General features: G+C 41.9%; 1 protein-coding gene across 3 annotated transcripts; it reads right to left on the bottom strand.

The window, feature by feature from the left end:
- Nucleotides 1-12,283: 12,283 nt before the first annotated feature.
- Nucleotides 12,284-67,189, bottom strand: MUSK (muscle associated receptor tyrosine kinase). Of its 3 annotated transcripts, XM_066569464.1 has the most exons (17): nucleotides 67,093-67,189; nucleotides 62,984-63,110; nucleotides 59,613-59,764; nucleotides 58,093-58,220; nucleotides 57,468-57,609; nucleotides 41,627-41,751; nucleotides 37,655-37,814; nucleotides 36,186-36,192; nucleotides 33,134-33,400; nucleotides 28,206-28,381; nucleotides 27,763-27,786; nucleotides 24,624-24,712; nucleotides 24,124-24,283; nucleotides 22,670-22,859; nucleotides 22,143-22,334; nucleotides 14,778-14,926; nucleotides 12,284-12,960 (listed from the first exon to the last, which is right to left on the bottom strand). In XM_066569464.1, the coding sequence occupies exons 1-17, from the start codon at nucleotides 67,187-67,189 to the stop codon at nucleotides 12,284-12,286; spliced, it is 2,862 nt and encodes a 953-aa protein (XP_066425561.1). The 3 variants fall into 3 exon arrangements, with proteins under 3 accessions (XP_066425561.1, XP_066425562.1, XP_066425563.1); XM_066569465.1 differs by lacking the exons at nucleotides 24,124-24,283; nucleotides 24,624-24,712; XM_066569466.1 differs by lacking the exons at nucleotides 24,124-24,283; nucleotides 24,624-24,712; nucleotides 27,763-27,786; nucleotides 33,134-33,400.
- Nucleotides 67,190-72,089: the final 4,900 nt, after the last annotated feature.

Here is a 72,089-nt window from a genome sequence, read left to right as displayed (position 1 = left end):
AACTTACTTCTTCCTGAAATTTCTTAATTCTGTTTAGATCGAAAACTGCAGGTGATTTTTATTTGGGCTCTTTTTTCTCATCCATGAGTTTCTAACTTTCTGTATTTCCATTTGATGAAGATGCAACCTGTAGCTTTTTAGGCAGTCAAGAACTACTCACTACTCATGTCTCACCCTCTACAAACCTCAACGCCACTGAGTGCAATTCTTATCCTTATCTTGTCCTCCATTTGCTCTTTTATTGAGAGGGAGGAGAGTAAAGCAGCCTGACTTGAAGAGTCATGTGAGTTACTGCCCTGTTTTCTCAGGATCAGAAAGGAGGATGGAGGGAAGGTCTCCATTCACGGTCAGGACTGTGTAAATTTTGGGAAATCACTGTGAGAGCTGATCCCTCCAGCTCTTCTCTTTCTTTTGCACAACTAATACTGAAACTGAGACAGCATAAAGGTACCCATCCAGGACCACTGTTAGTGATGATGAAGCCTGTGTGATCCAAATCATTTCCAACTCTGCAGCAGTTATAATTTTTCCATTAATGCTTTGTGCCCCAGAACAGCTGCAGAAATTTGTCACTGCTTTGTCAAAGAAAGTCAGGGAACAGCCATTAAATGTTATATTTAAGCCGTTATATGTTAGAATGAAAGAAAGTTATTAATATCTTCACCCTCTGCCTCAGTTTCCCAAATACTGTTTTAGCAGTTTCAGTTTAACTGATTTATAAATATCTTTCTTGAAGAAGTTATGTTCTGTGCTGGAAAAAGTAGCCCATGAAAGGGCTTTCTAAGAGCCTGGGTTTTTTTGAAAAATAAATTCTCAAATAAAGGTTTAGGTACATCTGTCTTCTTGAACCCATAGGGATGCCAATATGAGGGAAAAACAGCCATTGCAGCACTCCTTATTGCTTTTGGAATGTTTAGATTTGTGTTTAACTTAACTGCAGTTGGTCATGAATTGTAGCTCCTAAGTGAGGTCAATGGAAATTGTTCAACTGTCTTCAATGAGAGCTGGATCAGACCCTATTATGCCAAACGTAACAGTTGTAATGATACATAACATATTTTTGTCTGTACTTTACCCAAAGCAGGGTGAAGAACATGGCTGAGCCTGTTTCAGAGAACTATACTGTTTGGCAATAAGGTTTTGGTTCCTAGTCAGATGTTTACAGCCAAGTCTCTTGTCAAATACTGAACTTCTGTCCTCAGAAAGGGATAAACTGCACACACCCTTAGGGCAAGCTTGCTTAAGTATTCTCACCTATTGACTTCACAGCAGCTCTCAGTAGCTCAAAAAAAATGCACAACAGGGATTAATTACTATCTTGATCTCAATCCATTCACAATAGGAGCAGAAAATCTCTCCTTGCTCATCAACAGGCAGACTCTCTCATTTTGTATGAGCCTCAAATAATGAGCTGGATGTGGTGGGTCTCACAAAATTTTCATTATGCTACTGTTGGTGTATATTTGATGCTTTTGTTTGGACAGAATTATGAAAATGATTTCTGGACAAAAGCATGTTTCAGTGAACATTGCTGAGCAACTCACCATGACTCTAAGGCCACACATTTGTTTGTCCAGGAATGTAAGTAAAACCAAGAGTAAAGTAAGGGGGACTCAATGATCTTAGAGGTCTTTTCCAACCTTGATGATTCTGTGATCTCAATGGCCACAGTACCTATTGTCTCTGGGTCTCCCATGGGGCTGGCACCATACTTCTGGCTACCCTTGGACTGGCCTTCAGTTAGGTCTTGGGGCTGATGGTTTGCCTGATTGAAGCCACAAGTTACAGCATTCCCCTTCCCACCATGCAGGTTTAGGTAACAACTTTGGAATCTAGCCAGATGTTTTATGTCTCCTTGTTTTTCCCTCTTGCTCGGCTGCATTGATCAAGACTGTGTTGCAAGCGTTAGGAGGCAGAGGACTTCCAGTGCCCTCCTGTCATTTTGACTTGGGAGACTCACAGCATGAAGTTGTACTGGTGTAGGTGGCAAACTTCCACATTTTGGCCTTTTTGAAACATGCATTTAATTTTAAAAAAAGACAAATCTTATAGGAAGGGCAGGAAGGGCACTTCCCCAGAGCTTGCTGTAACCTATTAATTCAGATAGGCAGGGACTACCAGAAGGCTCTTCTTTATGAAAGAACTTCTGAAGCAAGGGGAAAGAGGAAAGAGGGAGAGAGGAAATTTTCCTTGTCTGTCTGCCACCAAAATTGTACATCTGGAAGATGTGCCTAAGGCAGCATCAGGCTATTTGGAGTCTCAACTTCCCAGAAATATCTATATCTGGAATTTGCTAAACTGTTTGGATCCAATCATAAATTTGTCACCAGAAGATTTCTAATTGTGTGAGAAACTGCCAGAGGAGGTCAAGTACAGGTCATTCTTATATAATTCTAGCATGAATTTGCATCAACTCAAAAAACTGTGTTATGTCCGTATTTACAGCAGCATAGGTGTTATAAATCTTTGTCTTGCGTAACTGTTGATATTACAAAAACTTTGCTGTCAACAGCGAGGCTGGCATTTTCAAGCATGTTCTGGGCAAAGCCAATTTCTCCTCATAGGAAGTTCAAGGGCCAGCAAGCTGCACTAACAATGCAGGGGAGAGTGAAGGATGAGTCTCATACTTCTGCCCCACTTTTTCTGCCCCAGGAAATGGAGCAGATCAGGAAATCATCCCTACTGTATCCCACCATGTCTGTTACTTGGTAACAGCATCAACACGCTGCTGCTTGGCTAGGACAAATTGTGTTCCTCAGAAGGACAGAAAAGCCATCCCAAAAGTAGTCACACCCATCCTGGGTTGCCTTGTGGATGTTGTCCTGCAGTATCACAGTGTCTCTGCAACACAAATTCCCACCATGGTGTGTCCCACAAGTCTTTCTCCTTCCTACCCAGCCAAGCATTGAGATTGAAACAAACAGCAAGAAGTTTCTGAAAATGCAGAGAGGTCCATGCCAGCCCTGGGTTCACATCCTTGCTGGGGCAGCAAGCACTGGGATTGTCAGGTTTTTTGGCTGTGGGTGGAGCTGCCTGCTGATTCAGGGAGCCATCTGCAGATGAATCACGGGTTTCTTTGTAAAAAGACTGCCCCAGGAGACACAAGGCAGCCAGCTGCTTAGGTCAACGGTTTCAGGGTTTGGAAGTGATAGAACTGCATTTGGCTGCAATCATTTAAAGCTGAGGACTGAGGGCTGCTAGTGACTAGATGGAAAAAGTACTTGTAAGAAGTACTGCTGCTGATACTGTGGTGGTGTTTTACAAGTTATGGCATTGCCAAATCTGCAGGAAGACTCTTAGATGATCCTGTGATGTGTGTGACCAAATCAATTCAGTGCAGGGGTTACTTTAGGGACACAGATGGACTTCAGAATCCAGTGGAGTGTGCATCCACCTGTCAGAACACATTTCCCTATGGCTTGCTCAGAGACAAGAGCTCCAAACACAGGTGTTTGTGATTTTAACTTGGAAAAAGCCTGTGTGCAATCCCATCTACCACAGTGGAATCACAGGGTTAGAGTTCCCAGCTGAAGTGTAGGTATTGTGTGCAGCTGTAGGGGCATCAGTCCCTAGAAACTTCCTCTGCAGATGGGCTTGGCTTCTTACTCTATATCATGTAGTCTATTTTTCCTTATGCCTTTCAGTTATTTCCCTTCAATGTTTAATACTGTTGCATCTCTGTCAGCTAGAAACATGGCCAAAAGCCATTGACACAGTCAGTGGATAGCAACACTTTGGGTTGCACTAGGAGTTTGTTCTGATTCTTGTAGCCCAGCGGGTGCACACAGGGCAATTGCTCATTGAAGGATGCTCAGGTTTTGGTTCAGAAGGTGTTATAAGCATTGTCCAAGAGAAACAAAAACACAATGCAAGAAAATAGAAAGTTAACATTTTTTCAACTAGTTATATGCCAATGCCAAGGCCAGACCAACCAATTATCCTTTGGGTAAGAAGAAACGTGTGATCTGAGCCCAGATTTTACAACCCAGGCCCTTCTGCATAGGAATCTTAGAATAGGAGCAGTAAACCAGGTTTAGTATCATGACTCCAGCTGTTGCCAGCAGATGGTTTAAGAAAAGCACCAGTTCAGATCATACCAACATCCATAAAGTAGGTTTTTTGCTCTTTGTTCCTCCAAAGTGCTCTAGAAAACAGCACTGTAAAGCATTGAAAACATCAAACGTAATGCAAATTAACAGGCCTCTCCCATATGATTTTTTGTAATGTATTTTGTTTTCTTTTCCCTTATATGTGTTCATACTTTGGCATCTGTAGCCTCATGTGCATATTATTGGGCCCTGTGTATGATTTTTTGCCTCCTTGTTTTGAAGTTCATTGGAAGCCCCTTCATATATCAGTGTTGGTAGAAACAGTGAATAATTATCAACCCCACTAATCTCTGAGTAGAGTTAGAATTGACAGTGAAGGCAAAGAGGATCTCAGAGTTCCAAAAGGATGAACTGTGCATATTTTTTATTGTAGACAGAGATACTTTTATTTCATGTGTAAGAATTTAATTTAACATTTTGTCTCAAGTAATTTTCAAAAACTTATTGCTAATAGATAATCCTTTGTATGGATTGGCATAAAAGGGCAAATGTGTAGTAGTAGCAGCTACTTGACTGCATGGTAGCTGTCCAAGAAAAATATTTGTGCAAGTCTTGCTGAGTCAGGGTATGTTTCCAAATAGGCAGAGTGTTCCCCTCATTGACAGGATTTATCTCACACAAGATAAATCAAATACTCTTCTGTCCTGTAGGCTCAGGGCAATAGTGCATATTGTCAGCAAAAGAGACAGCAATCCTGCTCAACACAGTGTATAAGTATCCTAGTGTTGTGTCTGTATGAGGTGTGGTACACAGTAAAATAGATTAGCCAAAAATTTACTGTTTTGTCTAGATAGGTGTCACCTGGTGCCCAGACAGTCACAGTTTTTCACATCTAAGATTACTGAGAGGACAGATCATTAAAATGCTTTGCTGTTGACTTGAAGATCTCACATGTAAGACACACCAATACCAAGTTGTCTTGTCCATTCCCCTGCCAGTCCACAGCTGTTAGAGTGCAACGTGCTACTGACACCGAGCTATAAATCAGAGCAGTTTCTCTCGAAATGTAGCTGCTCAGCAGCCTAGCGGCATGCAGATACTCCTGGCAAACTTCATCAGGGCCACTAATGACACCCAAACCTGGTGGCTTTGCATTGCTGGAAGTTTTGATCTGAACATTTTGTACAGTCCTCTCCAGGAGCTCTTTCCAAACAAAATGCAGCCTCCCAGCCCCAAAAAGATCTGCACTTATATTGCAGGTCAAGTACCTGCCTGAGGTAGGGATGGTGCTGGTATATGCAGGGGCCACACAGCCACAGCTCCACCACTGTAAGAGGTGTGGAAACATTCTCGTTTACTGGTGTTGCCCTGCTCCACAAAAGGCACCTGTCTGGACCCTGTGATCAGATGAAAGTGGTGCATTGCTGGGAGGAAAGGAAAGAGAACAGGGCTGTCCTGCTGCTTGCCTTGCGAAGGGCATGAGGCATGGAGAGTTCAGGGTCTTGGAGTACGAGCATGAGGAGATCTCATTGTGTTCCAGAACAGAAGAAAAAAATAACAAAAGCACTGCAAATAAATCTCAGCCAAATCTGAGTTAATCTGGCATGGGACTGACTGTGCCTGGTACTGTACCCCTCAGGAAAATGGTGTGCTCCTCAGCTGAGGAATGCCCTGCTCCTTGCTGCACTTCCCATGTAGTGGTCTCACATCATCCCATCTGCAGCCAGATACAGGAAGTTCCCCTTCTTCACAATAGCCAAAGCCCTCCTGTTCTTCAATGTCACTGCTTTGAAGTTAGCACTGCTTTAAATAAGAAGTCAAATTTAGCACAGCAAGATCTCAACATCCAGAGGGTGAATAACCCCCATTCATTCATTCATCTGGCACTCCTCATTTCTGCACAGATCCCCTCTTCCATTAAGTTTTTTGTTTACATAAAAGTTAGCTAGCCTATATAAACTCCCAAAGTGTAACATCTCTTTTATATAAAAGCCATGGGGGAGGGCAGATAAACATACAAGTGCTCCAACATGTTCACTCATGCCCAGTAGAAATGTATGGTGTGGTTATCTCACAGTCAAAGTAAGCACAGTGGCCTATTACTGGCAAAAGATTTAAAGCATCCCAGCAGACAGAAGAAAAATATTTCTTCAATAAATATATTAAAATAATTAATTGATTGCTTTTTGGTCCAAATTTATCATAAAATCTTCTGTCGATCAGTTGCTGATGAAACTCTTATTTATTTAATACTAAATTTGTGGGATATTATATGATGCTGTGTTAGCATATGAATATGTCAGTGGTGTAAAGTATGATCTTTGCTAAGGGCTACCACTCCAGCACTGAAGAAAATTGCTAGTTCTGGTTTTAAGGGCAGCTTCAAACTCGTCATATGTTCCCCTTTCTACAGTTACAACTGGCCACTGTACCACTAAGTATGGACAGAGGGCTCTAGGGAATGCTCTTGGCTGTGCACAGCAGCACTGTATAAAAAGGTGAGTTTCTAAAGATTTGTCAATGAATTAGTACAAAATTTTTCTCCCAAGGTTGAGAAACTTATAAAACACCCATGACATTATTATGATACGCTCTGTGGTTTTGGTGGAATAGGTAAATTGATAGGGTTGGTTTTTTTTCTTTTTCCATCTTGTTAATAATAAAATTATCCTAGTCCTACATTTGAACACCACTGAAATCCTCTGGATTCTTTATGAAATATGAAAAGTTGTTACTTCATAGTTATTTCAGAGTTCCACACCAGCAGCAGAGGGGCAGTAACTCCCACATCACTGCAATGACAGAAACTTAGCAAAGGCCTCTTAGGACTTTCCTTTGAGGAAGTGAGATGTCATTACATTTAGCTGAAGATGCAAAGTTTTTAAATTAATGGAAAGACACAACAAGGAATTTGCATAGAGGATTGAGTGAAGCCCTGTTTGCTCTCCCCAGAAAGCAAGCTTCCTCACCCCCTGCCAAAGGGTGAACACACCTACACAAAGACAAGGATATGCATTTACAAAATCACATATGAAAGTCAAGAAAAACTAAATTATCTATTACATGCTTCTGCTTTTCCCAGCCACACATTACTCTTATTGTTTCATGCAGGATGGCCGAATTACAGAAAATACTCAGGGTGACTCAAGGCACTGGGGGCATCTCATTGTGCTGTCTGGTTCAGGTGAAGGGGCTTGGAAGGAGAAAAGCCTGGCAGAGATTGTACTGCTGAAGACAAGAGGTTCTGTCATAGGGTCAACTTTTTAGCCAGGCTAGAAGAATGTTCCTCTACAGATTCAAAAGTCTATTCATTTGGTGGCAGGAAATGAGTGCACCACTTCTTGTGCCTTGAAAAACTTGGCACATCAACCTTTTAATATGGTTCAACCTCACTGAGAGGATGAAAAAATAATTCCTTTCCTAATTCATTAATGACTTGCTCAGCAAGGACAATATTTACAAAACACTGTTTTCCCTAAGGTTTCTAGCAAGAAGATTTGCAGAAAACTCTTTAGATTGTATTGGGAGAGTGGCAGGGAGAAGAGAGAGAAATAAAGAATGTACTTCCAGTTAGCCTGACTAATTGTAGTCAGAAAGTTTTGATTTCCCATTCCTGATTGTTAAAGATTTGCAATTAATTTTAAATAGTTAAAATTCCCATACATTTGCTGAGTGAGTTCATCTTCAAGGATCATATGCAGAAAAAACAAATTTTAGCCTTTTAGATAAACCCATCAGCATGAAACTTTGCCCAGCTGTGTTCTACAAATGGCAAACTCAATTCCCTTTTGATTTTATATCACATTTTAATTCCACACATCTAGGTGTGAGACCAGAATCCAGGCACAAATACCAGCAGATATTTGGAGGGAGACAGATGTCATTGCCATCTCTGTGAGGCATCTTACACTTTGGGATAGTCATAAAGGGACTCCAATCTACATTGCTGTAAAAACATTCTCTTTTCCCTTGTCCAGCCCTTAATGTGTTCTCATAATGTAAAGTTTCTTAATGTAAAGTTTCTTATTCCTACAGCACCCATCAAATTTAACCCACCAAAACCACATACCTTTGAGCACACATAAAAAGGTAACTTATTACTGCAACTGCCTGCAGTATAACAACTGTGATTTTAAAGATGTAACAAAGATATTTTAGTAAAATGAAACACCATTCATTTTCAGAAAAAAAGCACAAAAACAAAAGCAAAAATCCCCAAGACCATGCTGGAGAAGGAAGAGAACAGAGAGAACAGAATTGGTATTATCCTTTTCAATGCCTCTTTATTTTATAAAATATTGCACACAAGAGTTACACAGGTTGAGATAATGAGAAATGTACATCTCTGCTAGGGATGTATTTCAAAGCCATCATTCATAACAAACAATCACAGAATAATAACTAGTATATTCCCTTGGGTAAACGAGACAAGACAGTTACGTTTAGCCCACATAGTGTTTGAGAGGATCTGAACCAAATTTGATCATGTTGTAAACAGTGTCCAATCATTAATGGAATTTAAGCTTATAAAAGTGCATTTTAAATGCAACTGTCAAATAAGGGCACAGGAACATAAAAGGATGTCTGTGTTGTTCTGTTGGTCAGGTTTCACAATATGTCACCAAGGATAAAGACGTATATGTGCTGGCAGCGCCCAAGGCAGCACACTTGCAAAGGGAATGGGTACATCAAATGTGCTGCAAATCCTTTTCTTGGGGTTCTCATCCAGAGCCCCAGATTGCTGGCTCCCTCTGCTCTCAGTGGGAATGGGAGCCAAAGCACCAAAGAGGTTCATCTTAAACTCATGTTAGTATGGTCCCTGCACAAGGGTGACATGCAAATTCATGAAGCATTCCATATTTTTTGGGCCAGTGTGGACAGAACTAAATGTAGAAAAGTTCTCTACCTTGCAGCACACAAATGTTCTAAAATGAACACAAAAATGTTCATTTTTGATTCATCCTCTCTCTCCACATGAATTATAAATCCAAACTAGAAAAGCAAAATATTTTTGCTTCCAAGCAACTTTTTTGAGCAACAAACTTTTCTTGCTCTTCTACTTTCTCATAATCCCTTTGTTTACGCCCATTCAAAAAAATTGTGTTAAATGATAATTGCACAGAAAGTCTGGAAGAATCTGGCATAGCACACTGTGTAACATAGAATGAAGACAGCAGAATCTTAAACATAAGGAGAAAAAACATCTGTGAAAGGAGGCATGTCATGAAAGCAGTGAACCTCCAGCTCCTAGCAAGCTGAAAAGCTCACAGAAGAAGGAAACAGTAAAATCCAGCTAAGGCAGCAGAAGTCCTGCTACAATTTAATCCTCAAAGTACAGCACCATCTAGGTGCTAAGCCCTCCTGCTGGATCAGTACCCAAAAGCGATTACCATCCCTGTAGAACATGCTGCTGAGAGCTTCTCTGAGTCTGTCTTCAAATGATCTTTTTCCTCCTGCAAGAAAGGAAGCTTTTTCCATCCTGACCTGCAGACACTGACACTACCTCACACTTCAGTACATGCTTATAATGCAAAGGCTGGAATGCTGGATGAGGAAAAGAAAATTTTCTGCTATTATCCTAAATAGGGGGCCACTGAGATAAGCATTTGGGCTAGGAAAATGAGATTAAAAGGGCTACACTTCCAATTTTATGGGAGTATTTCTTTCACAAAGAAAGTGAGTGAAAATTCCTAGAGTGTAACATTACAGGCAGCTAACAAGAAGAAAACTGGTTTTGAAATAATTTTCCTAGGGGAATGGGAGAATGAAAAACTGAAGGCAGCACTGGGATCCTAGAAGGCAGAAAGGCAGAGTGTCCTCCAGACACTGTAAATGGGTGTGTTTACATTTAGCACATGGTGCAGATTTTGCACCTATTACTGTGCGCTTTGCTTAGTGTAAGAATTATTCCAGCTTCAGAGGAGGTGCTGGGTACCTGGACCCACACCACTACCCACACACAGCTTCTGACCCTGCCCTCTCTAAAGAGGGTGACAAAATGCCTGATGCCTTGAGCACTGCATGGATCTTGAATGTGCCCTCTCCCTTACAGAGATGATGCAAGTCCTGGGATGTGTATTTGGTGATGTATTTGGTGATGCTGATGCTGTATCAGCTCAGCATCACCTCCATCCTTCCAGGCCTGCCTCCTCACTTCTGCCTCCTCAAACAGGGAGCTGATACAACCTAACAAATTCAACAGTGCACACTGCGAGGTGGTCATAATGCGGTGACAGGAACTATATCAGGAACTCTAGTACAATTTTTTATTGAAATTGAGGGCTTTGGGATTTTCAAGGGTATTTGTCTTTAGCATCCAAACCTCAGTAAATGTTGTGCAATTGCAGCATGATGGTAGGACTGCTAAATGAGTAAGACAGCACTGGCCATTTTGTACTCACTGTGCAGATACTATTTTAGCACTTCAACATTTTGCAGCCCACACCTCTTTTCTTACCATTGTCTTTGGTAATTGCAAGCTCTTTGCTCCAATTGAAGGCAACACCAGTGGTCTGAAAACATTAAACCATGCTGTTGTGGCCACAGTCAGATCAAACTATGGTTCTATGAGAAAAACCCAACAAAACCAACAAAATAAAAACCCAAACAAACAGGAGAGCAGCAGAGGAAAGTATGATCTTTCTAGTTCTCTTCTTTATAATGATTCACAGACCTTTTCAAGCCTATGTTTCAGAAAACACAGATAGCTACTCTCTACTGCTGCTTTCTTGGCAGGCTAAACCAGTGTGTCCAAGTTACAGAAGCCTCACTAAAACACTCATTCATTTGCACTCCTGCTCTATAGTCATAATGCACATCCCTGCCTCAGGCTACATTTTGTGTCAGCAGTGGGGCTCTGGGACAACTGCTCCTCACTCCACAAGGAGCTAAAAGGTTACACCCATCACCAGAGGAATAAAATTTACTCTGGCACTGAAGTATCCATCACAATTTGGAGAACTTTTAGCAGAGAAACATTTGGTGTTTGGAGATGGGCTTCAGGCTGTTACTGAGGCAGTCTCATCTTTGCCCTGCAGATGGACAGTTTGCAATTCTTCTTGCAAACTTTCTCTACCTTCTCCTAACTGACAGGTTGTCTCTGAAGGACACTGGTGGCAGACATCCACCTTTCTTACTTCTCTGTCTCTAAACTGCAACACAAGGAAAGGTGGCCAGCAAATATTGTAATTGGACTTGGGAGAGTCTGTCAGGAAAGGAAACCAGAAACAAGAGGCAAAGATTGCAAAGAAAATGGAAATAAGCAATTAATACAACCTGCCATGCTTCTTCAAGAGGGGATTAATTTCTTTTTGCTTTTGGCATGGTGAGGACCAGGCAGTGGCAAATATATATGTCTTGGATGCCTACAAGGTACAGCACCAGGCCTTTGGGATGAATTTCTCCCACAGCATCAAATGGCTTTGTTGCTTCAGGGGAAGGTAGGTAAGATGTGCTGCAATGCTTAAGGAAAGGTTTTAGATGAGACTTTAGCAAACATCAAGTGAAGTAACTCTGGACTTCCCACACTGGAAAATGGAAAGTGTCATGCTCGATAGGAGTTTGCCTGTCTCTGTAACAGAAGATGCAGTTGGCTCCTGTTTTGACTCTGTCAGTGTTATTGTAATGAGAGAGAGTGAAAGTTAAAAGGAAGATGAAAGTGGCCTATGGCTTCAGAAACATCCTTTTTCTGCAAAAAGGACTGAGTATGCAAACATAAAATAGTAAACAGTACATGAAAATAACATAATAAACAGTATCCCCAAAAGAAGATTGAACTCTGCAACCTTTTTTTTTTTAAATAATACTAGAAAATGTTAGAGAAAGAGGGAAAAAAGGTAAAAGCCAAGAGTGTAAATGCAGAAGGGCATGGTGGGATCTCTTAGGAAGGGAAGAAACAGTGCTTAGGAAGAAACATTAGTTTGCCTTCCCTGGGCAACTTTTTGCGCCTGGAAATGCTAAATATAAGTACTGAGTTAGTATGACCAGCACTCTCACCAACCTGAGGAGTCCTGTCTTGGTGGCTAAAGGTCAGCCCTGTTGTTTGGGAGGTACAGTCCCACTCAAAGAGGTGCATAAAGGGGTACAGTCTGTATTTCTTGTTTGGCTGTGGAGCAAGCTCTTTTCTCCTCCCTGAGTGAGACACTGTGTGAAGGCACCATCACTCAGGAGCTCTTGGGCTGGTCCAAGTCAGTCTAAATAGGTGGACACAGGAGACAGGGAGGGAACTGTATCCCTCAGACAGACATGTTTGCCACGGCCCTCTTGTACATGCGCTCCAAGATGCGGTGGATGCTGGCAAAGCCTGGCCGGTCAGCAGGCAACTTGCTCCAGCAGAGGCGCATCAGGTTGTAGAGCTCCAGAGGACAATTGTCGGGGCAGGAGAGGACATTCCCATCCCTCACGTAGTAGATGACCTCTTCGTGAGCCATCCCATAGTAAGGTTGCATGCCGTAGGAGAAGATCTCCCACAGCACCACCCCATAGGCCCACACATCAGACTCCGTGGTGTAGCGGTTGTAGAAAATGGACTCAGGGGGCATCCAGCGGATGGGGATGGCATCATTCTCGTTAGCTTTGTAATAGTCAGCCGAATACATGTTCCTTGAGAGACCGAAATCTGCAATTTTCACCACCATGTTCTCCCCCACCAGGCAGTTTCTGGTGGCCAAATCCCGGTGGACGAACTTGCGCTCGGAGAGGTATGCCATGCCGGCAGCAACCTGCTTGGCAATGCAGAGCTGGCTGGTGCAGCAGAGCGCCAGGGGGTTCGGGAGGCGCAGCCGCGTGTCCAGGCTGCCCTGCGCCAGGCTGCACAGGTTGCGGGGCGAGCGGTCACGCAGGTACTCGTTCAGGTCCCCGTAGGCCATGTACTCGAACAGCAGGCACATCGGCTTCCCAACCGCACACACGCCTGGCAGGGGACACACCACACGGGTCATTTGTGCAGCAAAGAGAGTTTTGCTGTGCAAAAGCCACAAAGCACAAAAGGGAGGCTTTCTACAATGCAGAGAGAGAGCCATGCAAATGCCATCCACTTCACATGCATCCATCATGCATGCTGCCTCTTTTCAAGCTCCTGCATCAGGGATCTGATGATGAGCTCCATGGGTGATGCTTACAAATCATGCACATGCCTGAATGCAAAATTTTTCTCGACATCCTGGGTAAAACACAGAGTTTTGGAGCTAAGTTTAATGAAGAACTTAAGCAATCCTGCTTAAGTTAGTATTAACTAAAATATTGTATTGCCTCTTCCCAGGTGCAACTGCAAGGACTTTCAGGAAGTAACTTGTAAAGTTCTGATTAAGTTACTTCTTAATTCTTACATTTCTTGTGATTGTTGTGTTATTAAACAATAATATTGTTATAGGGGTGACACATATGCAGGAAGACTTCAAAAGTATTCACAAGGGGCATGTTCAAGGGTTCAGTGGAACTCTTGAATTGCAAGGAAACTCCTGCCCTCATGGATTTTTATTTTTTTTAACAACTCATGCAAAAAAAGTTGGTTGAGGAATTACTTTTGGCATGACAGATATTCAAAAATGAAAGAAAGACAAATCAAAAGCAGACAACAGAAAGGAGATATTTGCCATGTCTGTTAGATGTAGAATGCAGTCCTACATGCTTGGCACTTTATCAGCTTTATTGGTGGGCCAGCATTACCACACTTCTATGAGCCTTATTGATCATACAGTGATACAGTAATATTTGTGCACCTATCATTAAAATGCTAACCAGCAAAAGCTAACATTTAAAATGTATGTGTTTTGCTTTCTTAGGGTCATCATTTAGCAACTGGTGATGCAACTTATTGTGAAATCTGAAATTCTGATTGAGGACCTAATATTTGAATCTTTGAGGAAAAACAAATGGCTGCTCCCACTCTGATGACATCAGGATCTGACAGTGTATGTGAGAGATTTATCATTTAAGCTGTTTTCAACAAGGTGGCTATTTCTCCAAAGCCCCATGATCTGGTACTAGTTTGTGCCTGTACCTTTGTCCTTTTCTGGCCTAAAATGTGTTAACAATAAACACAAAGTTTAGTCCAGTTTAGTGTTCTTTCTGCTTTTCATTTCTGTAGCCAAAGTATCTGTATCAACCCAGCTTTCCCAAAAATGTGGTTTATCCATTTCAAAATGTTCTGGAGCTTCCTACTGAAATAAATTAAGATCTCAAATGTCCCTGTTCATGAGAATCAGATCTGCATACAACAAATTAGAGCAGTATTTCCAGATAAAAGTGGCCAGCAGCATCTACTTCAGAAAAAAAATTACAATCTTCTAAAAGAATATTTTTTGTCAGCAGCTTTCTTCTCAGAAAGTGTCTTATTAGCCAAGCTTCAGCATCAAGACTTTCTAAAAAAATCCAACAAAGAAGGATGCCCTTTCAGATGAGAATGGAAGGAAAGGAAGAGGCCATTTTTGTGGCTGGCTTTTTTTGTTAATTTAATTTTGGTTTTTTTAATGCTATTAAGTGTTCAGACATCACAATAGTAAGTGGGACATATAAAACTAACAAGACTTGTACTATTTCTTTTCAGTACCCACAAAATAAATCACAGTTCCAGGAAGTTCACGTCCTCCCTGTAAGACATCTGGGTCAAGGTTATTAGACTGGAAGCAGAGTTAGGCAGCAAGATGGCCAGCAGTATACCCAGTGCAGCATGAGGAGGTTTTGAAGTGATGCACCATCTTGTTAAGGCAATAGGATGCCTCAGTATACCTAAAAGCTTGACGATGTTCGGATTGTCAAACTCTGCCATGAGAGCTGCTTCCCTCTGAAAGTCAGCCTGCATGTCTGCAGATGCTTCCTCCTTCAGCATTTTCACTGCTACCATGGTGAAAGGTTCATATGGCAGCAGCCCTGGGGCCCTGCAAGGAAGAGGTAAGAGAGGAAACCATCAGTGATGAATACATGCACACTAAATATCAGTTCTGTTTCTGATGCAAAAAGGAGAGGCTGACCAAAAAAAGAAAAAAAAAAAAGGGAGAAGGCCCCAGAACCAACAGAAGGAAACTTAAAGCCCAGTTTCATCTCTTGGGACTGCAATATACATTGCATATTATGGAGGCATTTAATTTGGTTCAGGTAGGACTAAATTCAATATAGCTTTTTTTGATCACTGCTCTTGCTGCTTACAGACTCATTACTGTGTCTGCTAAAGACATAAATAAGTAAAAGGTTGGTAACAAACAACTGCTCCCTAGGCTGGAGATCACATCATAAACTTGATGGAGGACAGATGGACTCTTCAGTCCAAAAAATTCACTTTTGGGGTATAAGAGTGGAGTTAAAAATAAACCTACTTTTTATTAAATTGATGAAAGAGCCTCCTTTCCCATACCTGGCACAGTGGTGACTTTGGTATATCTGGCTACTATTAGAGTGAAAGTAGCAATTACAGGAAGTGTATTCCCTTGGTTTTGTAAGGAAAATCGCCTTTTGATACTGTTCTCTGTGTATGTGTGTGTGGCATGTGTATGCACCTTTAACAAGTTATAAAACCATTTGCTAATTTCAGCTGGATTTAATGTGGTGTAGCTGAGGTTTAGAAAACAGTTTATATTGCTTCAAGATTTGTGGAAACATGTGACAGGACAGAAGGGAAAAAGCAAGCCTGTGCCTTGTCTGAAGAACAAGTTAATGTGTAAATACACATGTTTTGATACTTGTGAATCTTCAACTAAAGTTTATAGACACAAACCCTTGGAAAACTGAATCCTGACTTTGAGCAACAGATTTGTTTTCCTATCCATAGGATTCCCTGCACCCTCAACAAGTTTAATTATTTGGGCTTGCCAAAGATTTAGGGGTAGCTGTTGCCGGAGAAGAGTAATTTTCCACTCTTCAAACATGCACTAAACCTCAGAGGTACATTTTGTTTCCTGCACAAATTCTTCCCAGGGGCCTTGCAGCTAACACACATTCCATACAGGTAGCCAGCCAGAGCCCATGGGGAATGGTGCCCATTTATGTGTCATGTTGCTACACCAGCCTGACTGCCCTCCCGTTGCTTGAATGCCAGGTTATTTTCTTGCTCAGTAGCACCTAGAGGAGACTCCAATTTCCAAAGTAAACTTCCAGCTTCCTTGTCTTCTACTTCAGATGCATGGCAGTTGCAACAGTAGTACTTGGATGCTGTAAATGTCAAATGTCACTGGATGGCAGGGTGCCCATCAAGAAAGGAATCAGAAGTGGATGGAACACAGCTGAGACACTCAGGCAAGGAGGTCTGACATGCCAGAGCAGAGGATCAGGCCCCACACTTGTCTGCTACGCCTCCATTACAGCACAATGTCTTCCTTCTTTCCCCTGTGCTGGCAGCAGTTCCCAGTCTAGTAGGAGGGGAGGAGTACAAGCACCTGCTGTCAATTCTCAGCACTAGAGCCAGCAGCAGCAACCTGAACAAAGCAATAGGGGATTTAAAAGTAAAAATAGGAGGGCTTTATATCTTCCAAATAGCCTCAGAGATTACCACTCATCTCTGACTAGCAGACCCAGCACAGTGCCAAATCAGGGGGGACAGAACTTAGTCCTGACTGCTTTGGAGACAGAAACTCACCCCAGGCTAATGTACACCCAACCACCCAATTTCACTGAATTCTGTAATGTAAACTAACCTAAATGTAGCCAAGTGAGGTTAAGCTGCACAATGCCTTTTAAGTGGCCCTCAGGCAAAAGCCAGAAATTTCACCTTTGGTAGTTCATGGCGATGCAGTACAGTTCTTAGCAGGCCTGGGAAACTCACACTTTTCTGGCACAAAGGCAGGAACTGTCTGAAGTCTTGTCAGACAGCTAACAAATTTGACCCCTTTAATGCCCTAAAGACAGTCTTTGCACAAATGATAGGGGCACATCTGCAGGGTAGCAGCAGGAAGCAGCTGCCTCTGAACCTGGAGAATTCAGCTGGAGGGCCAGAAGGCGGAGCATTTTTTGAAAAATAGGCTAACTCTCTCCTAGAACTGGGAAGCATCAAAAGAAATTACTTTAGGTAATCTCTCTTGCAATTAAGGAGGAGAAATTTACACTGCTCATGCACAGGGAGGACAGCAACAGTCCTTTGCCTGCTTCACTACCAATGGATTTGTGCACCAGAGTCATTAACTGGCATTTAAGTGCATGCTGTTTAAAGAACTAACCAGGGGTGCAGCTAGGAATTTCACTCTGAGCCTATCTAGAGAATGTCTGACTTAAGTTCTCAGTCAGGTTTTCCTTCCTAAGCAGTGTTATGAGTAGAACAGCTGCCCATTTTTTTAAAAGGTTGCAGAGTTCACAGGTTGGGCCAGTTGCTGCCCGGGTGGAGTTCTAACTGTTTGTAATCACCTGTCGTTTTCACTAACTACCTGTAGTTAATGGTTAAGAATCCCCCCTTTTGTCGAGCGTCGCCCTGCTGCTCCCTGGAAGAGGGCACCCAGGCGCTGGAGGGGAAGGGACATCGAGTCGGCATTCAAATGACCTCATTTCCTGCATGCAACGGGATGGACCCCTCACGAAACAAAGCCAAAAACCCCTAAAACAACGAGCCAACACAAAATTGACGAATCAAAGTGATGGCTAGACATGAGGAACAGAATCCAGTATCTGCCAAGGCCTTTTTACCCCACATTCTAACCTCAGATGTTGGCTAGACAGAGGACCTCGAATGTTGAACCAAAAAGCAAGGGTGTTCCCAATGCTCCTGTGAGGAAGGAATGCCCAGCTCTGCCCACAGGCCTGTGGACAAAGCTGCACTTTTCCTCCTCCTCCGAGTCACTCATGGGAGCAGCAGTGGCGTGAGAGTGCACCCATTGGTTCTCCCCACCTGAGCTGATCAGTTTTAATAAAGGCATTAAAAAGGAGAAAGGTCCCCTGCCTGTGTTTATTTCAAGCAGCAAATATGTAAAAAAAATGAGGAGCAGTCTGAACCTGTATTTGAGACTCTGTCCTGTCCCCATCTTGCTCACCATAACAGTTGGGCAGCTTCTCTTGGATTATTAAATAATGTAATTAACATCTACTGAGTCTGGTGGGAGCCTACCTTTACCTTATTTTTGAGGGGGAAGGGAAGGTTGGGTTTTGTTTTTTTTATTAATTAACACCACACTATTTTTCAGCTATATATGAGACAGCAGGTCAAAGAAATACCCTTTGCAGATAGAGAGAACATGAGGAGACTTCTGTCAAGAAACTCTGACCTTAGGAACAGCCCTGTCCCTAAGGAGGAACAGCATGTTGTGCATTTGTAGTGTAGGTCTACCAGCCTACTAGCAAAACCTCCATACCGGCCTACTGGCAAAGACTCCACATCCAGGCTTTTAGGCAATCCTGATCTTCAGGCTTTGCCTGGACCACACAGGTCCAGCTCTGGAAGAAAACTTGCATGCTAGTCTGCACTGAACTGCACAGAGCTGGTGCTCTGGTGTCTTGTGGGGCCAGCATGGTCCTCCCAGGAGGAGAATCAGCCACAAAGACCTATCTGGGACAGACCTGAGCCTGGTCCTGAATTTTGTTTTAAGCATGGTTACTTCCTTATCCTTCCAAGTGTGAAGCTGTTCCTGGTGAAGACAGTAGCCTTTCAGGAGAAGCTAGTAAATGATAGCTAGACACTTCCTGTCCTAACATGTTGCTTGACCCAGGAGTGAGTAAACACTGAATCAGGACTCACAGCAGCCAACTGGCAAAGGCATCGCTGGCACTGAGTGCAGAGCTGTGTTTACAGAAGAGCGAGAAACATGAGAGCAGGAGAAGTAAGAGGATTGCTAAACTTAGCTCGAGATGTCCATTTAACACATGCAGGAGAGTACATTTTATCCTTCTGAGATGGGAAGGCAATAATTTGAGTTTTGATCATTTCAGTAACCTGGATGAACACACAGCTTATACTAGGACTGCACTGATCTGCCAGAAGTGCACAAAAATGTCTATACCTTATTATAAGGAATTATAAAGCCTTGGAGGCATTTTTGATAGAGGTGGTAATAAACAAAGGAGGTCCCTAAGAAGCAATATTTCTGTAGCTCCCTCCCTGACCCAGAGAGAGCAAGCATCTCTCAAGATGCTTCTCACTTTGCAAATGCTAGATGAGATGTAATACTTTCTTTTCTTCTCATGTGTCTTTTTCTCTCAGTTTCCATTGACAATAACAAAAAGGCTTAATTGAAAGAAATTGCAGTGCTGAAGTGTATGAAATCCACATAAAAGATCTTTACACCACTTTGGCACTTGCTTAACTAGCACTTTAGTGATATTTGAATGCCCTTTGAGAAGTCTTTCTTGATATCCATGAAAGTAATTTCGAGCTCAGAAAGGTCTGTGCAGCACTCAAATTGTATTAGACCTTCCAGAGCAGGGCCAAAGCAGCACTTGGGAAGTAGAGTTCCTGCCCTGCTGGCACACAGGTGAAGACTCCTGGAGCATGAGCAGGAAGGTGATGCACCTCAGGGCACCCTGAGCACTGTGCTGAGTCTGGGACAAGAGCTGACCTGTGCCCCTGGTGTGCAGTGCCCCAAGCACAGCTGTTGTGCAGCTTCTGCAGCTGTGTTCTTGCTTCAAGCTCAGATGTGTTTGGCCATCCAAGATAACAGTTCATCACAGGCTAAGCATCTGTGGCAATCCCACTGTGCACCTTTTGAATTTTGTTATTTTTCATTTTCTCTGTAATAAAGAAAAGTATGCTTGCTTTTCTTCCATTAGAAATAATTTATCTCTTCATTAGGAAAAAAAAATCCATCATAGCTGTTGAAACGGTTTCCCAGCTGTAACATGTCTAACCTGTACAGAACTAATTTTCTAGCAGGTACATCATATAGCTTAACTATAAACATTACAAATACCTGCATTATGACTACTTTTTGCAAGGATAGCCCTTTGCTTTGGCAGTCAACAGAAGCATTTCACCAAGCAGATCTTGGCTCATGGTGGGACTCTGATCCTTCCTTGGGTTTTTGTTGAGGTCATCATACACTACTCTAGATACAGCTACAAAATCAGCCATGCCCCATGCTTGTTAACCGCAAAGGACAAAGATTACTGCCGTGACTAAGCAGGGAACTATACAGCCTGTACACTTTCTTCTAGGAATTTGGGGATGGGACTTTAGGAGGAAACTATTATTGTCCAGATTGTCTTGCAGAAATTATGGATTCTGTCAAGAAAAACTAGATATCTTCCATCCTCCTCATTTTTGGGGTTGTCAATTAAAGATTTTTCACATTTGTAAAAGTGCACAACCTCACTTCCCATGGTATTATCAGAACTGGGCTGTCATCTAATAACTTAGGTTTAAAACAAGTAACAGGGGCTGCAAATTCCAAAAATAAAAAGCGAGAAACTAACTAAAGGGGACACTGAAGAAGTCTAGAGATAAAGGAATTTATATGTGTTTCTCAAACACTGATATCCAGATAGCCATTGAATCAACCAAGGATTGTTATGGCAGGAGAAAGGGGCCATACAGAGGTAGGGCAACATTTTTCTGAGACAAGTGTCCTTGTTCTGGAGATAAGCACAACACCACCATCAGAGGTGCAGGAATGAGGCTGAGAAGTAGGTGGAATGGACTGCAAGGGGGGATCAAGAGCACCCAAGACCCTAAAGCCCCTAAATCATTTTCCAGAAAGGTCTGGAAGGAGGGGCTGCCCATAATAACCCACTTTGTATAGAAAGTGAGGAAATTAGCTCCAGGGCACATAAATTTTACTATAAAAAGGTACCCTCACAAAGCCTAGACACACATGTGCCCCAGGATCGTAAGCTTTCTGTCAGGTGAGTTGATGGTGGAGCCAGGACCACTGATCTTTTTTCCTTTTTTCCTTTTTTCCTTTTTTCCTTTTTTCCTTTTTTCCTTTTTTCCTTTTTTCCTTTTTTCGTTTTTTCCTTTTTTCCTTCCTTCCGCCACTTCCACCACTTCCTTCCACCACTTCCTTCCAGCACTTCTGCCACTGCCACCACTTCCTTCCTTCCTTCCTTCCTTCCTTTCTTTTTCTTTCTTTCTTTCTTTCTTTCTTTCTTTCTTTCTTTCTTTCTTTCTTTCTTTCTTTCTTTCTTTCTTTCTTTCTTTCTTTCTTTCTTTCTTTCTTTCTTTCTTTCTTTCTTTCTTTCTTTCTTTCTTTCTTTCTTTCTTTCTTTCTTTCTTTCTTTCTTTCTTTCTTTCTTTCTTTCTTTCTTTCTTTCTTTCTTTCTTTCTTTCTTTCTTTCTTTCTTTCTTTCTTTCTTTCTTTCTTTCTTTCTTTCTTTCTTTCTTTCTTTCTCTCTCTCTCTCTCTCTCTCTCTCTCTCTCTCTCTCTCTCTCTCTCTCTCTCTCTCCTTCCATCTTTAATCCATCTTTTTGTCTCCCTTCCTTTTCACACTACCCCTTTATTCAAAACCCACTGCCCTGTGCTTATATAGGAGGTCAGGGACAATAAAAGAGCTATTTCCATGGAAGGCGTGTAATTTACTAATAAAAATTGGTACACTTTTGCAGATACTCTGGCTTTTGCCATTTCTTTCACCCACAAGCATCTGCAAATCTTGGGTGTGCATTTTCCATTAAGGCTGGGACACCACAGACACACAACCATATGCCCATCCCCCCACTGGCCTATGTAGGGAGGGTTTTTAGGGGATTTTTGGTTTGGTTTGCTTTTGCCACAGAATCGAATTGCAATTCAGTTTGGACTGAACTGTAGCATGATGCAAAGACTTTTGTGGTAATTACACAGGTCAGTACCGGTGTTATAATGGAGATCACCACACACTGAGAATTCATAAATACTGGGAAATGCAAGAACTTCACAATAGGTCACATGTTACAGGCGGTACTCTTGGCAAAATTTAGCTGAACTTTTACACCAGATAATGTCAGTAAGGCATTACATCTACTAGAAAGTAGAAGAGAGTAATTTGCGGCAAAAGTTTAACAAATATTGACAGATAGGAGTGGACAACAAAAACAATTCTTCAAACCTGAGTGTTGTGTACCATTTGGTACACGTGCATTTGAGTGGATGGATGGATGGATGGATGGATGGATGGATGGATGGATGGATGGATGGATGGATGGATGATTTCCATGCTGATTTTTTCAAGTACCTTCAGATAAAGAAGACTCACAAAGAGACTGCTTACCTGGCCTGAAAGACTCTCCCAAATGCTCCCTCCCCAATATCTCTCACATATTCAATATTGTTCCTGGGATACTCCAGGCTAAGCAATTTTGGATTGAGGAGAAGAGGCATGCGCTGGTACATGGGGTTGGGGTGCAACCGGTCCAGGAGCAGTTCGGAGGGCAGAGTGGTGAGAGTTGGTGTCTCTGACTCTCTGAAACAATGGAGAGATTTTTGGTCAGTGTGTGCACAGCTCTCAATCAGGAGATAACTAGCTTCATCTCCTCCTGAGCTTATTTATTTCAGGATGAAAAAGGAAGGTGCAGCAGAGCTACTGAAGGAACCTTGCAGCAAGGTGTCCATGTCCCTAGTCACCACCTTCTGCTCTGGCACAGAAGGTGGAATTCAACAGAGCTAACACTGGGTTGGCACAAGCAGAGGGAGGGCTGCTGTCCCCTCACAGGTGTTCACAGGACTTTTCTCTCAGAAACAAGAAAGCTCTTTTTCCAAAGCAGCATTTCTTGCACTGAATTAAGTTCCAAGCTTTACCTTTTCTTGTTTTTCCACTGTTTTCGACGACGGCAGCAAACCAGGGTGATAATGCCAAAGATCACGACCAGGGCAAAGCTGGAGATGATCGAGATGATAACAGTCATGGAGTATGTAGGGGAAAATGGAGGAGGAGGGGGAAGATTTAGAGTCTCTCCACTTGGTTTTCTTGTTCCCAGTGATAACAATGCTGTAATGCAAATAAAATCAGAGGGTTATGCCTCTGCTAGTTTATAGAGCTTTCTCTTAGAGGAATTTACGAAGCTAACTTGTCACCCTGGAAATTACTAACATTACATACAGCCCTATGACCACATGAGAGGACCATACTAGGGAAGCTTGGTTTGCAGGAAGCAAAACCCATTTGTTTTGCCACATGTGAAAATGCAAGATCTGGTACGACCAATATATAGTGCCCATTAAGCTGGGAACACAGTTTTGGTATAGAATATTTGCAAGAGTTACAAATGGGAGGTCACATCTGACAGTCTCAACAGTATTCAAATATAGTAATATCTGCAGTGGGAAAGATCAATGGTGCACAATGTAAACCACAATGTATCATGTGTCCTAAAAGGAATCTGCAGGGAGGACTGTAAGACCAAGCAAGTACAGAGTGATACTTTCCTGAAATATCCTCTTACCCCCAACAGTTTGCATCTCAGTGTCTTTATGGGGAAAATGTGGAAAACTAATTTAAAGCACACTTGGCTGAATTATTAGGGAAAAAATCACATAACTACCTGTGGAGTACTTTCTGAGATATTCTAGAAAATGCTGTTCACTGCATGCAGTGTTTGAGAACAGAAAGAAATTTAAACTCTTATTCTTCTTAGTTGTCAGCTAAACTGAAAATTACTTGTGTTCACTTATGTCCATAGAACCTCTGTTCCCTGTGCAGTAAGTTTCCAAATGCAGTCTTATTTCTGAGCACTGAAATCCAGAAACTGGGAATCTTGGATGAAATATTTTTCAAAAATTTTTCTGGTTTTGAACAAGAAATTACAGGAATACTTAACTTCTACATCAAAACCCAAAGATGCTTCCATCTTTTTATGGCTTATTTTTAGTTTAAACTGGGGGGGTGAGGGGGGTGGGGGGTGGGCAGTATTGTTGAAAAAAAATCACCCTAAACTAAACAACTTTGGAAAACAACCTGAAGCCCTACCTTCTAAACAGTGTGACAAATCAATTTTTCAGAATACCACAGGACATTTCACTTCATCTTTAGCATTTATATAACCTAGGGCAAGATGCTTGATTCATCTGTCTTCATTTTCCCCTCTTCATGGGGCACTTTAAAGCTTCTCAATTAAGATGCTGAATGAATCTGTGAGAAGACCCAGAACTAGCTGAATCCAGAGGACAGAACAGATTGGTGTACCCAGGATGGTACACCTTGCATGGCCACGAAACAGCCACAGTGGCAGAAATCATAAAGTGCAGTTGCCTACCATCTCCACAGGGAGACACGCTGCAGTATTCCCAGGTCACAGCTGGATCCTTTGTGTAGCACCAGGGACGCTCATTCTCACCTCCTGGATTGCGGCAGTAATTCTCAGCATCCAACAGCTCTGGGAAAACCTGAGGAGTCCTCCTGTGCAAATGGGGAGCCTTGGGGAAGGAAGCAAATTGTATTAATGTTTCAGCATAATTTTCCATGCTATTATTATTTAAACAAAATTAAAAGAAACCCCAAAGGAGGGAAGCAAGACAGAGCCCTTGGTGAAACAGCCTTTTGGTCGCCTGAAATGACAGAGAACACATCTTGACACAGTAAGGAGAACTTGCAGATTGAAATATGATAAGATTATAAAATGAGCTCAAGAATGAAGGCAACTTGTTCCCTGCTCATCCCTTTCACTGAGACTGGGCTGCCTGACTCTGAGAAACTCCTTGGAAAAGCAAACCTCTAGCACAACTCTCCATTTGGTGGATCTCACACTGAACTCACCTGATCACTCCACTTCTGGCAGGGAATGCCAGATGCTGTGACATTGGCTGTGCCCTGGTAAAACTGACCATTGCCACTGTAGCAAGTCCCTGGAAGAGAAAAAAACCTGTAGGGTCGAGGCATTTCAGAACATGTCCTGCAGCAGAGACTCACAAGAATAAAGTTCATGTTGTTACATGAGGCCATCTGACAGCATCAGATGTGAAGCACACAGAAGGACTAGACAACACAGAAAGGGCCCTGCTTAGCCTCCTGTTTACTCTCTAATGGATTTTGCACTCAATACATAGGCAGAAATCTGGTAAAACTTCAAAGAGGGCACTGCAACTCTCTCAGAATGAGAAAATAGGCCATGTGTCTGTGATGGTTGAGCTGCAACTACATAATTCATAGTACATCATGCAGAAAGTGCAGGGCAGAACCACACTGAATCCACTCTAGCCAAACCAAGGCAGAAAGCAAATCACAGCACTGGTTCCATGATTCACAGCCTGCATTCTTAGCAGGGCACTGATAGGAAGACACTCATATTCCTCAGGTTGGTAGCAGGGAGCTGGGATTCATAAGGGTGCCTTCCTCCTCCTTCTCTACAGTGCTTATCCTCTTTGATTATTTGGAAACAGCCTATGATTTTCAGCATGCATGGAGACGATACCCTGAAATATGATCTGAACTATGATTTAAGGAATGGTATCAGTATAAAACAATGTTCTTTATAATGAAGATAGTGTAGTCACGGCATATACAGGGCTTGTTCCAGCTGCAGAAAAATTAGGCAGAAAATCTTGAGATTTTACTGCAGGAATATGCATTAATGTCCTCACAGGACATATGTCCTCACATACACCTGTCCCCATAGGAGAATGTATGCTGGCATAATCTAGGAAGCAGAAAGACAGCAGAGGAGATGCAGCCTTACAGATTTCAATACATAGTACCTAATCTCTAAACACAGCTGAGCTGCAGCTAACATTGTAATAGATGGCATATATTAAGGTCCATTGCATTGTTAGCCTTGAAAAATTAACAAACCAGGACATTCTTTTGTCATAATTTTATTTTCTATTATGTTCATAATCTTGCAGCTCAGGAATAAAGAAGAACAAGAAGAAACATGATATGTTGTAAAATAACGACTTTTTTAAGCAAGTACTTTTCATCTTCTTGAAAGCTTTGTGTAAGGGTTGACCCAAATTTGACACAAGGGTATCTGTCTTTGTGGATTGTACTCTTTCTCATGTACAAGGACCATAGCCAACACATCATCATGACTATCTGCTGTTTTCTTCTTGCACTCAGGTTGCAGTTATATATCCTGATAGACTCAGCTTACTGAGTCTTCAGCAGGTAGCAGACACTATATACCTGTAGGTAGGCACACTGTCTTTAAAGTGTTAACTCCAGTCCAATGAGCTTAAACAAAGGATTGAGTTCGTGTAGCCCTGAGGCATCTAAACACTTCAGTAGAGGAATGATCATGGACTTTATGGGAACATTTAAACCCATGACAAATGCAAAGTAAAATACTCTAAGGTGGATTTCTTTGGCTGATACATAAATACCATTTATGACTCACATCTGCAATAAGATAGCAGCCCCACATGACCAGCACCTGTAGCTCTGCAGAGGTGTAACATCCTAATCAGAGGTGTTAAACTGTCCTGGAACATACTTGTGTACCTGAGATGAGAATTTTACTTGTTTCACATTCAAAGACAAGGAAAGCAGTGCCTGAAACATACCTCATGACACAGCTAGTAATAAACAAGGAAAAGATTTCTGCACAGATTTGAAATAAATGTTAGTGGGACACCTTAAAAGATTAATGTGGAGATCTTTAGGGGCAGGAGCAAGTAAGAACCTCTGAATCTTTCATACTCTGAAAATGCAGATGTTTTCATAGACTGTCTTCCTACAATGAGGACAGAGGAATAATATAGCTGGTCCACCTGGACATTAATGAATAATTTGATAACAAGCTAGAAAACAGTTCAGTTCATGCTCAACGAACCCCTGTGCACATAGCAGTGGGTCTAAAGAAAAAAGAGGGGTGATTATTACTAAAATGTTACTATTATATCTTCCTGGTTCATGACTGAATAGTGTACATTTATGCAATGCCACTCTGAGAAAATGCTGTGGAAGATGAACAGAAAGTTCATGCGTACACAATACACAGGAGACAGAGGATGTGTCCTGAAACAACTGTGGGGAGACTGAAGCTATCCCACAAATGCTCCTCTCATATGCTGACACCTCTCTCTTGTGGTTCCTCCACCAGGGCAGGGATGGCTGCCCTTGCAGGCACTGGCCCAGAGGGTTCTGAAGCCCTTGTCTCTATGTCTGCATCACCAGGCCCCTAGGTCTCAGGTTGTCAGGTGAAGCCAAGATCCTTCCATGAAAGAATATTCCCCAATATTCTTTATTTCCTTTTTTTTTTTCCACTTTGCCTCTCTCTCCATACATAAGGTTGAGCCACTGCAAAATCGGCAAACCTCACCTGCTTAGATGCATGGCAAGAGAGAGATTCCTTTTTCCAGTGAGGCAAGTTCAGTGGCTGAGCTTGAAACTGCAACTGCACACGAGTGCAAGAGTTGGGTGTGCATGCTTCAGCCACAACCAGCAGCAGGGGGGAGCCTGACAGAAGTCAAAGCAGCACTGCAGGACATGTCTGGGTCTCACCACTGGTCATGGGAGGCTCATACAAGAAACAGCCAGACTTCTGAGGTGATTTGATAAGAGATCTGGGAGCTTAAGGTCTTGCAAGGCCAGCCTGTCATAGGTAACCATGTTGTTAACATACAAGGCTGGAACGACCTCAGAATCAGAAATCCAAATATGGGTAGAGGGGAATGATAGGCAATGGGTAGATAGAAAAGGAGACAGATGGAGGGAAGGGTACCATCTAAAACCTGCATGCCTATCTCATAAAAAGTTACCAGCCCATGGTCTCCCCAACCTCCAAAAGGCTGGAAATGTGTTTCCCCATGTCTCAGACATGGAAACCCAGATATTCCTCAGTAACAATCTAAATTCAGCCAGCCAGGACCAGCAGAAAACACAAAAACATGTGCAAATGGCAGCTTCAATAAAGAATAACATGTCTCTAAAAACATAGGGTCTGGAGCAGTCTACTTACTGGTTATGTTCTCCTTCTTAAAATCTGTAAAAAGAGAAGACAAGATGTAAGGAGGGATTGTCCAGGATGCAATATGACCAGATGCTCACTTAGAAGCATGCTACAGGAAAAGGTTCCCTCCCTAGCAGTGCTTAAACAGCTTATTTCTTTGCAAAGGCACCTGAGTGGCAACTTTGCTATCATTAAGACTGTTTTTCAGGATTGTTATGATCTTCCCAATAAAGATCCAGGCTTTATTTACTTGAGGGATTTTTCCCATATCCTGGTTGCACGAGAGAGGCAAACAGCTAAAGCAGCTGTCACAATTCCATGCACACGAGGTGCTGACAGGACAGTACCCACCATCAGCTTTTACTTTAGCTGTAAATTATGGATCGGACCCTTCCCCTCTCCCTTACCAAGAACACAGCTCTCTGGACAATCAGCAACATGTGCCATCTTACCAAAGAAAGGGATGTGGGTACAGGAGCTGGGATTCTGGTGCAGGCTGGGCAACCTGTTGCATTCAGGAAGAGTGAGCAGCATCAGCCCTGGCTTGTAAATCCCCTTCTGAGAGTTCTCCTCCATTGAGAGCCATTCCTTAAAGCAGTAGAGATCCTTTACAGCAAGGCAATTCTCTCTACATTGTTTTGCAAAAAACAGTGAAATACAGCTGTCAATGGCTTGAAAAAAAAAGGCTGCACTTAGCGGTGAAGTGCAGGGGTTATCAAGCTGACAGAAATCCATTAATGGGGTGACACTTCTTTAAAGCCAGTGTGTCTGGCTCATAAACCATAGAAGAAACTGTATGAAATGCAACAGCTTCCTTTAAGAAACATACAAACCTACATTTTTAATGAAGCAGGGTTATGCTTAAAACACAACACACACCAAGCTATGAGGAGTTCATTCCAATCTTTTTCTACAGATTTTTTTCACATGTTCTTCTAATAAACATCATAGAATCATAGAATGGTTTGTGTTGGAAGAGACATCAAAGATCATCTATTTCCAATTTCCTGCTGCCCCATGGACAGGGGCAGCTTCCACTGGACCAGGTAGCTCAAAGCCCCATCCAACCTGGCCTTGGACACTTCCAGGGATGAGGCATACACAGCTTCCCTGGGCCACCTGTGCCAGTCTCTCACTATCCCCACAGTAAATAATTTCTTCCTATTATTTAATCTAAACCTCTTTCAGTTTGAAGGCATTCCCCCCTGTCCTGTCACTACATGCTCTTATAAATAGTCTCCCTATCATTTCTAGAGTCAGAATTTTTTAATATATCCTAAAATCTCACTTGGCTTCTGTCATCTACTAAAAGCAAAAGGTGAGCTGCAATTCTTAACCTTCTTATGTTAAATATTTGCATATACTTTTAATCTCACTGAATAAAAAACCAGAATTTTTTAATTGTCTGTACAGGCAACTTTAAATCCATTTTTTTCTCTGTAGATATCTGCAGATTGCCTGGTAAAAAGTGACCTGTCTCCCACCTAATGTGTTGCCTCCATAACAATGTGAAATATTCACAGGCAAGAAGTGTGTTGGATTTTTAAATAGGCCTTATATGAGAAATTGTTTGTGGAGAAGGGCAACTGCACTAGAAAAAAAAGGAAAAGAAAAAAAAGAAAACACACCATTCTGGGAAGTTTGTGGATTTGTTATATTGGTCAATTTATCAGTGATTTGCTTATTTATTCTTGAGAGCCTGAGCTACCAAATCAACTTTGAGGTCATGTGCAGAGATTTCTTTTGCACAGCTCAGCTGGAGTCTTTCCCAGATCCACAACTCATCACACAATGATGCAGAATGCGAAATGTACTTCTGGGGTGTGTGGGGAAGGATTTAGCCAAATTCACCACCTGGTGGGTTGATGCAACCTCTTTAATTATACAACAGTTTTGGCAAGAGCAGATGGTCATGAGTGTCAGCAATGGCTAACAACACTGCAAACCCTCTAAAGCGCCTGAAGGATGGAGTTCATTGAGAATTCTACTAGAGAAACAGCTTTTTTGCAACAGTAATGGATGGCCCTCAATTCAGCAGGCTGAAGTCATCAATGCCCAGATACTCTGTGCTTGGTTTTAGCCAGTCCTGGTTTATTCCTTCCTCCCTTCCATGGAAGCCAGAATGCAGCCAGATGGCAAATTTATCTTTTTTATGTTAAACATGTGGAACAGGAGTGACCTTGTGAAGTAAAGAAATACTTAGATAGGGAAATGAGAAAAACTTGCATTTGAAGCACTAGCTGAGACCTGAGACATCTGGATTGGATTAGCTCTGTTCATTCCTGGATCCCAAGCACCGTTAAATAAGCCCTTTATTCAGTGTTCAATTGCAAAACGCAGAAGACCATTCTTTTGCAGTGCTGTCTGCTCCAGGGTTAAAGGAAGGTTATCTGCACCCTGGAAGAATGGTAACACAGCCAGAGGGAGGGTGGTCAGTCACTCCTAGCTAGGTTCATACCACTGTTGTAGCACCCAATGCTGCGCACAGAGGGTTTGCTGAGGTCACAGGCAAAGATTACTTCAGGTTATTATTAGAAATGTTATGTCATGTAAATGACAGATGGACAAAGAGCAGTAATGGCAGAAGAGAGGAAGTGTGCCAGTAGTGTTTCTAGGGACCACAAGAGACTATGTAAGGGGAGGTGGGGACACACAGACCCAAAAAAGGAAACCCTTCCCCAACACAAGACTGTTCCCTACAGCCTGATCACTTCCTATCAGCAGTGATTGAAACAGAAACTGAGGGTTATTCTGCTATTGCAATAGCAGCCAGCAACAAGAGGCAGATGTAATCAAGAATTATGAGATGAGACATCACTTTCCCTTAAAAACTCTCATTTTAATCAATTTGCATCTAAATTTACATTAAGTAAACTTTTCCCATGTGGTTTTCTTGTGTTTCATTTCATCCTATTTTACCCCCCAATTACTTTAGAAAAGTTTTACTCAGCCTGTCAGTTGTTATTCTTGCTAGCTAGCTTCCAAACCAAATGAACATTAAAAGACAACATGGAAAGAGAAAAATTGGTGCAGAAAATAAATAATAAGATACAAATACATGGACATATTTTGAGGGCAGTATGTCCCTGAAAAACTGGGAGAGCTCTCCCACATTGGAGAGAGTTAAATTCTTACTCATGAAGTATTTCAGCTGAAAACTTGTGTAGTCTAGCCAGCTTCTGCAGAAAGCTATAAAGTTTATAGCTATAAAGCTATAAGTAAAAAGAAGTTAAGAGAATTGGAAAGTAACCAAGAGCATGTGAGATGTGTTCAAGAGCCCCCAGGCCTCTCTCAGCCATAAAGAAGTCTATTAGATGTCTGAGTTATCAAAAGGAGTATTGGGCTCTGGAAGAACTGCTGTCCAGCTGATGCTCTCTGAGGACAGGAATCAGGAGGGATGCTATTCTAGAACTTTTCTTATAAAGAAAGCTGCATTAAAATTAGGGTCGAAGGAGGGAGGAATAATTAATAAAAAACAACATTGACTCATTAATTTGAAGAAAAATGGTTCCAGGCAAGCCCATTAACATTTAGATATATTTGCAGATGTTGTAACTGTTAGCTCAGGTGCATCAAGATCAAGTGAATATTTATGTTAGTTTATATAATTCTGACTTTAGAAGTGCCCCAGAAGTACAGGTCTTCAGTCAAATCACTGTGAGTTCTGGTCTTGCAGGGCCACTCATGGGCAGGGGTAAATGAAGCAAGGCCAAGATCTAACTGAAATGCAGAGAAATATGCAAAACCCTTAGCTGACTAATGTGCTGTGCATGTGTGGCTGAGATATAAATACTGTCACAGATCTTGAAAAAAGGCAGAGTGATTGTGTATTTAAGAGCACAATGACAAAGAGCAGAATGTTGAGGTGGCAGGGAGGAGCCTGTCAGCAAAAAGCAAATGGTAGTTCTTGGCTGCATGATTATCTTTGGATAGTTACACATAATATTGTTTCGTAGGATATATGCCACCTCTGTGTCAGTGGTAGAATACAAGGCAGCATAGGTACCAAGTAGAAAGATAAATATATGGTCAATATTCACAGTGGGATTTTCCTCTGTGCCTTTGTTTTAGAGGTGTTAAAGGAGAAGCAACAAAAAAGGTCCCAATTACCAAACCAACATGTTGCTGATTGTCTTAAAAAGCCCCTACCTAACTGGAGAAATTATTGCCATTAGACATCAGGCACAAGTCCATCCAGCAGTGTGCTTGTCATGTCTGTAGAAAAGGTTTGTATTTTATTTGGGACACTAGAGCTGGGGCTACTCTTCCAGTAAATGCAGATCTGAATAGTATTTTAATATGTGTTTCAAGGAGGACAAGAACAAAGCAGTGCGCTTTAGGCAGGGAAGTCAGCTGCCCAAATGTAATATGGGTAATGACCAGTCTTTTAGGGGCTGAACATGACAGGAAAAAGAAAGCTTCACCCTGATATATGTCTATGTGGGGCTGTCCTCTGCAAAGCACAGCAGGCAATCATAATTCAGTTGCAGATAAAAATAACCAAACCTGGACTGGGCAGAAGAGCAAAAGCTGTGTGCAGGCTCGGGAAAACCTGTTCTAATCTAGTCAGAGAATTTGGGAAGGATGTAAAATTTCACTGCAAAGAGTAAAGAAAAAACTCGCCTCCATGACCATGGTGGGAGGACAAGGAACAACGAGGGAAGGGCTGCTCAGGAGGTTGTGTAAGGAGAGAGTAGTGTCTGTCACTGGGATGTGTTTACAAATACCTGTCAACAGTAGATTAGCTATAGTAAGAGATGCTTTGGACTCCTCAGGTTCCCTGTCAGCCCAATTTCAATGCACATTTCTCTGCATACAGAAGGATACAATAACCACATTGTAGTTTTGGTTTATCAGGTACAACTACACAGGCAATGTCTCTGGTCTCATCATTTTTGTCACATATTTGTCATAGCAGGAAGTGCTAAATGATTGGTATATTGCCTCAGCCAGATTTGTCGCATCTTCTGGAGCTGCATTTAGTCAAAATTTCAAAGAGGCAATTAGTCTTTATAGTAATAAAAAATACAGATATTGGCCTAGTAAGATAATAACAGAAAACAAAATGAATTATTGAAACTACTTATGCAATTCAAATTGACACTTCTTTTCAACACAATCCTCCAAACACCTGATGTAATGTAGAGGTCTGGACTTTAAATTCAGACCACACCCTAGCAATGATCACAGTGAGAGCTGTATCAGTCTGTGTGTACAGAGGAGAGAGCAAAGGGAAAACCTGTGCAAACCTACAGGGCCCAGCTTCACTCAGCTTCACTTGCTGCTGTAAGCAAGCCTGGAAAGTCCCTCACCACTCCCCTGCTGCGTACATATCCCCACGAAATGAAAGTGAAATATGAGCATGTTTTTCTTCATTTACCTGCACACTGGTTTTGGAGCTGGCCCAGCTCCCGAGGGATTGCACTCCTGGAAGATGTAGTTACACAGCAGAGACTCAGCAGCCGGTTGGCAGAATGAACTCACCATTTTCAGTTCAGTCCAGGCAGTGTGCACAAGCAGCTCTTGGGTCTCCTCTGGGTCAGCATACGAGGAGTTGAAGAAAACAAGAGCATTCTTCGCCAAGATAGCACTACACACCTCACCTCTGTATGTGCTGCAGTAGCCTGCGTCACCCTTGTACAGCTTGCTGTCGAGAACAAGAGCACACACACACAAACACAGTAAGCTCACAGACCTAAACAGCTGCATGAGCACAATGGCCCTGTTTCTGAGTAAAGTGGCACGTGTAAGGCTAACAGAGGGCAGAGGACATGGTAGATGTTTATACCACTAAAATCAGCTAATATAAAACAAGAATGAAAATTCTGCAGGGTACCCTGGTACCAGCCCAGGTGAGCTCCAGGGAGGAGGCTCTGACCAAGTGTTGTTAAAGTTACAAGTGGACTGAAGCCTGAGCAATTACAGAGAACCATGACCTAGTATGGCCCCTCACCCTGCTGCTGGGCTCTAATGGGAAAGTATTTTACTTTCCTGCTTCCCTGCAGTAGGGATCAGCCAAGCTGCTTGCTTGCATTGCTTGCAGTTCTGTGATAACTCAGGATTTTTCACTCTGCTGTCTAACAACAGTTAGAGTTTAATGTAAGATAGACTTGATGAGCAGGAGCCAGGTAAGTTCAACCCATCATGTACCAGGGAGTTTTACACACAGTCAGACCAAGCTCCCACCTGCTCTTCCACAGCTCCTGCACCACTCCTGACCTGTCCTTCTTCCACACATTTAGCTGGGGAACTGAGACATGAGGAAGGCACAAGTCTTTGTGTTTTCCTTCCTGGTGTTTTTCTGCAAGGTGCATCTTTTCACCACATCTCCCATTTTGCTAAGTCCTGACACATAGCATGGAGACAGAGCTATGCAGGAGCAGTAAAATCACAGTAGGGTCATCTTCTTTGAGGGCCATTTACTTATCTTTCCCATGTTATTTGTATCTGGAAGGAGATCTCTCCCCCCTCCCTTCCTCCCTTCCTCCCCATGGCCATCAAAAGTAAGCAGCAGGGTAAGGGCAGTGCACAGGCCAGCCATGCTTCCAGTAGCTCCCACAGTCACCCACCAGCAGCAAGGACTGCAGGTGAGGAGGTGCTCTCTGCCCAGGCAGCGCGTGGGATGCAGAGTCCTGGGAATGGGAGGCAAAGCTGTGAAAACAGACTCCCTGTGTGTGGGGCATGGCCAAATCAGGGCAGAGAGGAGGCCTGGGTGCAGCTGTCCCCACTGCCATTCGGTCAGTGTAACTGGGGTCAGAGAGTTCAATTCACAACATGCCAACCATTTGGAGCAGTCAACAGAGCTATTTGTATCTTTGCCTTTTATTTCTTTCCCCTGTCCAAATAATCACCCATTGTTAACTCCAGGGTTTCTTGCTGATTTTTTTTTTTTTTTTCAGAAAGCTGGAGGTACATGGACAAAGGATTACAGAGGATGCTCACATTTCTGTTCTTCAGATGCTGTTTTCTGCATATGACAATCCCTGGCCCTGTTTTAGCTGCTCTATTTTGGTCTCCATGTGAATTTTTTCTTTAATTTTTTTTTCTGTGTCACATTGGATAAAAAATACAAGAAGGCACCAACTCCTTGAGGTTTACCAAAATGGCAGTGACGCTCTGACACTGCACATCCCAGGCTCCATGGACACACTTTCATGTGACACAGGAGTCTCCCAGCATGCTGCACTAGTCTCACAGCCCATGACATCTTCCTGCACACAGCAGGTTTCCCCAAAGCAATGTTCCAATCCCAGCACCCTGCTGGAACTGCTCTTGGCATGGCAGGGGTCATGTTATTTGCATTTCCCTGATGATTCCCATCGTGCTTAATTTGAAAGTTGCGTCCTTCCTGTGGCCAGGGGCAAAAGCAGGGACAGGTGTGCATGGGGCTGTTGTGCTGCTGACTTCAGGGGACTGCAGAGGCAGTCTGAGAAGAGCTTACAGTGCTAACGTTATGTTTCTTGCTTTTCTAAAATATGCAAGGAGACACAGACCAAGTCGCAATGGAGAAGTAGCAACAACATGTTTCTCACAATGGTTTGTCACAGAAAGGAAATATCATGCATCAAATGTTAAGAACACCTATGGGACAGATGAGCACTTGGTCTGTTTCCCCATGCCTGTCATACCTGCATGGGTGCAGGTGTAATGCATAAGTCTGCCATTGGGTGGCCACTTAATCACTTACACACTTCCTGAATCAACCTTGCAAGCTCCTGTGATGGAGGCAATAGCCTTTGCAGGGAGTCTGTGTCAGCAGAGTGGCAAAACCATTTGCTCAGACTTTCCCACGCTCTGCTCTTTTCTATGGTGGCCAGAAGCTCCCAGCCCATCTCCCAGGCTAACATTCTCATTTTCCTTCCAGACTGATCAACCAGTGCAGTGTGTAGTAACATGAAAAGATTCTAAAGAGAAAAGACCAGCTAAATTGTTCAGTCCTGCAAAAATTACTTAGCAGAAGTTCATTTCTCATCACATGTAAGTGGCTTTATTCATCCATAACTCTACTTGGAACAAACAATCTTCTCCTGCCCTAATCTGGTGAGCACCAAACCAAATTACATTTATTAACTGTGAACAGGTAGGAGTTTACCTTGCAGTTAAGCTTTGCCATGAAAATTTATAAGGTCAAGGCAAACTGTGGATCTGTAACCAAAGAGAAGTTCCTTCAGAATATTCTTCCGACTACCATATTTCAAACACCCTTACTACTGGCTTGACTCAAAACCATTGTTAACTACCCAAGCTTAATCTCCAATTATGCCTTTGTAAAGGAGATCAGTGATCCCTATGGGTGAACCTCATCTGCACAGTTGGAATGAAAAAACCCTACCCCTTATTTAAGCCAAATTAACCAGACCCCCTTAGCTCATCATTTTTCTTCTCCCTGGCCCAGAATGGGCCTCCACAAAGCCACAGAAAGTCATTCTTACCTCCATTCTGCCAAGAGGCACCAGATCCGGGAATTGTGATGAACCAGGAGAAAGAAGAAATGGAAAAGACATCAGTGACACTTCATCGTTCCCTCTGAGATGCGTAAGTCAAGATTTCCATGCTAGGAAATGTGTCTGACAACTGTAAGCTGTATGAAAAAAATGCACCTAAATTCTGTTCCTTTGTTTGTATCTTCTTGTGGGGAAGAAAAGTTGACCAACACTGAACACTGTAAAGTGAGAAAGAAGGAGGAGGAGGAAGTGGATTGTTGATGGCAGTGCCAGTTGAAGTGGACTCTTGCACCATAAACCCACACTTTTATCCTGATCCTTTGGGTCCCATGTAACCAGCAGATAGCATCCTGTGTTTAAGCCACATGGATATCCATTACTTCAGGCAGCAGCTGTAACAAGCAGGAGAAGCCAGGGCTGGGGATGCAGCACTGGCACAGAGCAGTGGCCCTGGCTTGCCATGCCACAGGGAGTTGGGCAGTGCCAGCATAGGGAGGAGGCACTGGGCATCAGCCAAGGGCCAGGGCACCTCTGCCCTTGGAGCCTTGTGAGCTGGGGCAAGGCCAAGGCAGAGTCCTCCTCAGGTCTAAGGGGTAGTTCTCCTCCTGCTGAGTGCACACAGCCTGGAGGAGTACAACTTCCACCAGCCCCAAGTACCTGTCCGCCCCACTGCATTTGTAGGACACACACTTGCCTGGGCTAAAAGCAGAAGTGGGGATGGGAAATTCAGCACCAAGTGCTGAGTACATTATGGAGCAGAGATTACTGGTAGGTTTCAATGCCCAGTGTAAGAAAGGGCATGATTACTTTATCAAGAAATCAGAAGCTAAGGCACTGAGAGATAAACAAGTACCTGCCTGGTTAAAAGCAGAACCAGGGCTACCTTCCCATGTCCAATTTGATTCCTCTTTCCTCTAACTAAATCCCCTTGCCTGTCCAATTTGTCTCTCTGTATGACAAATGCTGTTAGTTAACTCTGACAGAGGTATTTCTCCTCTTTGGAAATTAATTTTCACATTTGGGAGACATCTCTGAGGGAAGAGATAACTTCAGGCAAGGTAGGGTACTACGCTGACAGCAACTACCCTGCTTTCTGGATGCCAACCCCTTGTGAAGCTGAACTGCTTGAAGCTATTTTCACTTTGCTGTTAGATGATACCAGCACTAGGTCATGGCCACAACTTCCTCCATATGGATGAACTTACCAAGTGTGCTTCTGGGACACAAAGTACAAGACAGCATCAAACATTCAGGAAATGACAGCTATGCCCGTCTCCGAAGTGTAAGAGTATATGAGGAAATGGCCTGGTGGAGGATGTACTTGTACTCAAATTTAGGCCCCCACACACTATCAGCTCTCCAAAGCTTCCCCTATTCCACCACAGTATTCCACATCCCTTTCCTCTTCCCCAGCAGGAAAGGCTAAAAAATTAATGGCCTCTTCTTTCCCTGCATACCTGAAATGCTGATGGTTGCTGCTGCTTTTGCGGCTCCAAAAGTTTTGCTGTGCTTGTTTGTGGCAAGACAAGTGAACAGGCCAGGTCGGGTGACATACACTTGCAGTCTGGAATCAACCACTCTGTCCTTGACGCTTTCTGCTATCGACCCCACAGAAACCTGAAAGAGTGAAAGCCCAGCTCAGTAATATTTCCAACCAAGACACAAACAGGCAAACCAAGGAAAAATCTAAGAGATGGAGTCCCAGGCATTTAAATTGGCAGAGGAAGATGTGGTAAGGAGAAAAAAGTGGCAGAGACCTAAAGCTGCTGGTGTTACTTTGGCACTTTCACAGCTGCCGACTTCACACACAGAAATAAATGTTAAAAGATCTCTCCTATTTCACACTTCAGCAATACTTTTGCAATTAGGTTTCAGTTCAAGAGGGTCATAGTCACAATTTGGTTTATGCAATTGAGCTGGCTAATTACTACATGGCTTCTTGTAGTAGATTGTTTGCCTCTTCATGCCTTAGGAAGGAACTGCACAGGATGACTTTGTGAACATCTGCTATACAAAGGAAGAAAAGAAAATAGTTTGGAAGTCATTGATTCTGGATTAGCATAATCACTTCAATACTCTCAAAGCAGTCATGAGCATAGAAAAGTGCTCTGGCTACAATACTTGAGCAGATACCTGATAGATTTTCTTATCTTGCAACTAGAAATATGGAAGGGGCTGAAAATATGATGATTTTGGCCAGCTCTTTTCCCAGATCACTAATTTGCAGTCAAATGACCTTGAAGCCTGCTGATTTTGGCTAGTTGGTCTTGACTTACCATCAGATCTTTCCTGCCAACATGGCATTCATCAAAGTAGGAGAGCATGGCACATACAGACTCTATCTTGCAAAGGCAGGAGGAAGGAGAGCATTGCCTGCTCTAACCTTCATACTGATAAGAAGCATCAAACATAATTCAAGTGAGGTATGTTGCCTGGGGACCCCTTAGGTGTAACCTGACTCTAAGGACATTGGAGATCTTCTCCCTGGATTCACCCCAGCAAAGCACTCTACCTACACATGTAACTGACAGAAGTATTAATCTGACCTCCCTGGAGGTCAGTAAAAATGTGCTTTCAATGAGACCTTTCAGTGAAATGAAATACCCATGGATATTGATAGTAATAATTGAAAAAAATAAGGAACTCATCAGTGTTTTTCCTTGCTGTTCCATGTCTTGTAAGCAGATTGGATTCTCTATGAAAAGAAAATGATGAAAAGAATATATTTGTTTTGCCTCTCTCAGTGTCAGCTTAGACTTGTGGTGAAAGAATGTTCATGGGAAGAAATCACTAAATAATCAGACCAACACAGTTTGGTTGTACTGTACCAGGTATGTCAGCCACTGTGCAAATGAAGGGACCAGGGATATATTTGGCCTTATAACATGAAGTCAGTTCAAGAGGGTGGGAGCCCAGGGGATATTTTTTCACAGATATGTCTTTTGTTACAGAGCTGCTCAAATTTAGTTTTAGACTCCTTTACTCTCCAGAAACCACTCAGCACTAAAATGGTGCAGGGACCTTCTCAGTGGGAAGAAGGTATTTCCTATAGCCCTCCCTGCCTTCCAGCATCTTGGTGGGATAGGTGGCTGCTTGCCATGAGCACCTTGTGCTAATCCAGTCTTCTCTCCCTGCTGGCTTCTCAGGCCTCAGGTGTACCACATCTAGCAGCACTGGACTGTGCCTGCTGAGCACACAGATAACTGGGATTGTTCCTTCCAGCTTGGGACACAGGAGGAAGAGGTTCCTCAAGTAACCACCAGCAGTATAAGCAGTATGCACCATGTACAGTGGAAAATCGCAGGCAGTGGTGCCTGGGACTTCCACACTAGCCATCTGTTTTTTCCTTTACTGGAAACTTCAAGATGTTCCCTTGTGTTAATTGATTCCCTTTCCTTTTCAACCACATTTCCTGAGATTTTGTTTCCAGGAGTTCTCTTTTTAGTCTTTAAAACATCACTTCAGCTACCAGGAAATTAGAGACTTCTTCATATCTTCACACCTGGCTCATTTATTCTTGGATATGTGGAAAACTACATTATAAGGTCCATGATGCCCTGTGGTGCATAGCAGGAGGAAAATGTATTGTGTTTCTAAATAGGTAGGCCAGGCAGCTACTGCACAGAGGAGTTTCCATCCTCCTCTTCCAGGGAAGCTCAGTAAGCTCAGCAGACTCCTGTTCTTTGAACCTCGGGACAATTACAGGTTGGTGTTCAGAAACCATAATGCCACAGGCATGCTGCATCTTCAAATGACTCACCCTTGCTGTGAACCAACCCTCAAATTCACCAAGCCCCATCCACTGGCTTCCTGCTGACTCTCCCAGAGACAGGCTCTCATTAAGGTTTCCTTGCCATATTTAACATGAGGCAATCAGGAACACTACCCTCCTGGAACTGGGCTATGCCTTTTAGACAGCAATGGGGCAGAGCAGATATGACCAGTCAGACAGTGGCCCAGGCAGGGGCTGACCATCATCTCATGTACCTCAGCTCTCTGTAGGACCCACTTATTGGGATCTCAGAAGAGTACAGGTCTGTGCTATGAAAATACATTGCTCTTTCCAGGTACCCCAGACCCCTGCAAAATGTTGCATTGCCAGTGGGGAAGAAGACTTAAATAAAGACCTGCAGTTGTCTCAAACTAAATATTGTCAGAAACCACCAAGAACCCCAGCAGAGGCTGATCTGATCCCTTTGCTGCTCTGCATAGCAACACTGAAGGAATATAGAAAATTAGCCCTAATCAGACTGGAGGACACAGTAAGGTATAGAGGAGGCAAGGAAGGCAAGACAGCCTGCAGAGTAGCCATGGGATCTTAATAACGTGTTTTAATGTGTAGAGAGAGGAGATACAAAACAGGATGGTGATAGCCCCTTGAAGTAAGAACCAAGGGAATTTATTGGTCCTCTGCACCAGCATGTCCACAGAAATGGTCAGGATCAGCCTGTGCTCAGAAGGACTCAGGGCTGACAGGAAGTCCATGAGAAAGAGCAAAAGCAAATCGCCAGCCTGTACTCAGCAGACACTCCACCTGGCTCTTCAGAATCATGCCCTGGAGCTCACATCCTTTAAAAAACTGTCAAAAGACCAAAGAGAGTATAAAACATGTTCATCTTAAGCTCATGAAGACTAGAGGGAAGCTATGGCAGGCTTGGGCTGCAATGCTACCATGACTGGTTCCCTGCTCACTCCCACACAAGCAATATTAGGCAGGTATTCAGCTCACTGAAATGAAGGCATTACAACGGCCTACACACAGGCATGAAAGCCAGGCAAATTGAAAACAAGCACCCATATTAAGTGGTCAGGATCATTAGACCACAGAATCTTTCCTATGAGACACAGTGGATTTGCATCCTTTGGTGCCTGCCACTGAAGAGGGTGTACCTTTCTTTAGAGGATGTTTCTGCCCAGGGATAAATTCATGACATATTTCACATCACGTAGGTCAGCCTAGAAAATTTCAGATCTATTATCTTCTTCAAATATCCTGTGCATAATGTGTTCCACAGGTATTGACCTCAAAACAGTTTGGTCCATCTAACTCCATGTCATATTTGACATATTTGTCAGATATGCAATTTTGCCTCATTATTGTTACCACATTGTTAAAAAAGGAAAGGAAAGATAGCTGCAGAAAGACACAATGAAGTCCTAGAAAGTCTGTCTTGGAGGATGGTTGGAAAGGTCTAAAGCACCCTTCATCTTGGGCTTTTTAGATCCTAACAAATTAAGTAATACAACACCATGGATAAGGGGGACAATATTTTTCCAGGAAAACTGCAGCGGAGAGATGAGCTGCACTCAACCAGTTTGAAAAACAAGGTGCTAAGTTAGGAAGGAATAGAAATCACTGGGGCTGACTACCAGCCCTCCCAGCTGATAGCAGTCCTCCAGTGCCAAAAGCATGAAAAAGAGGCACTTACAGCTTTCCCATTTTCCAGCCAGGTGACAGTAGGGACTGGAAGGCCGGTCGCTGTGCACCGCAATGTCACCACGGACCCAAAGGTGATGTTTTGGGATTCAGGAGCCTTTAGGATTCTGGCAAACACTGTAAGAGAAGACAAAGGTGCTAGTTGAACAATAATGTAAAGCTGAGGCTGGTGCCTGGGGGTACTCCTTCCCCAGCCGGTCTTGATGTAAGTCACAGCTCCATGAATAAAAGTAGAGCATGAACAGGCTTCGCATGAGGAGGAGAAAAAAATATTTAGCGTGGTTACATTCTGCACCTTACAGACCAAAAGTTTACCTCTGGAAATTTCTGTGTCAAGTCCAAAGCCAAGAGGAGGTAATGTGCAAGAAAACCAAGAGGAAACTCTTCCACAGCATGCAGGTGGAACAGCTTACAGCAAAATAAGCAGCAAGTTATCATGCTGCCCTGCCCAGGTTGACCTGTGAAACTTTGTCTGAACCATAAGAACCACCAGTATGGATATGTGCCACCATATGGATATATGAAGGTTAAGGGTTGGATAAACATCTCAGTCTGATTGCAGTGATTAAGACTTGCCACAGAGTGCTGCAAACACTGGCATTTTCCACACAACAACAAGCTGCCCTGAGGGGAAATGTCTAACATCAAGCATCAAGGTATGAGAGAATGGCTGGCAAAAACTTTAGGAAGATGAGATTACAGTGGAAAAGTAGATTTTTGAAGTGGATTTTCTCATTTCTACAGCTGTTGCTTCTTTTGTGGAAATATTACTGGTTACTGGGCACTTTGCAGATAAGTGACATAAGCATTCCCTTCACCCACCTCCCTTCCGTTGTTGTTGTTTTTGTTGTTGTTGGGTTGGGGGGGGGGGGGGGCAGGGATTGCAAATGGGGGATTTGGAATTGGGGAAGGGGGCAAGGGTGAGGACTGTTGGCCAGAAATAACAACTGAAGTATTTTTGCTGAAAACTTATTTTGATCCAGAAACACAACCCTGATGGTCTTAACAAGCTGCTGTACTTGGACCACATAGAGAAAAGCAGAGAAGAGAAACTTCCCACCTGGAACATTTGAGTTTTGACCTAAAATTTTTAATGGAAACACCAGAATGTCTGTACAGAAGCAGGCTCAAAAGCACTGCTATTTCTTACTCAAATTTCTCATGCTTAGTGAGTTACAGCTTCTAGACCACACAGTAATGTCTAAAAATCTCCATCAGAAATTTTAAGAAGCAGGGAAGTTTCTCTTAGTGTTGTCAGAAAAGCCTGAGATCTTGTTCGCCACTTTTATCTGTGTGTTTCTCCTTATCAACATACCTCACCACATCAGCATCTTCTGTTTGCCCTGTTCAGAATTAGAGCATCTAAATGTTCCCCTTAGTGTTTCTAATAGTGTCCCCACTATTTGGGATGGGAAGGCTTTGTCTGCAAAATTTCAGTTAAACTGAAAAAAAGTATATGCTTTCCACATAGTCCTTCCACCCAGTTCTCAGCTAGTATGCAGCTGAGGTTTGTTTTGACAAAGAGCCTAAAAACAGCTCATATAAGTAGCAGTTGGAGTTAAGTTCAGCATGGAATCCTTTTTGCCTTTCAATAAACTCTTGGGAAGAGGCTTTTTGGAAGATTAAGTTTAGTGTCAGTTAAGTGAAAATGGCGAGAAGATAAATATTATATTGAGCTTCTTAAATGTTCTGCATGCTTCAAGCAATCCCACCGTCTCTGCTCAGTGCCATCTGCCTAAAGTCAAAGCAGAGCAGTATCAGGCTTCTACACCTCCTTACCCCTCAGCGAGGCAGCAGGTATGAAGCTCCATCAGTAATAAGCAAAGCTGCAGTCACTGGCCAGAAGCTTTTCTCATGAATAATAAGTAAAATGAAACCTTTGTCTGAAGTTTCACTTCAGGCCATTAACACCAGATGGTTATGAATTCAGACCCAAGTTTTGCAGGCTAAGCTCATAATTATTTTTATACTTCATTTGGAGAAACACTGAACTTTGGGGCCTGTTCTCTGGCAGCAGTTACGTTCACATGGCTCCAGCTGAAGCCAGCACGTTCACTTCCAGGGTTGGAATATGGCCCTTAGTTCTTCTCTTGTGCTGTCCAGTATGCTGCTGGGATCCTTGCCCACCTGATACTGCTCTCTGACTCTGCTGCTCAGTTAAATTAATACCAAAGTGACAAATTACCAGCATCCAGTTAGCTGATGCTGGATGGTGGCATATATGTCCTCCTCTGTACTAGCTGGTCTCCCAAAATCTGCTTGGATCTTTCAGCCAGGAGGAAAAAAGACACACTTTGAAAATGGCAATAGCACAGGCAGCGTGCAAAGCCACAGCAAGCCCTATGGCTGGCTCAGCTCATGCCTGGCATGGTGCCTATGGGGAGGTCAGAAAGCTGCATTCCTCTTCCCAGCGCCCAACCATCAGCACTGATCACTGCACTTGCTTTAGTAGCCCAGCACACTGCTAGGTAAGCAGTTGTCTGCCACCATAGGTAAGGTAAAGCATCAGGACATTCTTAAAATCCTAAAACACCAAATGCAGGGATTAAAAAAATCCAGCAATAGCTCCTAAACATTCACATGTTTCTGGTGGCAAATACTGCTGGGAGGGATAGCTAGATAAAATTTGGCCTATAAGCAGCTAAGCTGATTTCCAAAGTGTGGAAGAATTGAAATTCCTTCTATCCCCAGGGCTATCATGTGCATTTTTCAAGACCTTCAGAATTAAAGTTACAGATTTAATTCTTTAAGATTTCAGATACTTACATTTGCATGCTTTCAAATATTTTACTTAAGTATGTAGCTGTAGATGGTACTACAGGAATAAACTGGGGGGGGGGGAAGGGGGGGGGGCAGGGTGGAATTAATTATTTTATTTTTAAATGAGAAATTTCCTGGGACAAGGACCAGACTTTCCGGGTCCTAAGAGGTTTTGGAGCATAGCTGATCAGCCGATCCAAGGATATATTTTCCAAAGGGCTCTTAATCACTTTGGGAAAGAGTATTAAAAAAAAAGTATCGCCTATTTCTCGACCACATAATCTAGGGGTAGATGATCAACACATTGACATTGCTGTCAGACTTGAGTGCTGTGGGAAAGTCAAGATGGGTTGCATAAGTGCAGCCAGTGTCACCATCCACCTGTGCAAAGCAAGGCAAGAACACCCGGATGACCTAAGGGTCCATTTTGGCAACTGCATGAGCAACAAAATCTGTCCTGTATTTAAATGGCAGAACACATACCCCACAACCACGATTTTTCCGCCCCCTCCGTCTCCTCCGCCAACCCCCAATTCCACAAGTAAAGACAAGAGGCAAAGTCGAGTAAGAAATGGCAAATCTGGTGGTAGTGTAGTTGGCAGGAAGAGGTGTGTGAAAGACAAGAGGAAGGATCAGGATATAGGAATAAATGTAAAATTCACTTTTTTTGGTGGGCTCAGGACCTTTTCTTATTCTCAATTTTCCTCAGAGTGAAAATTTCCAACAATCAGTGATTTCTAATGCTTCCATTACTTGTCTGTCTTTTTCCACATCCTCCTGAATTTGGGTTTTGCCTTTGCTTGTTTAGCAACATTACTATTACAAGGTTAGCAACATTCTTATCAATACCCCTTGGCTCTCTGCACTGGATTCACCCACAGGCATGCCAAAAAAGCAGTTAGGGAAAGTGGGCAAATTAATTTATTTATTTAAGTGGAAAATAAAACAGAGGAGCTGTAAATGAAATCCAGACAGCTAAAAGCCTAGCCAGCATGTCAAATTTCACTCCTAAGCCCCTTAATAAATATATTTTTTTACAGCCTTGGTAAATGATGTTCTGTGCACTGCAGGGCTTGCTAGGAGGTATCTGTACCATGGCCAGCTGCTCTCGTTTCTGAGAATTACATAACATCATCCAGTCCAAACAGTAGGGCTTTAATTCAGTCACAAAATTTTTATACTATAAAAAGATTAAAGCAGCATGCCCTCCCCCCTGCTTCCACATTGAATGGCTAACTCTTTCCAGGTGACTTTTTTTCCCCGTTGCCTTTGATAGAGCTATGTTTAATTTCCCAGGTTTGGGGTCTGGTCCCGCAGTCCTGGCAGATGCCTACTCTCAGTCTGGGTAAGGCCTATTTTTTTGTTAAAGAAGGCTGGATTTGGCCAGTCACAACCAGACAGCTGTGTAGGTGGCCTGGAGCCATGCTGCTGCTTTCTAGAAAGGACAAAGTGATGCCCAGAGCACCAGTGATGCTGTTTGTTTTTTGCCTTTTTACTTTAATATGCTCTCTGTATTCTTCACACATATATTTGTAGCTCTGTAGCCTATTGTACTAGTGGCTGGTTTCCCCAGTACTTTTCCATGGCCTTTCCCGAGGCAGAAAGACAAAAGAAATTGCAGAGCTCCAAGCCCTGGGAGGTGCAGGGCCCCTCTGCTATCTGGGTTCCTCCTGGGAACCAAGGCCTACAACAACTCTTTGGGACACATTTCATGGACAAAGCCCAGCTAGTGCTGAGTGGGGACTCCAGAGAAGGGGCTTGACCTGGGAAGGGGTCAACATCAACATTTGTCCTCCTAATTGGTGCTTTTTATCAATTATGCTAAATTCCTAAAACCTAATTTCCTAAAACCAACCAAAATGTACTCATCCTTGGGAGGGTGGGCTTTTGTGGACATCTTTCCATAATTGCCCCTGAAGGCCTTCAAATAAAGATCCACTCTTATATTACCTCCTTACTAAAATGATCTTGAGTTTCATTTCCAGGTTGGGAAAAAGGCAACACCAGGATTACTCAAGCACTAGTTTTGGGATGTGGGGTAGATTGCTTTTTATCCAGAGGCCACAGTTGCTTTGGTGAACCCTGAATTTAAGAGAATATGAGCAACACTTTCCCATGTACGTGGATTAACTTAGCCTGTCAACATCCACAGGTGTTCACATCCAAGAGTTTGTTGGCAGAGTCCTGGCATACTGTAAAGCATCTGCATCTCCAGTAGTCCAAAGCAAGGTAAGGCTACCAGGAGCTAACTTTGTGTTGGGAACTGCCTGGCAACATTCCCTCCCCACTGCAGCCAAAGCCTGCCCTCATACAGGAGCCAGACCCAATGTGCCCATCCTCCCAGGTCTGATATCTCAATCTATCTCACTTTCCACAACTGCTTTGTATTTATCAATGAAACATGGCCTTTTGGGTGGCTGAAACCAGGTCTTAAGCATATTATTTTTTTCAGCTAAGCTACAGAACACAGTGTGTAAAGGCAAATCTTGTGTGCGCAACACACTTTCCTTTGCATCCAGTGTTGTGTTGAGATCCAATGTGTCTACACTGCTGCCACATATTGTCTTGGAAGATTTCCAGATATAAATACCCTGGCAAAGACTTTGCACTGTGCAAAATTCATGTGTAAGTACTTAGCTAAATTGCAAACATTTTTTGTTTGTGTTTGCCAGTGTTCCCATAGCTCTTTTGTACCTGAAGCATGAAAGGTTAGAATTGTTTCTTGTCTGCAGAGATGCCACTGGGCTTGGACTTTGCTTACAAAGCTATAGAAAAAAACATTTCTGCTTGCTAGCTGTATGCTGTGAAGAGGCATGAACTTGTGCCACTGTGATTTTTGCCAGTGAGAAGTTCGTTTGTCTAACTTCCCATTCAGATTCATTCAGCTCATAACCATTCACTCTTCCTGACAAGCCTAAACCAGGCAGTCAGGGAGAGGTAAAAAGCAGAGGGACTACCATTTCCTTCTCACTGGTGAGAGATGAGGGAAGGTCTGACAAATACGTTTTTAAATACATAAAAACCTGCAGCATTTGTGTTTTCTAACATTACCTCCATAAAATGAAAAAAATTCTTTAAATACCAGTGCCAAGAGCAGACCACATACCATGCTCATGGATCAGCAGTCACAGAGACAGCCAGTCCAAGCTGTGTGCAGCAGCTAATCACATTCCAAGAACCAGGGCTGACCAGGCAAGATACAGTCTCTGCAGCTGACATGACAGAACCAAATCCCACCTTGGAGAACAAACATATTCTCCAGCAAGGACAAGGAGACAAGGAGTCAACCACTCCTCTCGCAGCAGCAGCAGCTTCTGAGTGTGGCTTAGCACTTCCAAAATGGGGATGAGTTAATAATTAAATCCCAAGATAACTGTAAGGTCAGTTTTACTTTGGTCTCCAAGTATTTCTTACCTAAGTTGCAGCACTTATCTTTTTGTAAGCCTACCAAGTAAATACAAAGAGGAGCAAAACAGCTTCAGCAAAGCTGATATGAGACACTTCCATTTATCTCTGTCAAATTGCTTACCTATTTTATTTAATCTATGTACATCTGAGGCCATGAGGTGGGCACCAGAGACAATTCAAGATCTGTGTGAAAGGAAGATGGAGCAAAGCACAACACCTCCATCCTGAATCATATGCCTTCAGATTCAAAGCTCTAGTGTCTGATATAAAAGAAAAATTTTCTTAGTAGGCAATAACTTTTCAAGCTAACTTTATTTTAGGTGGACTCCTAGATTTATGGGTGGTAGAACAATTTACACTAGTAGAAGGACTCGTGTGATGGTAAATATATCAGCCACTAACTTCTCAGCTGTGAAGGACTTTACACTGCATGTAGATGTCTCTGGAATCCTAAAAGGAGACACCACAAATACACAAAGATGTAATAACCAGGAGTAAAATGTAAATAGATAGCTTATATCCTGTGTAACTATATAAAACCTGTTCTGTACAAGTGCTCATCTCTATATACAGAGCAAACACCAGATTCAAGAGAGGATAATGCGTTCAAATTACTTCCCAAGGAAATGAATGAGGAAATTCTTCTCATGTCATTACTGGTCTTATATTTGTGTTTGGTTTCTTTGAAGGAAAGACCCTTTTAAACCTCCTTATGATCTGTCTTGTCTACAGTACAGAGTCATATCTGGTGCATTTATCTTTGCCCCTACCCACTACTGAATGTGAAATTGGAAAGGAAGTTCTCAGCCTTCTGAAGTCAAGGAGCAATTCCTTTGCTTGTTCCACTCATGATCACAACCCATCATGACTGCTGCCAAGGCTACTAGTCTGTGTGCACATATTGAAATCATGGCTATGCACACCCAAAAATGAGATAATTCATGCAGCATCCTGACATCTGATCTTCACCACTGGTATTAGCAATACCATAAATTTAATTACATATCATGTGAAAAGTACTTCCTTCTGTCTAGTTTAAAGTGCTGCTCAGTACCTGCTAGGGTGTTCCTTGGTTTGGGGACAGCAAGGAACCCGTTCCCTGCTCATCTTATCCATCACACATTCTTGATTTTTACTGTTGAAAACTCGTCTAGCTCCTCCTACAACAGAGATCCATCTCTTTTCCAAATTCTCAACTCCCTATTTGATATACCCTTTTTGTGAGGGTCTGTGAGGGCCTCCAGCGACTTCAGAATGCTTGTCTCAGTTTCCTCTGGTCCCCTTTATCTGATAGCTATGGATATTCTCTATCCTCCACTCCCTTTATTGTTCTGTGGGAAGCTCATGCTTTCTAGCTAGCCAGTGGTTTAGAGAAGAGATGGATTTTAATTGCCATGTCATTTTTTCTCTTAAAACCACAATTCATGCAATGATGTGAGAAGGTCATAAGTTTTTCAAGTGCCTTCCCAAGGTCTTTGTTAGGGGAAAGAGGCTTTTGCGAAAGGAAATAACAGGCTCAAATGCTTTTAAAGAAGAATTTTCTGTCTGAAGCCCCACTGCAGTTCCTCATTGCAAGACGCCACCCTGTGATAATGACTCAAAGGCAGCATGAACCTCATGCCAATGTCACAGTGGAGCAAGCTTCAGGAGTAAATTGAATAGCTCACACGTACTTGTCATTTGTTGAAGGTCTGAGGCTGCGTTCTTCCTCCTGCAGCTTTCCCTGTTACCCTGTAATTAGGGCCATGATTGTTTCTGCAGCATCTCAGAACCTTGGGATGACTCTGGTGAGTGCCGCAGGTAGGAGGAGATTTAATGAGATATTCTGGGTTTTCAGTTACACCCACGCCACCCCACTGAGGTCAGCCAAATACTTTGGTGTAATTACAGGCAAACTTGTAATGCTTGCTCCCCATAAACATTTTGCAATGTTTAAAATCAAACTGCTGTATTCACCCTTTACTGTCATAGGACATTGCCTGCAGGTACATACACCAGCACCAACACAAACAGGAAAGGCATTCTTTCCCAGAGCTTCTGCCTCTGCTCAAGGCCAAGCCAAAGGCTCTTCTTCAGTGTTCATATTAGAATTTCCATGAGGAAATTTCATCCAATACTTAAAAGAAGAACTGAAATCTTCCTTGCCAGTTTACTCTTTGGCAAGTCACCTGACCCAAAACACTGCCTCAAAAGATGATAGAGATAAAAATTCTGATTTCACACTGAAATCTAATTTGTGGGAAATGCAAGGCAACAGTGCTGACTGGCTGCTTCAGTGGTCTCTTGGTATCTCCCTTTCCCACATCATCTATGCCAAGTGCAGGCAATTTGACACAAAAGTGTAAAAAACTTTTTGGATGGCATATCAGGAGTAAGCTCATTCAAAATATGGACCACCTCTGGAATGTGGTCTATTCAAATTGATAGAATTTTCTGCACTAAATACATGTTTTTATTCCTGTTACTTGAATTTTGGTGTGACTTGCTAGTCTGCTGATTTATCTGTGATTTATCGGATTTATCTCAAATTTGTCCCAAGACTATATAAGACATCCAAAAAACAGCTGAAGGAAGCTAGTGCTTTACACTTCAGAGGAACAACCTCTTAACTAAGCAGCAATGGCATTGCTTTCTATTGTCAATTAGTCTGCCATCTCCTCACTGGCACAAGAATTAGACTACATGATTAAAATAAAAATCTAGAAGGAATCTGGCAAGTCCTTTCTTCTGAATGGATGGTTCTCCAAGGAAAGCCTTCCTATTTTTAAGGCTAAGGCAGTTTTCAGAAGAGGCTTACAGGGAAACATTTTTGTGGCCTATGGCAGGGTATTATTTTAGTAGCTAGTAATAAGCAATAAAATGTGGCCAGGAAAAGACATCTATCTACCAGAGCTGGAATGCAAAACGAAACAACATCTAAGTCAGTGGAGTATAAGGAGATTTGCTTCTTTCATTGTTTTAATTTGATTGTTTTATGTACTGCCACATAGTAGCACAGGATGAAGTGGAGCAGCAACACTTCAGTGGAGAAATTAATGAAATGGCCTAGTTAAAGAAAGGGTCAGTAGTCCTCAACTTATGCCTCTTCAGACAGCTGGAAAATGCGGAGATTTGAACCAAAAATGTTAATATATCCATTGAAAATACAGGTAGTTTTTTTGTTAAACACATTGCTTCTTCTAATGTTTGCCCTGGCTATTTTGTTTGTTTGTTTCCTTACAGATGTATGATTGCTAATTTCTACACATGTCTGTAGAGTGACAACTTCAAAACTAAAGGTTATCACACAGTATGCTCCTGAATTCCACAAGTCTCTGGTGCCACAGGCTGGTGGAGATCAAGCTCAGTTTCCTATAAATCACAAGATGGAGTTGTGAGTCAGTACACAACCAACAGGGCCATCCACATGCTCTCTCCTGTCACGTAGCAGTCCCTGTATTTATTGCCTTTTTCTACACTTTTCAACATTAAAAATGCATCACTGAGCAAACTGGAACTTCAGAGGTTTCACTAGCTGGATGCAACACTGAGAAAGCCAGGAAATTTGTTCTTTACCTGCAGGGGAAGAAAAACCTTTTGCACACCACATTCCAGTAGACCATTCACACTCTCTCCCTAGTCAGAAAACTGCCATTCATTCACATGCTGCTGTGGTACCTAATCCACCACAACCCTTTGTACATTTCAGTCACAATAATTCCATTAAAATGCTCTTTCAATAGTTGAAGCTAAGTATAAAGCTAAGGCTGAAATGTGGTTTATGGTGTTTTTTCATTTGTAAGCAGGTGCTACTTCTAAACTGTCAGAAATTCATAGTCAACTTTTCAATTTTTGTGATTTTTTTATTGTTGTTTTGAAGAATGAAGAACAAGAGCCCTTCTTCATGTGAATTCTACCAATTCACAAAGTGGCACTTTCCTTCCCCTAAGGACAGAAGAAACATTCTCCAAAACAAAGAAAAAAACTGAGCCCAGATCTGGCAATGACACCTGTAAATCATCACAAAATTTACTGGTTTGTGGCTGTTCTGCAATAGACATTTCTTATTTGATGCAGGAACTACTTATAATCTGAACACTGGCTATAAGGATAATATCTGAAAAAGACAATAAGAGATTAAAGGAAAACCATCCAATGGAATTTATTTTGCATGTTAAGAAAAAATTAATGAGGCAGCTTCACTCTGTGTCTGAGTGATAAGCATGCTCATAACAGGAATATTGCCATGCCTCTCACCACACAGGAGCTCATGGCTTTAAATATATTCTTTTAATATCACACAATTCATACATAATGGATATGGGGAATATCATTCTTAGCTCATGTCAGACCTTGGAGACTGAACAATTTTAGTCAGCAGGCCCAGAAGCTGAACCTGAAAAGCTCTTGCATGACTTTTGTGGAACAGTTTGATGTCACTGCAAATACCAACAAAAATGAAAACTCCCCCCTTCTATGGCCTATGTACATAAATAGCTGTCTAATGCATAAAGGAAAAAACCAAAGGTCTTACAGACCCTACAGATTTCAAATGCTCAGAGGAGGCCCAAAAAATGCCTTCTTGGCACAGCTTGAATCTTTATACCCTTCCCTAAGTTTTCACTTTCATCAATGGTAATTTCTGCATTTGATGACAAATCTCAACACTATTGATGGCAATGACTGCTTCTCTATTTCCAATGGAGTGATTTCAGATTTCAGATAAAACTGGAACATCTTAGTCATCTCAGTCAACATCTTGTCAATAAACTTCAGCCTTCAGACATCTATGTGAACTACAGATCAGGTAAGCAAGCAAATGTCTCTATTCAACCACAGTCCTGAATCTTGGATTAATTCAGGAACCTTTCAGCCAGATATTCACTTTAAGAATCAATACAGCAAACAACAAGAAATCTTTGGAAATCTTTTGGCAATGTACTGCTTCACTGAGTATATAAATACTCTTCTAGGTTTTGCAGAAGTCTACATTACCAAAGTTGATAATGCAGTGATTAAAGAGCTAATTAGCAAAATGCTTAAGATGGTAGAAAATTAATACAAAACTGCAGGTCAGAAATGTTGCCTCCAGGAAATTAAAAACTCATTTCTTGGCAAAGAGTCAAGATTATAATATTGTTCCTTTATCTCAATGCACACTTTACTTTCTGTATCTCAATGTGCCTTCTACCTTCTGGATGTACAATAGCAAGAGGAAGTCATCTTCACATGCTAATTTTAGCAGACCCAACAAACTGAGCATTTCTTATTTATTTGGCTTTGTAGAAAGCAAAAGCCTTTTCCTTTGTGGAAAAGGCTTGTTTCTGCCTATTGAACTTCTGCTTCATGCCATTACTTTCACTAGTCCTTTTCTCATAAGCTGAGTGGGCTGTAATTAGAAGAACCAAGTGAGGAAAATACAACTATGCAGCTTCTGCACAGCTGTGATCCAGCTCACTAGTGAAGAACTAATTTATAATCATCCCAGCAGATATCAGAAAGAACCAACCCTGCTCCTCTGAGACATTCCTCAGAAGGAAACCAAAGACATGTATCATTTTACTGCTACAGGATGCACCAAGATGACAAAAATTGTGTGTAACCCTTCTTCAGAAGTGACGCCTACCTTGCACAGTTACTCATTTGGCTCACTTGGCCAATGCTTGCCTCTTGCATCCTTTCTCCATACCTTATCTCCAGAGCCTGTTTTCTGATGTCAAATCAAGGGAATGCTCCATGGCCTCTTTCTTCTCTGAATGCCCCCCAGGCACTCCAGGCAGACTTTGAGTGAGGGCAGTGCTGTCCATAGACTCAACACCATTCCCAGTGAGGAACCAAGCTCTTCCCACAAACCCAACAATTAGGTCCATTATGATTGTATATCTAGCACTTGTGGATTATGCCTTTAAAGGAAAAAATCTATTTCAATATTACTTGTCCAAATTCATCTGAGTTTGCCCCAGACTTGGATAAAAAATGCAAAAAGGCAGGCTTTTTAATCCTTTCAATTAAATCCTGAGCCAGGATTAACTTATTATAATTCATGACCTGAGCCCTGGTGCCTGGAACTTGCCCTGGGAAAGCAAGTAAGGCTGCCCTTACTTGGGACAGGCTGTGCAGAGTGAAGAGCCTATAGAGTCCTTATCTCCTTCACAACATTCACTGATGAAAACTGAAAAATCGGTTCCACTAAAAGAGGCCTTCAATGCTTTCTTTTTCCTGACAAGAACTGCATCGGAATTTTCATCTAAAGTCTATTGCTCAAATTTTTCAACTGTGCTTTAAAAATAATAAAACCCTAAAAATACTAAAGCTGCGCTTTAAAAGTAATAAATAGAGGTCAGTATTATGAATGTTGAGGAAAACTGACAAGGAATAGATGAAAAAATATTTGGAAAATCAAAATAGCAGCATTTTTCAAATAGTTCTACCTTGGACCACTGAAACCAGACAAGTAGTACTGTAAGGTGCATCAGTAGTGTAAACCCTTGGGCCAAGTCTGTTGTCAGTTTGAAAAAATGGATCTTGCACAAGTCACGTTATATACTTGTGACTTGCTGCAATTACTGGGCCAACTTGAACAAGTCATTTAAGCATGTGCCTGATCAAAAGCACATTTAGGAGCCTGATTGCCTACAGAAGGCAGAGAGTCAGTCTTTCAAGAACACCTCTGCACTTTGAACAAATGCCTTAAGCTAATTGCAGGATGTGGAAGCGAGAAGATAAGGGGCTAATATGTATGTCTCAAACACTGATAATCACACAGCAGTGGAGCCAACAATGGATTGTTGGTAGTGCCAGCCAGTTACCAACCATGATCGGAGAAAGGGGCCAAATGGAAGTAGGGCAGTGCCTTTAGGGCACAAGTGTCCTTGTTCCGGCTCCCAGAGTTAGCACAATAGAGTACAGCTGAGGCACAGGAGTGATGCTGATGAGCCAGCATGGAATGTAAGGGGGGATCAAGAGTACCCAAGATCCCCGAAGCCCCCCAGCTGATTTCCACAAAGGTCAAAAATAATGGGCTGCACATGATAACTCATTTGCATAGAGAGTGACAAACTTAGCTCCAGTGCATGGAAACTTCACTATAAAAACTTCAACAAAGCCTGGACACACATGTGTGTTTCAGGGGCCTGCATACCTGTCAGCTGGATTGATGCTGGAACCAGGACTGGTGGTACTGCCCTCTTCCTTTCTGTTCATTCTCTCTCATCCTCTTTAATCCTTTCTCTCTCTCTCTCTCTCTCTCCAGACCCTCTCCTTTCATCCTAGCCCTTTATCAAAACCCATTGCCCCATGTTTATATAGGAGGTCAGGGATTACCATACACATTTCCATGCTAAATGTGTAATTTATTAATAAAACTTTGTAAGCTTTTTCAGGCACTCTTACTTTTGTCATTCCTTCCAACCACAAGGACCTATGATCTTTGGAAGCTCCCTTCTGTGTAAGGGTGGGATGCCACACAGGACCCATTAAAATGGAAGTACACAATAAATCAGTGATTTAGCTCTGGCTAGGCATAAATATTTACACTTTTCCTTGAATGGACACTTGCCTTGAATTAAATATTCCTAGTTAACTAGCCATGCTTATTCGTTTTATTTTAATATTAAACCACACAATGCAGGCTGGGGACTCCAGCAAATACTAGGACCAAGATTAACAAAAAAAATCATAATGTTATTACAGAGAAGCAATAAACAACAATTTTCATAAATTTTATTAACACTATGAATGCTCAAAGAATATTGAAGTGTGATTTTCCTGCTTTGAATAATTTTAGTATATTATTTACTTGGAGTTATTTTAAAATGCTGATACTAATGAGGTAGGAGAGGCAGGAGGGGAGGGACACTAAAAATAATGGTAGAGGTGTGTGAGGGTGATGTGTGCAAGTACCAACTTGCAGGCATACACAGGTATGCGCACAGGTAGTTATGCTAAATATCCATGAAAATTGATCTAAAACACCATCAGGGGAAGGGATTTGTATGCACAGCAAGCTGCTGTATCAGGATTATGAATGTTGATGTCAGTTTGAACAAATGGATACTGCACAGTTCACTCTATGTACTAAATCAGTATTAATACCTCTGGATTTTGGAAGCCAAAAATATAAACCAAACATGTGTCTGTCTAGTTTGGGTGGCCACCTGAAATTAAGTATATTATACAGGTGTTCTACTAGAGAAACCAAGGTGAGCCTGAAGAAGAGCATTTATTTGTTCACCTAACACATGAATGGAACATGAGGGGACGATTTGTGTGGGAGCATTGACCTGCCACTGATCAATTAGGAACTAATCTTCTTCCTTTTAAAAAGAGCACACATACACACCCCAAGTAGGGTATTTGTGATTTATTTTGCCAGTCCTTGAATTAACAGGCCACTGCATAATTCTGGAGATGGAGAAAAACCATCAACCTTAGCAGGCTGGATTTTTGGCAAAATTCCGGCTTGTTTTTAGATTCCCTAACTGGCTTTGGCAGATCTGAGCAAAGAATTGCAGTGACAGAGTCCCTTCAGCATTTGTGTTCATAGCATCAATCTGCCATTCACAGTTTAACTCTTGACAAGCCTTTGCCCATTGTCTCAGTGACAGGGGCCAAACTAAAACCCAGGACTCAAGCTATTCACATCAAGATTCAGCTGTTTCCAGTTTGCTTCACTGCTTTTAGCCTGGGAGAAGTACAGTTCTGAATCTAGGTTAAGAATAGCTGCCTTCCTGTTTTAAAGCTATTTAAGGAATTTCTAGTATACAAGGTCTGTATGTATAAATATTAAAAAGGGACAAAAAAAACCTGAAAAATTCATGCATTTTTTAAGAAAACAGCAGACCTACAGTAATGTGTAGCTGGATCTAATACATCTGATACTGCTCCCAGAAGGAAGTCTACATTATTCTTAGAAATGGGATTGCACGCTAAGTAACCTCTGATAGCTCCAGGCCAAATGTAACCTACAATAGTATTTTGAAGCTTACTAAGAAAATGAAGACCCTCTCTACTTTCTGCATTACAATCATTCTGAATCAAAAATAAAAATTTGTTTGTCTACTAAATCAGTCATTCCCCCACTCACTCCACAAGCCCTTGCCCAAACCGAATTCTCTTATACAATTCAGGAAGATAGAATGCCTTGTTGTTAACATTTGGGTAACCCTGTCTACTGTTCTCAGCACTCTGAAACTGGTGGTGGTTACACCACAAAGCAAATACCTTCTGTACAGAAGAACTGGACACAGAGTACATAAGGACCAGAAACTGGAAAACCAATGTAGTGTTCATTTAATGGGCAGAAAATGTTCAAGTCCACAAAGGCAAAAGCTCCCTCCTCCTCCTCCTCCTCCTCCTCCTCCTCCTCCTCCTCCTCCTCCTCCTCCTCCTCCTCCTCCTCCTCCTCCTCCTCCTCCTCCTCCTCCTCCTCCTCCTCCTCCTCCTCCTCCTCCTCCTCCTCCTCCTCCTCCTCCTCCTCCTCCTCCTCCTCCTCCTCCTCCTCCTCCTCCTCCTCCTCCTCCTCCTCCTCCTCCTCCTCCTCCTCCTCCTCCTCCTCCTCTCTATTTGTATCGCCCTCTAGGGTGGTTTTGACAACATCAACACAATACTTCAGGTTAATTCAAGTTAACAGGGTATGCATGAGGGGCTGGCACATGGAGCTTGAGACTGGTTCAAAAGTCACTCACCTTCCACTACCACATTTGCAGGTTTCGAATAGGCTGTGCCCAAACTGTTCTTGGCTACACAACGATACTGTCCTGCATCTTCTCTCTGAACATTGTGTATCCTTAAATTCCCAGAATCGAGGACAGCAATGCGAGCAGTCTCCTGCCGGAGGAAGGAGCCATTGAGGTGAGGACTCTATATGCAGGCTGCACACAAACAGCATCAAAAATCTGTTTACAAAGTTTGGGCTTACATGCATGAACACCACACATGTCCTACAACTCAAGGATTTAGGGCCAGCTCTTCCTGCTCATGACATGACACATTCACCCATTGCTACTGTTGCAGATCAGTGAATTATAGCTTGAAAGAGCTCCTATTTAAGAGAACACTCACAAGTGCTTTCCTCAAGATTTGTCCATACTTAGCAGTGACAAGCATATATCACATAAAATATAGATACACAGAGAACATTTGGTTCATATGTAGAATCATTGCAAATGAAGAAATTTATGAGATGAGCCCTGGATTTTCCAAATGCTTCCTTTCTAGTTACTAGAATTTACAAATACTATAACTAATGCTAATATTTAACACAGTACCTTTAGCAAATAATTAGTATTACTGAAAACCATTCATACTCACCTTTACAACTGTTTCTCCTTTGACCCATGAAACAGAAGGTTTTGGATTCCCCATTGTAGTGCATGGAAGAACAGCCTTTAATCCTTCTATTATTTCCACATTTACAGGCGGACGGGTTATTTTGGGTCCTAAAATTTTTAAAGCCAAAAATTAAAGTTGGGATGAAGCTACAAGATAATAGAACAAGACAAATTCAGAAATTACATGCACAAATCTGCTGCTTTTTTCTGTGTGTTGCTGAAAGATAAAGCATTCTTTCTTGGTTTTGAAGTTATTTGGTAAGAAACAACTTTCTTCAGCACAGCATTCAGTTAAAAAAGCTGCAAAAGCAGCTAACTTGCATGGGTTATTTGTTTTCCTGAGCGGAGTTTGACAGTCATTTGAATTAGGGCCTGGGCTAAAATCCAAATTCAGATAAGAGTATTTCCAGTATTGAAGAATGTTAGCATTCCAGGTTCTGACATTTTTCACTGTGTAAACAATGTCTTGTCTCAAAGCTCAGATCTGAATTGAATTGATTTTGAAAGAGTTTTAACTCAGGCTTGCCTCTAGCTCAACAAGAAGGGTGTGTAAATGCAATTAATATCCTTAACTGAAGGATTTATAACTATGCTAGTGAAAAGGACAATCAAGCCTTAAAGAAAACACAATCAAACTCCCTTAAAGTTAATCAGGGATAAATTTAAATTCATTTTACTGAAAGAACACAGTCTGCCTTAGTCTGAGCTGAGAGTATAAAGGATTATTATATTAGTATTTTGGGAGATCTGACATTTTGAGGCCCTTGCATGATAATGAACCAGCAGAAAAACAACTTTCAGAGAGCATCTCCTGGCCACCACCTGCAAGTGACTAGGATGATGTAGAGTTCCAGTATTACCAGACCCTGAGGGTCATCTCATTAGCACAGACAAATCCTTTCCTACAAACAGATGCTTTAGCCAGAATATACCTCCTCTGCTTTTTAAAGTGCTTGTGTAAATAACTCTAGCCATGTGAGTCCAGCTTTGCTGAGTTTGGCACGTATGTAGCTCTCTGCAAGAGCAAATCTTTTGCCGTCCATGTGGAATGATGAGATTTACAACATGGTGTTCCAGAACATTCAATACTGCTATTTAGAGCATCTGAATATAATTTAGTTGATTTTGCCATCCTCAGGAAGAAATCTGTATAGTGAAATTTTACAATTAACATTCACCAGGGACTTATGCAGTATTGCCACAGAGGACTAATCTATCAAATTCTTTTACAGATTTTTGCACAAAGGGCGTTCTTCAAAGCATCCATTTTTTCTTCTGATCTTAGAACAAATGTGTGTTATTCAAAGTAAATAATCACAACTGCATTAAGTTATGATCCCATATGCCATGTCTCTGACTGAAAGAACTGCACCCATCTTCCCAAGGACCAAGAACGGGTTTGCCCTGAACATGGATCCCCAGGTGCCATAGATGGGAGTCTGCTCAGGCTTTTGATTAAACACTCAGATGGCATCAGGAAGAAATTGCATTTCCACTTACGCATTTTCACCTGGAGAGCCCCACAGCTCTGTGCAGCTGCACCAACTCCATTATCTGCTGTGCAGCAGTACACCCCATCATCACTGTCCTCCACACTCAGGATGGTCAGCAGCTGCCCATTCCTCTGGATGCTGTACCGTGTGTCAAACAGCCTGCAGGGCAGAGCATGGATTGTCAGGGACAGCCAGGGACAGAGAAATGAATTGCATTTGAATATGCAGACTGCTGATGCCACTACAAATGGCAATAAGTTCTACCTCTGATTTTCAACCCACAAGCAGAAGGGAAGGTGCTGAAAATGTTGAGTTCTGAATTAAGATTCAGGTTTTCACTAGACCATGCAGTTCCAGCCTGTCACTAGTGTAGTGGCAATTCTTCCACCCCACAGACATTGTTAAAATCAGTAGGCTCATGTTTGGGGTTTTGACTGGCCAAGGACAGGCATGAGCACAAATAATCAGTTCCAGCCAGGTCCTGGTTTAGGTATCATTGTTCAATGTAAGAGAAAGATGCTTACATAGGAACTAGAGCTAGTTGAAATTGTTTAAAGAAACCTTTTTCAGGAAAAACAAAACAAAACAAAGCAAAAAACAGGGGGTTTTTTATTAAACCGATAAAGTTATGGAAATATTTTTAAGGTAAACCAAAGACCATGAACTTTTGTGTCTACATCCTGGAGTAGTTTTGTCTATTTGTTTTGCAAAAAAACCACCAAACAAACAAACAAGCAAAGAAATGTGCTGAAGCCATCTGCAAGCTAGAGGATTCAAGGATAGCTATGGTTTAATGACAGCAGGCTTTAACCCGGATATTTCAGAGAACTGCAGAAAGCCCTGAAGCTTGATCAACGAAAATACGGGCTATTGTAACAAAGTATGTGGGCCAAAGACCAATTTCATATGTGAGCATGACAAGAGAAGTGTGGTATGTGAGTAGGGGGATATGTGGAGTCAAGTGGGAGAGCCAAGGAAATCAGAAAGAAAGATGATGAGAAATCAGAGAGCTGAGGTATTGATCTTCATTGCAAAGCTATGATAAATATAAAAAAATACTATAAATAAAACACAAAGAAATTAACTATTTGTAGTGTCTATTTTCACACCTTTGTTGATGCTTTCAGGAAGCACCTTCATGCAATTGGACTTTGATTTTATGAACAGTGGAAAAAGGGTTGGGACCTGAGGATTTTATCCCAAGCAATCACAAGTATCTGACCACTACATATGTCAAGTTTTGTCATTTACTGTTAAAAATTGTACAGTAGTCATTGACTAATCTGAATGTACCATTATGATGGCTTAGAGATTATTTCCTTTCAACAGCATTTCGCCACTCAGTATTACATCTCCCTCCTCTTTTCCAACTTGGGAAGAAAGAGTGCCATGAAGTTATCCACAGTGTAAAAGACATGCTGTCTCTGTCCCCTTCTTGTCCTAAGGAAGGCTCATTGTGGGCAGCCCTGTTCTGGATGATAGGCCAGGTAACCATTTCACTCAGCACAGGGCACCTGCTGGTTTACTTGCACAAGTTTTGATGTCAAAAGGAAAGGCACATCCAGAAGACTAGTGCTGACTATTCTCTGCGCTGGCTCTATTCTCATTGAAGTTCAAAGTTTACATACTGTTTTGTTTTGCAGGTTAATCTTGCTGTCTGTCCAGGATGCTGGAACCTTGGCAGGAGAAGAAAATTTTGGAAATGATATAACTGATATTAATTCCTTTCAGTTACTAGACCCTTTGGAGTTTGATACACACATACACACAAACACACATGCACACACACAGAGGCACAGAAATCCATTTGGAGAGGGTTTTTTTCAGAAAAAAGTGTCTTCTGATCTGATGCTTTCCAGTGTACAAATACTTTCATCCGAGTTTTTAGAAAGCAACAAATATATTCATCTGTGTTTCCTCTGTCTTTGGTCTGAGCTTTTGTATCCAGCAGTACTGAATATTAATGCCTTGTGAAATGAAACACTTGCTGTTACTAATGCTGCTTCAGAAGTCACTGTAAACGAATGAAGCACCTGAGCTCTATGGCCTTACCAGAAGAGATGATTTTATCTGTATTTTCCATTTTGGTCAAAGCACTGTGTCTCAGAGACAGAGTGGAATGGCTTTAAGAATGATGTGTTTGGCCTCTGGAAGAGGGGATTGAGGTTGATAAATGATCTGCATTTCAAACTACCTTAGAACACAGGGAAAAATTATAATCTTAAAGACATGGAAAGAGAAAGACATAGTCCTTCATGGATGGCTTTCTCTCCCTGCTTTGATTTTCAGTCATGATGTCACCGATGGGGAAGGAATTATGAGAAAGGTGACGTGATTTGGAAATAACATCCATGGAAGTTCAGAACTTCATGCTGGAACAAAGTCAGGATCAGAAGATTAGGGCCAAATTTTGCTGAGATGGCCAACAATGAAAAAAAAAATTCTGAAGGCCTATATTAAAATTTGTAACTTTCTGCTTTGTCCTACTCTAAAGCAGTTTTCCAAGCAGTGAGACCTCCTTCTGCTGCGGACTTATTTGAGCCTCCTATGCCAGTGGTTCAAAACCTTTTTAGATGTTTAACCACAACAGTGAGAACCATACTTCAGGTGACCATCTGCCCAACATGCACATCTCCTGTGGAGGCTAGGTATCGACTATGTTACACAAAGTTGTGTTGTGCTGCATTTTCCCTCACAGAGTAAGTCACTTACAGCCATTTAGAATGAGAAACTGATGTGAAGCCATGTGGCAGATGTAATGTGGCAGATGTAATGTGATTTGAGAGCTAGAAGATCGAGTACAGTTACTTTGTAGAAACCTGTCTACAGCAAAAGAGCAAAAACAATGGTAGCGACTTTCATAACACATTTCCACACTTCCAGAAGGCTGCCTTCTTTGTTGACATCTTGATGCCTGGTTGTTAACGTCTGATGGTGCAAAACAATGAGAAGACAATTTCCAGATCCAGAACTAGAAGCAAAGAATGGCACAGCGCAACCCCTCTCATGCAAAGATTCCAAGAACATTGAGACAGACAACAAACCCTGCTAAGCTCCTTTTAAATATTATACAGCATCCTCCTCCTTCATAAATGTATGAACTGAGGAAGAAAGCACATTGAATTTTCTGAAGCTGGAGAGAAAACTCCTTACAGCAGAAACCAACTCTCTGCAAACTCAAATGTGTGAAGGTGCAAGAGCAATGACAAGTGCTCTTACCATTCCCTCAGAAATACAGAACCCTAGATCATTACAGCCACTCATTCTCTCTCTTGCCACAGAGCAATTTTTTTTATTTCCAGATATCTCCTGTATCATGAAAAGAAGCACTGTCAATTTTGGCAGAAGGTGCTGGTGAGGGCTGGGGCTGTTCCCTACCTGATGGGAATGCTGTTGCGTGTCCATGTAATCTCTGGCTCAGGATATGACTCCACTACACAGACAAACTTGGCAACATCTTCTACCAGGGCATCCACTGTTTCCAGAGGAGTGCTGATCAAGGGAGCTGTGTGAAGAAGAGAAAATGAGAACATCTTCTGGTGCCTACCGGAGAGTGTTACATAGCCTACCAAACACCTTTGGTGGAGGGAGCCATGTCCCTGCAGGGTCACTCAATGGCATTTTCCCTAGAGGTCTTAACATAAGATGCAAAACAGAGCAAACCAAGCTCCCACAAGCTCAGTGCATTCTGTGTTTCTGACTCACCTCTTCCTCAAGACTCACAGCAACAGGTGAGCATACTGCAAGGACAGAGGTGAGGATGTCCCACTGCCATAAGGATGGCATGGCATAGGCTGCAAGTTGCAGCACAAAAATTGAAGCCAAGCTGACCTGCCCCTGGAGTGGGAAGAGTGCCTCCTTATTAGTGCAGGAGATGTGGGCTTTTTTGTCAGTATTACAGGATTTATTCATTCAACTATTTATCTTTAAAGAAAAAAAAAATAGCAACAAAAAAAACCTGTTATATACAAACACCAATCCAATTATACAGCACTATATTTTTCTAAGCCAGGCTCACAAAGACCATTCAGGTCATTTAGATTTGTGTCATGTCTAGGACCCATTCTCATTTTCTCACATTTTCTAACCAAGAAGCATGAGGGTTAGAAGCTTGATAGCTATGTCTGATGCTTATTATCATAAATCTGTAGTCATACATTAGTTGAATGTATCTTTAGAAACATTTGCCATCGCTCTGGTGAAAGACTTGAAGCACAGCTGGAAGGGATCAAAGCATAAGCCTAGCCACTCACTTTTCCTGCTCATGTTATTCCCTGCTCATGTTATTCATTGCAGCCACTGCCTTCAAAAACACTTGAATGTCTTGACCAATGGCTGCAAGAGACACGCATCCATATTGGTTGGACTGGATTTCACTGACAACTGTGTTGAGATAAACTAGTTTTTTCTATATTCCTGAAACACAACCTTAAAAATACATCATGGATTGAAGAGTCTTCCTGTTCCTCACTGAGCATAGCAGTTTCTGGCCCATTAGTTTTTCACAGAGAATCCCAACTGCTGTGTATATACTGGCCCTCCACAGTACAAAGAGATTCAAATTCAGGCAAAAAATAAACAATATCCATTTTACCCTTCCCTCCCTAAGGAATGGGCAAAAGAGAAGACATTCAGATTTAAGAGCCTGAGAATAATAGAAAGTCAATATCTTAATCCTTTTTCAATTTACATGGAAGTCAAAATTAGAATGTTTTTGGAGTTCTGCTGGAATGAAGCTAGAGGAAGAAATTATCAGCTTCCACTGTCAAGTTTATGTAAAACTAAACGCTTTTGACACTTGATTAGAATGAATCTGCCTCAATAATATTTCTAGACTGTATGACTTTGGATCGTATCATTGATTAACAATAACGACTATACTTATGTAAATCTCAAAACAACATCTCAGATAGCTCTAAAGGTCATATGGATGAAACTTCAATTAGAACAAGTCTGTGACGAGTTCATTGTTTAAGATCACTGCTTCAAATTGTATTATGCATCACTTTCAGTGATGATGCATGACCATTTATTCAGTCATTTTGGGTCATATTAAACAGATATAATCATCTATATTGTTCCCCAGATGAATCCCATACCAGTGAAACCAAATGGAAGACTTCTATAAAGTCTTCATTTTCCTACTGAAGGATGTCTTAGGAGAATAACCCCCACCAATGGTTATCCTCTCTGCTTTAAATGAAACATTGCTATTTTGTGGCAAAGTTTATTGGGGTTTAATAGCATTAACCCCAGAGTTTTGCAATCTAATTTTATATAGTACAGTTTTGTTGCTGTTGTCCACATTCCTCAATCTCTGGATGGATGCTTTTCTAACCCTAAGAAATGTAAATTTTTACAGTAATAATAATTCAAAACAACCAGTTTTATAACTGTTGTAACCGTAAACAAAGCCACTCCCGCAAGTTATAAAGTTACATTTGTGCCAAGAGCTGGTATGCATAATGACAGTATTTTGTTCTTTGGGCAAATAAGACCTGTCAGGTTTCTATATAAATAAATTCTCTAGAAACAGTTACATACTTTCAAGTGTGTCTTTTATTCAATAGATGACAGAATATTGCATAGACATGATCTGACCTGGTCCCTTTTGAAAGCCAAAATACAGATTCTTGGGCAGAATGAAGCCACGTGCTTCTAAGAAAATAGTGTCCAAACTGACAGCACTACAGTAATAGAAAAATAAATCATTTTAAAACTGCCTTCCCAATTCTACATCCTCAGAGAGCAACCATAACAGCAACAGGGATGTATAACTTTCTTTTATGCTCTTTTCACCTTTGTGATATTTAACCCAAGCAAGGACAGTGAGCAGTGGGACTTGCCGTCATTTTGTGAGACGGCAACAGAGTTCCGAAATGGCTGAGATGGTACTTACATCTGAAAGGTATTCAAACAGCTTGGATGCTGTTGCTAGTCCATGTTTTCTTCAGAAAGCTCTCTAAACTCATGATGTGTGCATTACCATATTTTAACATAGGAAAATAAAATTTGAACAATGTACGGACATATCTACCATCACATAGAAATGGAGCCAGGCCTTTCCGTGTGCATATACTGGGCCTTTCTCATATTTTTAAGGTATGCTTCTGGCTTTAAATAAATTGAAAATAAATTAATCTATATATGTGTAAAGCCACACAGGTGCCATTTTTCTGGATGTCAGCTGTAGTTTCCCGAGATAGAAAAATGACCCAAGGCTGGTCACGGGACCATGAGAAAGCCAAATCGCCTTCTGTACCCAGCTCACCAGGAGCTTCCAAATGTATTGGCTTTGGATTTGGATTCACACTTTCGAAACCAGACCAAACAGACAAACAAAACAATACAGAAAACAGAACCAGTCCCTCTCCAACACTGCAGACACCTGAAGAAACTGCAGTTCATATGGTAAAAAACAGCTCAGCTGTGATGTCCTAGAAAAGGCAATGTATCTCTTCATTACACTGCGACACAGAAAAAAACCTATCCGTCCTCTTTGTTTTTCTTGTCTCTCCACTACTACTTATCTTACCACAATATTCACAAACATTAAGTTCCCAAACTTACTTCAGCGCCTTACAAATATACCAATATTTTTATTTCAAAACATTTTTATAAAGACGACACATTAGTTCTCTTTTTTTTATTTTGGGAATAACCTGACTAACAATTGTAAAAGCATAGCCCTACAAGAGCAGCAATGTTGGCCTAACATGTGAATACTGGCATTCCCCTTAAGATTTCATTTTGTTTTCCTGAAGCTGCGAAGTCTCTAGTAAGCGCTGAATTTCAAAAGCTTTGAATTGTAAATCTGAATCACCATTCAGAAAAAATTGTTGTCCACAGCTTTACCAAACAGTACATCCAGAATGGTACCACAGTTGCGTTTTGTACCTCAAAGACTTCTCTAAACAGATTTTTTTACCAATTATTTTGTCAGCTAAAAGTATGTGAGCATATGCCCATATGCATGTGTGTGCACAAGACAGGAAGAAGGTATGATAACTTCTGTGTTATATGCTATAACAAACAGTGCATATTTGTACATATATACGTATTCTTTGTAAAGACATCATAGATATTTATTTCTTTTGAAGCTTTATATACTTAAAAACCTACATAGATGTGCTGAACACAACAGATCTTGTGCTCTGCAGCAACTGGTGCTACCAGCCATTAACACTTCTGAGCTTCCTTTCACAGGAGAAATTTACATCCCACCCAAGCTGAACCCAAAGGTCTCCCCTGCCTATTACAATGGACTATTTGCTCTTCACAGACAAAGAATTCAATTCCAAACACAAATATGAGAATATTTTCTCTGCTATCCTTCTAAAAGCAGAGCAGTGACCATTGAAAGCAGACCATTTTTGTCTTTTTTGGGAACGCTACAGCACCACCCTCCCCACTGTTAGCAGGGACACCTTCCCCTTTGCAAAACCTCCTTCAGCAAATGGCAGAAGAAGAGCAGGGAAAAAGCAAACCTTTCAGAAGCGTCTCAGCCAAGCTGAGGGCTGCCAGGGTGAGGACGTGCACCAGGGGCACCTTCAGCAGGTCATTCATGTTTGATCCAGAAGGCATCCAGCTCCTTCAGGCAAGGCGTGCAGACTTCCCAGCCGGCTGCATTTCGGAAGCAGTGTTCAAGCAGAGCTTCTCAGCAAGTGACAGAGTGGGCTCTGAGGGATCTAAGTATAATCAGGAATTCTCCCACCCAGTGGTGGTGATGGACGTGGCCAGCTGGTGTGTATCCACTTTGGTCAGTGTGAAAGCGTGGGGCTCATGAAACAAGAGAAAGCAAATCCCTTCTGAATTCCTTCTAAGCAAACAGAGAACAGTACAATGGGCAATGCATTTCCAGGGCAGTACCCTACCCTAGTGTTGCAAAGTCATCAGACTTTTATTCCAGAACACTGTAAGTGCAATAGCAGGAAAAAATGCTTGCCATTGCCTTTTCCTTCATCTTAGTCACCCTCTTTTCCAGTTTTTCTCCTCTCGCTCACACTCCCTCTTATTATAACCTTTCAAGATTGGCTGTAATATGCCACCTGTTGCCCTGCTGATAGTATTTCTTTTCTTAACAGATGCATTTGCTGGAGCAGAAGAGGTTGGCATTGGTGACTAAAAGTGCCTTTCTGTAGGGAAATATGACAGTGGGGTTTAATCTCCAGAAATATCTTGTTAACCACGAGGTCTCTGCCTAAGATGAAAGACAGACAAATGCTCATTTTCTAGGAAGACTTAAAGAAACATCAGGATCAAGATCTTCTGACTAATTTTTTTCTTGCCCCATCCTACCACAAAGGCCTACATTATATTTTCCAAAAATGTCAAGTCATTTGTGCTGCCTGTTTTTCCAACATAAATATTTATATGAAGAGTAAAGAGGCTTACCACTGTGGAAAGGCTGATGCAGGGGCAATATCTGCATGAGCAGGGAAAAAGATGAATAATCAGTCCGGGAAGAACCTAATTGATGATGATCCTCTTGGAACATGACTCCACGTACTTTTTGTCATTTTATCAGCAGAGTGGACAAGAGCTTTTTACTAAACTACATGGTTTGAGGAAAGCAAATGTGCAGTCATAACACATCACAGTAAAAGGTACTTTGAGATCTCTGGAATTTCCTTTATTTACTGAAACTTTTGACTTAAACCACTTCTAAACAGTCATTTCTGCAATGAACGTACACGGCTCAGCAGTGCTTCTTCTGAGCAGCAAATGGAGTAAAACTGACCAGTGCTGGGAATATGTGAATCCCTGCGGTTTGGCCTGGCTTTATAATAGCAATGTTACTTTGGGGACTTGCCATCACTGATTAAGAACAAGGATCTCTAGACAAGAGTTCCTCTGAAGATGAATAAAGGCAGAAACACTCACAGAAGATGTTAAAGGTATTCCAAAAATTCCGGAGCTAGCAATGTCAAAAAAGCAAAACAAGAAGACAATGATGGAACAAGAATAATCCTACCAAGGAACAGAGAAATACTGATTCATGGCTGAAGTTACAGGTACTTCTTTAGTTTAAGTCCAGACATATCCAATTAAAATGCTCCATAGAAATGCAACTTGGATTTTTCAGGTAAAATTCTGTTCATGAAGGGACTTGGCAAAAGACCTTTGCATTGCTGGATTCCTGTTTGGAATGTGTAATAAGGGCTTTGAAACTGCACCATCCATATGAGTGCAGAAACTAATATTTCCCTTTTATTTGCCAATTGCAGCATTTAGAAATGTCACTGCCAGCAATGGCTGTTAAACCCTAACAATGCCTTTGCATTTTGGGGATTACCAAAGTACTCCTAATCTCTCATTTCCTCTACTTCATATATTTTTACTAAGGATTATAATGAGCTCCACTACTCTAAACAGAAAGGATGTAAATTTACTCAGTACATGAGAGTAGAGAGAATACATGGGCAAAGGTACACAAGCTCCAGCTACACATGCCACACAGCTAACATACAATGTATATGGGAAACTCATGGTCATCTGTATATGGAAAGATGTTTCTATGATTTCACACTGAAATCAGTGAAAATCAAATGTTGGTGACACCAAGCCTTCTTTGATTCCAAGTATTTTCCAAGTTCACCTTATAAAAGTAAAATGCGTCTTTAATTTTTACTCATGGGGTTATGAATTTGTTGCTTATTGGTTGATTGTGATTAGGGTTTTTCCTAACAAAGCTGAGATGCATGCAGTTTACAGATAATTGTTTTTACATCTGTTGTTTCTTATAGTCATGCCCCAAGTCATGCTTCTGCTGAGATGAGGTCCCAGCAGTCTACACAATAATGAGAAGAAGTCCAATCCCCAGCTTTCAGACATTGTGGGAGAAGCTTTGATCCCATGTATTTCTGCTTATCTCTCTGCACTTCAAACACTCCAAAAAAAGCCAGTTCATGAAGTTCAGTAAACAAGACAAGGTGTGTTCATTCACCTAGCTACCATTTTTTCCCACTGCAAACTGTTTGTGAAGTGACAAATACTGTATTGTGAAATAAATGCATAAATACAAAGAAAGTAGTAATTTGCTAGAGTTGGTAGAAGAGATAGTTGACTTGCAGTCAATGAATTGCTTGACATTTCACCACTATGATAAGTGGAAACTGTTTGCTGGAGACAACCATGCTGGATCTTTTTTTTTTGTACACCTCTGTACACTTCCCTCCTTCTCCCAAATATTCTGCTGGAGGCTGACAGTTTGCACACTAATGTGACATAATTTGACCACTGAATTATTTGAAAACTGCCTTTTCTCCCACATCACTCTCTTGGATGTCTTCTCCCCAGGTAGTCCTAGACGTTCATCCAAGTAGACAGGCTAGGACAGGTATTTCCAACAGAAACTGTCCAGACAAAGAACAAAATCATCCTACAGAGAGACTTAATGAAATTGCTTTGGCAGTGTTCCTAATTACCCAAGTATCTGGTGATTCACACTGAAAATAGTGCAAGTCAGCACTAACCCAGCCTGAGGAGTGATTGACTTGCCTGACCTCAGTTTGAGGTGAGGCTGACTGGCCTGTAGATCCATGGATCCTCCTTCTTGCCCTTTAACTGGGTGATGTTTGCTTTCTTCCAGCTCTCAGGCACCTCTCCTGGCCACAACAACCTTTCAAATATTTGTATTTGGTATGAGGTGCAACACCACATCCTTTGTCATTGGCCTCTCCACTTGTATGAGAAAGTGATCATCAATACTTTCAAAGAACATCCTGGATTGTTTGTGTATTGCTGAAGGTAAGCCAGAAAATGAGCATGCCCTAACCAGCCAAGATAGCAGATGTGTACAGACACAGAAGACAAGTGGTTTTCAAATCCCAAGCTGCTCCAAGCCTCTTCCAGCCAGCAGAGAGATGAAAAGGATGTACTGTGTGGTCTTCCCTTCAGATGGATTGCATGCACATGTCCCTGCATGCACTAACTTGGTGCCTGATGCACACTTGCTGCTTCCTGCCTCAAAGATGCTGGTCTCTTAGATAGTGGCATCCTCACAAAACATTTGGCAGTGAAACCCCTTTTGGGGATGCACATATGCCTTTCTATGCAGAAATGAATCATTGTCACATTGTCATAGAGTTATGGTCACACCACTCCTCCCATTCCTCCCTGCTCACTTTGCCTGCAGTACCTATAGGCAGCGCAAGCTCCTGGGTGTCGACATGGAAGAAGCCTCTTTGACAATGCATGCTAGCATTAGGGGAGGAGATAAACATCATTTTAGTTCTCTTACTACACAGTGCAAGTTGCTTCTTTACAGTAATCCTGAGTTGAAGCAGCTCATGTAGCCACCAGCTCCAAGGGATTCAACCCAGCCTCCAACACACATGTGGCCAGTAAGGTACTGTTGCTTGTGTCAGAACAGCAAATGCTGTACTCAGTGTGATATGTAAAGGACTGAGCTGTACTGCTGCTGTTCTTTACCCTGCACTTGACACTTCCTTGTTTAGTGTTTTTAATTTTTAATTGTCAAGATGAAAGAATGGCTTTTCTCTAAAGTCCTTTAAGAAACACAGACCCTTCCCAAAGCCCCAGTTAGTGTTTAAATTTGAGGGTTTCAGACACACTTGGCTTGACCTCTACCCTCAGCCATCTGGACCAATCTCTGGTCTCCTACTAATATTTCAACCCTTACTAAGCTCTGATGCCTCAATCTGAAATAATTCTATTTTATTTTCTTGAGATTTTGTGGCAATTGGGAAAACTAAAATTTGCATTAATTTCTTGCTATCATCTTGCTATAAACTTCTCTATAATTTTTCAGCTCACAAGATCTGACAGTACTGACTAAGGACAATCTAAGATGCCATACTATGTTTTGTGGTGGGGCAAAATTATGTAGGGTTATGAGATGTAATTAGTGTGATGGAATAATGTAAACAATGTAAAGAAAGAGAAATAACCCTTGCCATGCACCTAGCTAGCTGTGCATGCTATATATAACACAGAGGGTGAGCTGAATGCCTTTATTTCGTAATATATAAAACTAATTCCTCTACTGGGAGATCTGCCTCCTATTTCAGTTGCTACCAATGTTATCCAGCCCCACACCATAGCACAGGGAAAGACCCCACCCTTGATAACCCTCTCCTTTCAGAGGATAACACTGTCATGGTGCTGAGCTGGAGTGGGACAGAGATGCCCTGTTTCCCAAAGAGAGTTGCCACAAAAAATATATGACCCTTGCTCCTCAGCTTCTGGTTTCAGTCTGTCAACCTGTGCTTGCCATTGGAAGAGTACAATCTGGAGACCAGGATGGCTGTTGACACACAAAACCTGCTCTCCATCACATGGTGTCACAGCCCAGCAAGTGAGAAACAAGACCTGCATTTAGATAATGTTATAGCAGAGCTCTTACTGGCCCCTGCTCAGGGAACTGGGAAAGGAGGGACCCAGTGTGGATCTCCAGGCCACAACAGCCATATGAAGGAGAGCATCTACCTAAGTGATCCTTTTTTGCAGAAATAAGGATGTG

This window comes from Molothrus aeneus, chromosome Z, assembly GCF_037042795.1.
Source record: "Molothrus aeneus isolate 106 chromosome Z, BPBGC_Maene_1.0, whole genome shotgun sequence".
Lineage (NCBI taxonomy): Eukaryota > Metazoa > Chordata > Aves > Passeriformes > Icteridae > Molothrus > Molothrus aeneus.
The sequence above is the reverse complement of the archived record's forward strand: the minus strand, read 5'-3'. Positions and strand labels throughout refer to the sequence as shown.

What these genes read in the sequence shown, in the direction of transcription:
- MUSK (XM_066569464.1), bottom strand. Translation starts at nt 67,189, where the DNA reads ATGCCTTCTGGATCAAACATGAATGACCTGCTGAAGGTGCCCCTGGTG. An exon ending in TACCCACATCCCTTTCTTTG is followed by an intron (nt 27,787 to 28,205) that starts GTAAGATGGCAC and finishes CTCTTTTTACAG; the next exon opens with ATTTTAAGAAGGAGAACATA. An exon ending in GAACATCGTCAAGCTTTTAG is followed by an intron (nt 12,961 to 14,777) that starts GTATACTGAGGC and finishes GTCCCCTGCCAG; the next exon opens with GCGTGTGTGCGGTTGGGAAG.